The 72,089-nt window shown below is 32.3% G+C and overlaps 2 long non-coding RNA genes and 1 pseudogene across 3 annotated transcripts; 1 reads left to right on the forward strand and 2 right to left on the reverse strand.

Annotated features, from left to right (window-relative positions):
• Window positions 1-25,672: 25,672 nt before the first annotated feature.
• On the forward strand, window positions 25,673-32,847 carry LOC143071059 (uncharacterized; annotated as a pseudogene).
• Window positions 32,848-36,264: 3,417 nt separating this feature from the next.
• On the reverse strand, window positions 36,265-45,047 carry LOC143072592 (uncharacterized). Its single transcript, XR_012977247.1, has 2 exons — window positions 44,978-45,047; window positions 36,265-43,485 (listed from the first exon to the last, which is right to left on the reverse strand). It is a non-coding gene; the product is annotated as an uncharacterized LOC143072592 (long non-coding RNA).
• Window positions 45,048-45,582: 535 nt separating this feature from the next.
• On the reverse strand, window positions 45,583-60,038 carry LOC143072593 (uncharacterized). 2 transcript variants are annotated; one of them, XR_012977248.1, is made up of 3 exons: window positions 59,919-60,038; window positions 53,989-54,068; window positions 45,583-45,989 (listed from the first exon to the last, which is right to left on the reverse strand). It is a non-coding gene; the product is annotated as an uncharacterized LOC143072593 (long non-coding RNA). The 2 variants fall into 2 exon arrangements; XR_012977249.1 differs by lacking the exon at window positions 45,583-45,989 and adding an exon at window positions 46,445-49,495.
• Window positions 60,039-72,089: the final 12,051 nt, after the last annotated feature.

Raw genomic sequence — 72,089 nt, forward strand, 5'->3', positions numbered from 1 at the left:
TATCATTTGGAAATCGCATAATCCTATCCTCTTTTCTCGAATCAGCATGATCAGCGAATAAGACTCATCACCAGGTTTGTGCTTAAATTAGCAGCACGACGGGTGCCACATGTGGAGCTCGATCTGCTTACTCTTCTGGAGCACTTGTGATACGCCCAGGTTTTCGATATGTGTAGTTTTTTTTATCAGTCTTTAGTTTTCTATGGAGTTTTGTATATGTATTGTTTGTCTATTGGTCGTGTTTCGTTTTTTGGCATGCCGTTTTCAGTTTGTCGTTTACTTCCGGATGTGACAATAAATATAAAGTTTTCTACAGATACAGCTGTACAGCATCATTTTGTATCTTTGGTAGAACCTTTTCTTCACTCATGATAGAGACATCATTTTTTTTTTAAATCAAACAAGATATTATTTATTAAAATCGCTAAATATGGGATTGCATTCATTCCAGCTTATACATGGTCAAATATGAATAAAAGGAGATATACAACAACGTAGGAGAGACTGTTACACTTTTTACCTGTCTGCCAGACACTACGGAATACTAGTATATATGTTTTCATTTAGATAAATCTTTTGCACAATTTTAGTCAACTGACTTGTGAATTGAAGGTCAATTACAGTATAGAATAGGAAAACGGGTATCGAGATGCAAGAAGGTATTCACCAGACGGCAACAAAAAGACAAACGTAATCAGGATATCTAGATAGCAACATTATCATTGACATCGACGTGTGTCTATTCAACACGTCAAAATTAGTTACTCTCTTTGTAGTCCGAGATTAATCTGACGTCCAACGTCTGTTTTGCCACGGCCACAGCTTGTCTGGCAAAACAGCCGTTGGACGTCAGAGTAATTTCGGACTACTCTCTTTGAAAAATGATAATACCATTATTATTATTATCATGTCCAGGGCTTAAAATTAACCGTGATTTATGACGGTTGATATTTGTTCAATCGCCGTGTAAATTTCTATTTTGACGTTAGGAGTATTTTCTCGGTGAATTGGGAACTTAAAGTGGTACCGAAATCTACAGGGAGATAACTCTGTAAAAATCACATTTTATCGTTAGAAAAAACAGTTTCTCAATGATCAATAGGAGTGTTTGTTAAACTGATATATATCCAATAAAGGTGTGTGGTTCAAGTTTTTTATTTCTTATTTTTGACATGGGATCAAACAGATATTTGTCAAAATTTTATTAAAACGATGCTAGCCGAATTAAATTTAGTCGAGGTGTTTAGATCTGTTTAGTACCACCTTAACAACTAATGAACAGCTGTTGCATGAGCGCTTGATACATCCGTCATGTGCATGCGCGTAGCTACGTTTACGTCAAAACGCACTTGAATTTTGAAAATGAAAAAAAAATATTAAAAAAATCAGAAAATCTGGTTAAAAGCACATCAGCCGTGTGATTCTTTTTGCGATGGATTGTAATTGTGAATAAAAAGGGACTGAATTTACTTTAATCAACTAGATCCTATTATAGATTTCTTCCAATTTTCTGTAAAAGTCTGAATCTACTTTGAATTCTGCGTACTTTTCTTATATTTATACAATTCATTATCTGCTGAGATTCGATATGCGGTTTGCATTTTTTGTCGAGCCTGTGATTAATGTCTAAAAAGCGAGTCAAAGCGTCGTCGGCGGCGTCAATATTAATAAGATTTCGAATTGATAAAGTGTTTTGAATGGCTCTCCGTGAAATTTTACGAAAGTTGGAAGAAAAATGTTCATGATCAAAAGAGTATCCAGAGCAATATAATAATGCTTTAATTTTCCCGCATTTAACGGATAAAAGGTATTCTTTCTGCAATTAATAAGTGGTCACAGTTTGGGCTTAAAGTTTGTTTATTCTTAATTAAACATTTTACTACTTTGTCAAACCTTTATCGAATTTGATAAAAGTTTGAAAGAAGTTTTTAAAATTTTGAAAGCTTTTGTTTGCCTTTATTTTCTGATCTTTACTCATAGCCGGACTTAATTTACGCAATTAATTGTTTTTTAATGATCAATTTATAAAACATCATAGATTGTCATGAAATATTGGCACACTTAAAAATTCTAGATGAAGAAAAAATATAAAAAGAGAATTTTAGTTTTTTTTAAAAACAATTTAAGGGACTGATAAACTGATTCACTTTTTGTGGGAAGAAATCATAGGTGTTCCAGGGAATTTTTGTATTGCACCTGTTAGAATTAAATTTGCATGTCCATTAAAAGGTGCTTTTGTCGATTGTATGCTCACTCACGGCTCTCTTTAAACATATTTGAAAGTAATATTGGTTTGGACGTTTTCTCTAAAACCAATGACCACTAGCTTCCAGTTTAACACGATGAATAAGTTAAACATATTTCAAAATTAAACATAAAAATAAACCAATTAGATTCAAAAGTATGTTGCTATTAATGAATTTTTACTGACAGGAATGGTAGAGCTCATTTTCGATAACTCGATAGCTTTCGGGGACTTCGTCCCCTCGAAACCACTACCAGCAGGTGCTTTGACATTGAACGGTTGGCACCCCCTTAGACCCTCGCCAAAGCTGGGGAGTACACGTAAAAATGACCCAGCTACGCCACTGACGTTTCAAAGAATAAAGTTCAATAACTTCTTACGCGGAGCCATTCTCTGTAAGGACCAAAAGTAGTGTCATAGATTTTTCTAATTCTCTGTACACAAACTACATAACTAATATACTTTACAACTGAAACTTTAAAATTGGTTTTGGGCTTTGTCACTATGGAAATGGAGTCCATTTTGTTTTGGGCCTTTTTTCAATGAAAATTCTAAAACCCCTGCTTATTTCCCCAAAATGCTCACAGAAAATGATGCAGACAATCATCACATATAAAAGCTGTTCTCTTTACCTTTCTAAAAGTATATTACACAGTGGCCGCTGACAATATTGTAAATATGCATATAATTTATTGGAGAAGAAGTATTAACAAAATTTCCGAGATAATTTATAGAAAATATTGCCATAATCATTAAGATAAAACCCCAATTAAAAAATACAAAAGAATCCAGGTATATGTTTTTTTATTAAAAAAAATGTGGATTGAAATCTGTAAAAAAAAATCAACACTGTTTCTGTGAATTATCTCCCCTTATGGTTCTTCTTCATTGAAAACATAAAGGGACAACAAGAAGTATGCTGTATTATCAGAACTGGGACGTTTCCCCTTAAATTATGATATTGTAAAGTCAATTGTAAAATACTGGTATAGATTTGAAAATCTTACAACTGAATTCAGTCTATTGAAAGATGCTTATAAATGCAGCCAAGAGCTTCACAAATCCAGAGACATATAATACAATTGTATTATATGTCTCTGGACTTCAAAAAGTCCAACAATAACTCTTTTGACACTAATTATCTAAATTCAATTGAAAAAGAAGCTACCCATATTATTAACAAATGTAAAGATACATATATTCATCAGGAAATTTCTACTGAAGAGATAAAAAGAGCTGTCTCAAAACTCAATACAAACAAAGCTGAGGATTTTTATGGTTTAACAGCTGAACATTTTATCCATGGAAGCGAATCTTTATTACAACATTTACAACATCTGTTGAATATCTGCTTTAAATTCTGCTACATACCGGATTTACTGAAAATCGGAACTTTATTTCCTGTGTTCAAAAATAAAGGGGATGTAAAAAATGCCAAAAATTATAGAGGAATTACTATAACTCCAACATACTCAAAAATTATAGAAAAAATATTGAAAGAAAGAGAAAATCCAAAAATTATAATTTCACAAAACCCTCTTCAAAAAGGATTCACTGAGGGCACGTCTCCACTGATTTGTGAACTTTTTATAGAAGAATTTGAAAGGGAAAGCAAAGACCTTAAACTTCCAGTCTACATAGCCTTATTAGATGGCAAGTCAGCTTTCGATGTTGTGGTACATGCTAATTTGATCCGTCGTATGTTCCAGATAGACTTCACGGAACAATCCATACTATTACTAAATAATCTATATGTAAATGCATCTTCTCTTATCAAATGGAATAATATAATGTCAAAAGAGATGTTCACTATTGATCAAGGGGTCCGTCAAGGAGGTGCATTCAGCGCTGACTTATATAAAATCTACATTAATCCTCTGCTTAACATTTTAAGTACATCAGGTCTTGGTGGAAGAGTAGGGAACATAAATTGTTGTGCTCCTACATGTGCTGACGATGTAGCACTTGTCTCCAACAACCCTCTAGAATTACAAACCATGATTAACATTGCTTTGGATTTTAGCAAAAGAGAAGGGTATTTATTACAGCCTACAAAAAGCGTTATTATTCCAGTAAAAACATGCCGCAAATTTTATGAAATTGAAGATGGATTTTGGAAATTAAATGGAAAAAACATGCCAATTGTTTCGAACGCCTCACACATAGGAATTCAAAAATCTGACAAAAATTCTGCTGAATCGACAGTAAATGAAAATATAAAGAAAGCACGTAGAGCAATGTACAGTTTAATGGGTACAGGCCTCCATGGAGAGAATGGTCTAGATAGTAAAACTTCAATAGCATTGATAAGAACATATATTCTGCCAATATTAACTTATGGTTTGGAAATTTTATTACCTAAAGGAAAAATACTAAATAATATATCTATTCAATATAAAAAATGGATCAAACAAATTCTGTCTTTAAATTCTAACGTAGCAGATTCTGCAGTTTATACTTTATCTGGTTTACTCCCTATAGAAGCTGAAATCCACGTCAAAGCTATCAATCTTTTTGGAAACATATCTAGAGCGAATTGTGATTCAATTGAATGGCGGATAGCCGAAAGACAGTTACAGATAAAATCTCATAACAGTTGCAGCTGGTTTATTGAAGTCAAGGAATTATGTTTAAAATATGAAATTAATGACTTATATGCTTATTTAACCAATCCGTTATCAAAATTCCAATGGAAAAAGCTAGTTAAATCCAAAATTCATGACTATTGGACATCTAAAATTACTGATGAGTCAAAAGGTTACTCAACTCTTAAATTTATGGACCATAAATATAATATTGGATCTGTACATCCTTTAGCTATATCAGTTAATGCAAATCTAAAGGACATCAGAAAAATTCCTGTACGTCTTAAAATTTCAACTGGGAACTATATCCTACAAACCCACAAGGCATCATTTTCAAAGAATAACTTTATAAGTCCAACTTGTAAACTCTGTGGTAAAGCGGATGAAACGGTGGAACATTTTATTCTATTGTGTGAAAAGTTAGAAGAGACAAGAATACCACTTTTGTCAAAGATCTTAGATAATGGAAGCCTGATCCTAGCCAAAGTTGCAACTTCGTTTCCAATCGATCTTATCCAACTAATCATCAATCCGTTCTGTTATGTAGACATTAATGCAAACAGAGCTGTTTTTGAGGAAACCAGTAATATTTTGGAACCCCTGTGTAGACAGTTGCTTTATAATATGCATAACAAACGCTATGCTTTATTAGCTAATATAGATAAGCAAGGCAGTAGAAAATCTAACTTCTAATTGCTTAATAGTGTAGTTTAGTAAGATTGGCCTTGCAAGTACATATCGGGCACACATGGTCCCAGAATGAGTTGTTTTTGTATTCAAAGAACATTTTAGTTTTATTTCTATCAAAGTTTTTTCTAATGTTTTATTTTGTGTATGTAACATAAATTCTTGAGGTGGCGGAAAATTTTAATATATGAAGTGATGCGCGTTGTATTGTGTTATATTGCGTATTGACATTTTCCTCTGTGTGAATGGAGGTGTGCCTTGATTGGCAGAATTACGATTACAGATACAGATTATCCCAGAGGAACCAGTAATGACGCACCTAAGGTTGTGTTTGTCTCTGCATTTAATCAACCATTTAAAAGAAGTAGAAAAACGGAATGGAATAATAGATTGATTACTTGTTAATATATTTCAATCATTAAACAGTAGATATTTGAAATATTAAAAGCAATACAAATCATGTTTGCTAAGATTACAAACGGACTGTCAAAAAATGTTGGGTACCAGTAATGACGCACTGTAAACAAACCAGTAAAAAACACTTGTTCGTGCCTGATAATCGAAAATTGCTTCAATCTGGATTCTTTAAAGTTAACACTGTTCAACAAATTCTATTTTATTTACAACTTTTTAAATTTTCATACACTTTAATGATCATGGGGCAAATAGAACAAAATTTTATAATTATTTTTTTTCTTTCAATTTTATCATAAAATTGTATAAAATTTATGAAATTGATATATATATTCCATATATTTGAAGATAAAAAGTAATTGCATTCATAAAACAACAATGACAATAATACATATATCGATGTTTACCTCATACATTGAATGAAAAAAAAATGATAAACCATATGAAATTATATAAGCGACAACCATTTGTTCTACTGTGATTCCCGCTTAAATGTAAAACCATGTCACATGACAGTCATGTGATTTCAAAAACACAAAATGGGGAAGCATGTGGTTACATATTTTTATTGGCCAAAGTGGATGTAGGACTGATAATCATCCAGGGAAGGGTAGAATGTTTTTGGCCTTAATAAAATGGCGGAATTTGCATCATCTTTAATATTTTAAGTAATAATAACATTTCTGGGCAGAGTTTAAGGCATCTTTGTTGTAGTCAGATGACCTTCACCAACATGTTATATACGGTAAATGTTGATGACGTCACAGCTTTTGTTTAGAAATATAAAACCAAAAATAAATCGGTGCGTCATTTCTGGTCCGCGTCAAAACAGGTACCAAGACGATATATGTCTCTGACGAAATGAAAGAATTTGCAAAAAATGCTCCTCTGGCTGTGTTGAAGATGAAATCCATTTTTTAACTAACTGTGAAAATTTTAAATCGGATAGAGATGCTCTCTTTGACTTTGTTTGCCAAAGAATTCCGAATTTTTCTATACTTGATAATCAGCATAAATTTATTTATTTATTAAACTGTGAAGACAATCAGGTCCTTAATGCTGTTGGTAAATTTATTAAAGTGAATATGAGTTAGTAATTGTATTGTAACTGTATGTAAAAATTGTTTGTATCTATGTATCTATGCAAATCAATATTCTTTTGCCTTATTCATGTATGCTCTGTATGCCCCTTGTGGGCCCTTAATTGGAAATAAAATATGTTCTGTTCTGTTCTATGCCAAAATAGTGAAATAGTGCAGACGACATGTAGAAACTCATTAATCATAGGATATTTAAGGTAGATACTTCATACTATGGAGTGCAGTTTCTCTCCAATATTTGTGGAATCTGAATGTGATGAACTCATTCAACCTCTTGCAAAACACAGTCACAGTACAGACCAAATATTTGCTGTTTTGTCTGAGAATGGTCATCAATATTCCATTTGTACCAGCCATTTAAATTATTTTGTTAAAAACAATTCAAACTGCACGTCCCAGGTTGTGCCAAATTCCGCGTTTGATAAGTGCTCATCCAGATATTGACCACATTATGTACCCTTCAATGCTAAACATATGGAAATTTTATAGAAAATCCACAGCCTTTTATATGATATCCTTGATCATCCTTGTACTATCATATTTCATAATTTGGCAATATTTGATGACTGATCGATATAGGATTATTGCATGCAGTGCTAGCATTGATTTCCTTAAAACAAGTTTATTAATGTAGTTATTGGTTAAAACAAATAAATATATAGGGCCCACATCAAGTACACCATTTAGGGTGCGCTCGACTTTAGTGACTCTACACAGGTATTTTGGAATTTACAGGTTGGTCAGAGACGGATTAAGGGGTGGGGGGGATTTTTCCAGAAAAAAATTGGTTGGTTGTGGTAGCAATAAACAGTTAGGAAAAAATACTAAAATTTGCCCTTATGAGTTTTACCATCCCCTTGCAATATCAAGCTTACTGTTTGTGTCATATATGGGCATATATGTATGTAATCAGAATCTTCCATAGATTTTATATCCAGTATATAAAATGGTAAAATATAATTTCTTTTTGGTGTATCCATGGCAACAATCTGCATTTATTTGCTATAAAATATTGCAAAAAAGGGGGGGGGGAGGGGAAGATGTCACATATTTCCACAAAATTTGGCTAAAAGTAGAATTTCAATCGCTTGAAGTAATACCTTTTCTGAAACTGTGTACATATATCATTCAGCAAATCCAATTAAAATCATATGTCTTTCGTCTCATTTTTTTGTAAAATTGCGTCAAAAACTTTGTGTAGAAAAAGAGTGTTTGTAAACAGTACACTAATTTCTGGACCGATGGCCGGTCTAGCTATTAAAATACGGATTGTCAAACAGAAAACAGCCCATAAAACATGTAAAAAAAAATCTTGATGCTCTTATAAACCATCTTTAAAGGCTAAATTAGCACTCATCTGTCTAAAAATTAATTTTATTACACAATAACTTTCCTATTTGAAAAATCCACAGGGGCCAAAATGAGAAACTAAACTCCTAACTGTGTATTGCTACCTTAATAGTAAATATTTTTTTCAAATTCTCCATGTTCAGCTAGCTAATACGAGTAAAATGGCCTTTTATTTTTGAAAATTGGTTGAGTAATGAATATTTTATGAAGGTTAGCAGTTGACACTGAAACCTGACAAAAACTGATTTTAAAGAAAGGTGCCAAGTCAAAGTGTAAAATCTTGTCTCTACCTCAATTTTTAGCCAAATCTTAAAAACTTTAGGTTTAATTAGTTTTATGAAATATTTCATTATTTAAATTTATATTTTCATTATTTAAATTTTCATTATCATAAAAACATTCATCTTGAATCATTGATGATTTGGTAAACATTTTGAATTACTAAGACAATGCAAACAAGTCCTTGAATGAAAAAAAAGGATTACTTTCAATGTCTTTTAATTTTTATTCAAAACAGATATTTTATTCACCTCCTTTTTGAGGATAAGGATTGGGCCCTCTAATTTCTGTAATATTTAAATTTTAAACACATTTTTCTATATCTTTAAAACAAACACTTATTCTATAAAATTCTAAGGAAAATAATTTTACAATTGAAATTTTCTGTAATAATTTAATTTCATTTTAATGTTTTTCCTTCATTTCAGTAATTAATCTATATTGTATTAACTTATTATTTTATTATTTTCGACAGTTATTCTTCTTACTTTTGCACCCTGTAATTCTCTATTCTTTATATGTGCTTATTTTTTTCTTTTCAGTACTTTAATTGGTCATTACATAAATTATTCTTTGTTTGGTAAGCCCAATCAAGACACTCTTTTATGTCACCTGTTTATCAATCATTGTTACTCTTTTTAAAATTGAAAATTACATTCCTCAGGTTCCTGAGTTTGTATTGAACAACTAGTGCACAGTTTAATACAATTATTTGATATTTTTTTCAAAACATTACTTAATTAGCTGAAAAATTGTAAAAACTTTAAAACCTCTATTTACATAACACCTTGGTATTGAACAGTGTATAATTTATGTTTGTATTCAATATCCCCCTACCCGCCCCCACCCAGATATTTGATGCACATTGGACAATATCCCTTCTCCCCAACCATGAGATGTGATGGTTTTTTTAACATGCTAAATAGGGAGTATCTTTTAAAAAAAAAATTGGAGCTGTAAATAACCAGCTTCCCCCAAAAAATGAAATTGAAAAAAAATATTCTAGAAAATATTGTGTAATTGATAACAAATAGATGAGTACTCTATTGAATATGTATTTGACAATATGTAATAGTGTACAGTTTTGGTACCTTTCACTTTAAAAAATATACAATTTGTATGCCATATTAATAAATTTGGAACAGCAATACATGTGTAACCGGAGAGCATGAATTTCATTACAAAATTGCTTGTCTCCACCGGGACTCGAACCCGGGACCTTTGTGTTACAAGGCAGCGTGCTAACCGACTGAGCCAAAGAAGTACTTCCTTAGCTCAACCGCTTACGGCTGACTAAGTATCTACCAAATATTCTAAGGGAAGCAATCCAATCACACTTCCCCCACCTCAAGAGTCATCATACCATTATGACTCACACACAAACATACCCTAGCTAGAATACCTCTCTAACTACCGTGGGTTTTTTAGTTGGGCGCCAATGTAACCGGAGAGCACGAATTTCATTACAAAATTGCTTGTCTCCATCGGGACTCGAACCCGGGACCTTTGTGTTACAAGGCAGCACGCTAACCGACTGAGCCAAAGATGTACTTCCTTAGCTCAACCGCTTACGGCTGACTAAGTATCTACCAAATATTCTAAGGGAAGCAATCCCGTCAAACATGTATAGATTAACACAGAACTAGTTTCAATGTTTTACTGTAGTTTTATAAATTAAAGCTATCTTTTTTCCAGCATGTTGTACTTTATGTCTGAAGAAAATAAGAATAGATGTCAATGAGGCAGTACTTGAAGAAGGAAATGAGGTAATAATAATATCTTGTTTAAAAGTAATCCTTGTATCTTCACAAAAGGTTCAGTATGTGTTTAGTAACATATGTCCTACAAAGTCTTCACATGCCAGTATATAGGCTCATTTCACTACATTCCCTGAGTCGAGAAGCCATGAAAAATTTATATTATATTGGAAAGTCTATATAAAAAAGAAGATGTGGTATGATTGCTGATGAGAAAATTCTCAAGATATCAAATGACACAGAAATTAACAACAATAGGTCACTACGGCCTTCAACAATGAGCAAAGCCTATACTGCATAGTCAGCTATAAAAGGACCCAAAGTTTCAAATGTAATACAATTTAACAGAGAAAACTAACGGCCTAATTTATTAAAAAAAAAAATGAACCAAAAACAAATATGTAACACATCAATAAAGGACAACCACTAAATAACAGGCTCCTGACTTGGGAAAGCCACATAAATACAGAATGTGATGGGGTTAAACATGTTAGGGTAATCCAAAACCTCCCCCTAACCTGGGGCAGTGGTGTTACAGTACTGTGAGTGAACATAAGAATCTATTTCACAAATGATACTATAACTGAACTGGGTATGATTTTTCAATGCAAAAATGGTCTATGGATGATGCAAGAGACAAAGAAATGACACTTTATCTGAATCTATTGTATTATGGTTTCTATTCATACATATATATGTGTGAATTTTATAGTAAATGATCTATTATGGGCCTATTATCATCAGTATATATTGACAGAATTTGCTCATTGTCTATTTCAATTTATTTTTTTCAGGTGGATGCACCAACTAAATGTATGATCAATTCAGCAGTTCAGACCCAGTTTGAGTATATTGATTACTCAGAAGTTGTAAGTTTATATATAACTTAATGTGTATTATAATTAATGAAATATTTGAGAGTCTCATGTAAAACAAGAAATGCCAGTACCACATATACAAAATGTATAAAACTAATTATCTTTGATTGAGAGAAATCTTGGAAATTGATATTAGTACGCAGAATTGTTATTCTGTTTATAGTATTGATTTTATTTTTATGCCCCACCTACGATAGTAGAGGGGCATTATGTTTTCTGGTCTGTGCGTCCGTTCGTCTGTTCGTTCGTCCGTCTGTCCGTTCGTTCGTCCGTCCGTCTGTCCCGCTTCAGGTTAAAGTTTTTGATGAAGTTGAAGTCCAATCGACTTCAAACTTAGTATACATGTTCCCTATGATATGATCTTTTTAATTTTAATGCCAAATTAGAGGGTTTACCCCAATTTCACGGTCCACTGAACATTGAAAATGATAGTGCGATTGGGGCATTCGTGTACTGGGGACACATTCTTGTTATTCTCCATTTTAATTAGCTGAATCCATTTTGTGCAAATAATTATCATTCTTACATATAGTGATTTTTTTCCAATCAGAAATTATATAAATTTACTTCCACTACATAAAAAGTATTTTGTTATAATGCTATTGCCCTATCACGGCTGGTAATCTACACACGCAGAACATTTGGTTCTGCAATAAAAACCGTGAGAGGATTTTCCGGTTGTGCTTGAGTGGAGTAATTGTCACCGCTTCAAAAGGTATGTACATTTCTAAATCTAAATTTTCTTATTCAACTGATCAAAATATTGAAAATCGGAGAATGTCATGCTGTGGTGAATACTTTAACGAAGAGATACATGTATCATTTACTGTTGTACGTAGAGTTGAACTCCTACAAAATCAGTTGTCCCACAAGAAATTGCCTAAAAAAGTGACATTTCAATTTTGAAATGGTTCTATTTACAGACCTACAAGTTCAAATTTAGTTTTTTTTTCGGGCAATGGGTATGAATGTTGTTTTTGGCGGCGTGTGCGCTGTCCGCCGTTGATAGACATCTTAATAATTCCAAAAACTAAATTTTTTCATGAAGTCATGCGTGAGGAAATCGGTTCTTATTGAGGACATCGTGAATGCGTGAGGGGAGGTACAAATCTTATCTTTATATTCAAGCTATCAGTCGTTGAAACTTACCTAAATTTGGCTACATTGTTCATAAAAAAACACATATGTGAGTGTGCTTAAAAAGTTTACGAGATTGGATTTTGAAATAATTGTAGGAACCTAGGTTTAATAATATGTTTCACGAAGAATAAAGACAAAAAATGTTGTCAATGATTTTGTTTTCTTGCTACAAGTAAAAACTAGACCGATTATTTACCCACATCTGCAAATTTGGAGACAGATTTGCAATTCAATAGTTAGACTTTATTCACATAAAGAATATTTGGTGATTTATTGTAAAAATCAAAATCTTTAAACAAATATCAAATTTTGTGTTTTTAGAATCATCCTTTTTTTAAATAAACTATTTTAGGAGAGATAACTCCTTTCGTAAATGTGTATAACGTGAATCTTAATTAAGCTTTTTTCAACTGATTTTTATAGTTCGTTCTTATGTTGTACTGTAACGTTATGGGTCATCGTAAATTCGCATTTTACTATTTTTATGTATTATATATAACTTGTTCGTCCGGTCACTTTTTCGCGGGGATCGGTTTTCTCGTGCTTGAGACTCAATGTCCAGACTTATTTAAACAAATAATAAGTTTTCATCGGCGATATCATTTTCTTAGATATATGTGGTGATCTCTGTGACGTATATTTGACGACAGGACTACTCCCAGAGGGTTTAGTTCGCTTCGAGGGCGGGGATAACTTGTATCTCCATGGCTTTTTGTAGAGAGTCAATTTCAGTCCTCTTTTCCTTTTTCCTTTGAACAATGGCATTTTCTGAAATTGAACAAACAATTAATAGTTTGATTTCATTGAATCAGTGATCAGTTTACATCTATTAAAGTATAAGGATAAATCTGTGCTTTTAATCAGCATTGATCACATTTATTGAGTCAACAAAAGTCACAAAGCCAAAGATTAAAAAAAAATGTTTGTACTTCCCCTCACGCATTCACGATGTCCTCAATCAGAACCGATCCCCTCACGCATGACTTCACGGAAAAATGTTGTTTTTGAAATTATTAAGACGTCCATCAACACAGGACAGCACACACGCCGCCAAAAACAACATCCATACCCATTGCCCGAAAAAAAACTAAATTTGAACTTGTAGGTCTGTAAATAGAACCATTTCAAATTGAAATGTCACTTTTTAGGCAATTTCTCGTGGGGCAACTGATTTTGTAGGAGTTCAACTCTACGTACAACAGTAAATGATACATGTATCTCTTCGTTAAAGTATTCACCACAGCATGACATTCTCCGATTTTTCAATAATTTGATCAGTTGAATAAGAAAATTTAGATTTAGAAATGTACATACCCTTTGAAGCAGTGACAATTACTCCACTCAAGCACAACCGGAAAATCCTCTCACGGTTTTTATTGCAGAACCAAATGTTCTGCGTGTGTAGATTACCAGCCGTGCCTATATATTTAATTAAGATACAGTGATTGAATATAAAGGGAAATAATTGCTGTTTAAATTTATATTTTACTAATTTATTTATTTTTACAAGCAAATATTTCAGCTTATTATAGATCCAGATACATTGTAGTAATTCTTGAATAACCAATTCATTTCATAGGTTAAATCAACAAGAATAAAAGGGAATTTTCCAACATATCCAGAAAAGATGGAAACAACAGAAGATGTAAGTTATCAAACAACATTAAAACACACTTCAGTAAATTTTTTGTTCTAAAATAGTTTAATCTAGGGATGTCAACTCGGTGAAGATTTACTAATCGTTTACTCATTGGATTTACAGTACTCGCTCGGGAAAAACATTTACAAAATGGAAAATTTTGTAAACACAAAATAATAGGTTGTTGTATTATGAACGTAAAACCCTCATTATTATAACTTAGGACTAAATAATAGTACCATAATAAAAAGCTGATTTACTACATGTACTAATTATGTTATCTGGCAATGATCTAATCAAGAAATTAATTAACATCTATCGAAAAATGATTACTCAAACAACAGTATTTGGGAAACCGTAAGTAAACATTTAATGATTAACAAGAGGGTGCATGATGATTAGAACTAACTGATGGCTTTAATAATTTTATTAGGGTTTACACAGGGTGCAACATATTTGTTCTTGTTTTAAAATAAATTTCTTGTCAACTTTTTCTAGGACAAGGCAATTTTCAACTTTGTTAGGTAACTAACATTCTTTCTGATGCAAATAAATGCTGAGACAGTAGAGACAGTGGAAGGGCTAATATTAGCTAAAAGTGTAAAACTTGGAAAAGTGTTTTGTTCGTATATGCAACATTTGTTTGGAGGAATTTTAAATGACAGTAAAGGGGGTTCGCGGGTCTAAATCATTTATATAGGATTTCTCTATATTTTTCTATAAATGAACTTTATCTTATGGTTAATAGAAAAATAAAATAAAAAAATGGGGTCACCTTTCATTTGCACTCACAATCTGCCTTCGGAAGCATACATCTTTGCAAAAGTGTTTTTTTTCTGTTGAACTAATAGGAGAAATAAAGGTAATATCGAAATAAAAAAAGAAATTTATTACAGAAATCGCTCAAATTTTACAATAATTTAGTTTAAGAACAGCATATATCAAAATTATATTAAAAAAATATACAGTTGGACGGCAAACGCCTGAATCTGACAGATAAAGGTCAACTTGTCGACACAAAAAGGACCCGTATGTAAAATGTTTACGCCCACAAACAGCGCCCCCTATATTTTTTTCTATGGCATCTTTGAGAACGATGTCCCGTTCTGTAGTAAATTAAAACATTAAATTAACTAAAACATAGAAAAGTAAGTGTAAAAAACCAATTGAAAGATATATTTGCAGATGACAAGGCTGGCAATGTGCGCAATGTCCTTTAATCCAAGATTGAAAATTAATTTGTTTCCTACGTCAAAATGGCGGATTTCAATGTTTACATTTTTCCCTCTATTTATAATCTGACACAATTTCGTATCCAATCATTTATTAGCAATTTTATTATTGATCTTTGAAGATCATCCAATCACATTTACCGTTAGAAAGTGGCTACACGTTACCAGCCATCGTTACAAAGTAGCCATGTGTTCTGTGGGGATACCTTGGGAATGTTGTGTATTCAAGTTACGGTAAAAATCAATGGTTTCTTCATTAAATTTCCATGCAATTCACAAGTCATAACAGCAAATCCATTCTTAACAGACCTCATAAGGTAAACAGACATATTTATCTGTCTGCTTTAGCGAAAAAACGTGTAAATAAGCCTGATGGGTCGTTTTGAATTCAAGCACAGCAGACAAACACGTGGTAGATTGTTTATGTTTGATAGTGTGTTTACCTTAATTGCACGTTGATGTTACTATATACTTACAACCTTTATGTGTTATACTTTCAATTGTTATATAATACATCTTGCCTAAAAAACACGTCTAGCTAGGTGCAAGGACTTCCTTTACTAGGACTTTAAATAATGAGGGTGTAATGATGTTTACAAATTACCATATTTACATTACAGCATTTTTTTTTGCATTTGATATATTTCATATACATGTACATTTTATGTACACAAAGAACAATAGAGTAAATGAACATACATGGGTTTAATTTCCACCCTAGGTATAAATTTTGATACTCATTATAGGTTGGATTACAAATAGAACAGATTGCAATTGACAATAATGTAATGTCTAAAATGCTGATTGATGGGGCCAAGTCCTCAACATCATTTTTTCTAAGTATATAGCAGCTCCTATAAGGATTAGTAAGGGAATACTTTTCATATAGTCCAGTGGCTTAGGCCTGTCTTTTTTGTCTCTGATATTTCCTTATTTATATTATCATTTCTATTATTCATGTAGTAAGACAAAAGCTATTGTTACTCTTATATTCCTCATTTGCCTGAAAACAATGGAATTTATTCATTGTTGATGTATGTAAAGTGACTTGTAATTTAACTGTCACTGCTAACAGACACTTGGACTCTGGTGATAATTTTCTAGACTGTTATCTCATTGGCAATTATACCATATTTAAATGTCAGTTTCCCCTTTATAACTTTTTAAGAAAAGAATTTAATGATAATACAATGATAAGTTGTAAAAATTTTGAAAAGTTAAGCACAAGTGCCAAATTCAATTGGCTTTTTATTCAAGAAAACCTAGAGGTATTGAAAAGTGTTGCAATTCAAATAATTTTTTTGAGCTCAGAAAACTATCAATAAACATTGATAAAGTGCAGATATAGTTTTAATTAAGACTTTGAGAATATTTGCCTGTTAATACATGTAGAATATATAATTGTTATGCCTTTTTTTCTAATATAAGTTATTATACAGTGGCTCTGATCTGGCTGTGGTTTAATATCTAAGAATGGATTTGATTAAATTCATATTTATCTGATTTATATCAACATTATTGTGTCAATTATAAAAATCATTGCAATACATTACTTTGCTCTTCATGGGCCCTTTAATTGGAATAACATATCTTATCTTATACCACATCTCTTTATTTTAGTACTGACAGGTTAACTTTTAAAAGCATTTAAAGTAAGCGAGATGTTGACAAGCTTAGTCAATGATCATGATGATTGTAAATCCAGATGATATCATGAGATTTTTTTTTATAAAAGTAAATAATGTGATTAAATTGATTATCTCAATTCTAAGAACTGAAATTCTGATTTGATACTATGAGATTATTTCTGATATCAGAATAATAAATATCTCATTGTTGTCCTTTTTAAAAAAAAATTCTGAACATACTGTATTTAAGTCAGTTTTAATTTTGTCTGAGACTACTATAACATGGGAAGTGACCAATCTCTATGTTATACATTGTAGTAGTCTCAGGTTTTTGTTGTAGTTCAATTGACTATGCATTTTAGGGCAGGAAAATATGAATTTGGATTAAATTTGAAGTTGATTCAGTATATTTTATGACATAAAACCACTATTTTATTTTAACAAAGCATTTTCAAACTTTATTTACTGGTCAGCTTAGCTTATTATTCAATCAATAATTTAATTGAAAGGACTCAACAGTTGGTTAATTGCAGGACTTTTGAATTCAAATGTAAGAAGGAAAAAAAATAAAGCAAAACTTGAAATAATACAAATAATAGGAATTATGAGATCTGCATGATCTCAGATTGCAATACAGCTTTTTTCAGTTCTCTTTGTGTTGAATATTATGTTTTAAATCCCTTTCTGGTTCTTTGGTTTTCAGATTTTTTTTCTCTTGATTAATGCAAGCTATAGAACTTGTACATCTTATATAGTTTCTTATCTCAGGGTGAATCCAGACAATTTTAAACATGGGTGGTGGTATTCTCGACCAAGGATAAAAAGGAGGGTTCCAACTATATGATCCCATTCAAATGCATTAATATTCCATAAAAAAGAGGAGGTTCCAATCTCCAGACCCCCTGGGATCCACCACTGTATCTTAAAGCAGGTATGATAAAACAAAAATTGTAAATAAATAAATAAGCTTTATTTAGAGTCGGCATGGTATATAGAACATAGACAAACATAAGCTCTAATGAGCTTTTAACCGACATGTACATGTACTTCTGTCCACTGCAAATTGATTTTATTTTCATTCAATGATAATGTTCATAATTTTGAAGACCATATTTCCTTTTTTCCATATTTTTGTTTTAATGTAATGAAAAGTTCAATTCTATTGTAACACAGGTTCTGCTGACAAATGACTGATAAACCCTTTTTGTATCCTTCTATCTACCAAAAGGTGTTTGAGAATATACAATAAGTCCAAGTTTCAGAGAAAAGTCAGTTAAATGTATAATTTTCTTCTTTGGAAGTGTTCAATAACCTGTAAGTACTTGAACAAAATGTCATATTCAACCTTTCCATGACTATTTTAATGTTACAACAGTAGAGGAACATGGAATATTGAAATGTTATTCAAGAAGTCGTCGAAATATATCTGCAATCATTAATTTTACTCGAATTTACTGTTGTGAACTTGCAATATCCAACGATGCATGTACCGAGTTATCTCCCTTTGATCTCCGCTTCGCCACGAATAATCTGACACAATTGCGTATCCGGGGTTTTTGTGATCTGATAGAGTGTATAGAGAACCAAAAAATGGTTTTACTTCATATTTTATACCCCTCAACACGTTACCAAACCTATTTAAGGAATTATTAAGGATTTTCCGTGGACCTACGCAAATTTTCAGAAAAAAAGTTTCACTTCACTCGTGAATTTATAACATTTTAACAACACTTTTTAATAATAATTATATAAAATAAGGAAGCTAATTCAATCTAGAATTGACCACTTTGGTTTTTATTAATGTACGTGTACAAATAAGACAATACGAGTCCAAAAACCACGAGGCATGCACGTTTACCAAAAAATCGTAAACTCTGACCTTTTATCACGTGACCAATGTCTTGACCTTAGAAGCCATTAAAACGTTTGCCGTCCAACTGATAGGTCACCGTTGAGTTACAAGAGATATTTCAATTTTAAAACCAAAAAATAGCATTTTTCCGCCAAAGGGAGATAATTTGGAACTTTTTAAATGATAGATATAGGAAGATGTGGTGTGAGTGCCAATGAGACAACTCTCCATACAAATAACAATTTAAAAAGTAAACCATTATAGGTTAAAGTACGGCCTTCAACACGGAGCCTTGGCTCACACCGAACAACAAGCTATAAAGGGCCCCAAAATTACTAGTGTAAAACCATTCAAACGGGAAAACCAACGGTCTAATCTATATAAACAAAAGATGTTTACATTTTAAAAGTCATCTGGGGCCAACACGAATTAATTTTTTTGAATATTTTGTGTACCATATGATAAAGTAACTACAAAAGGTAATAAATAAAATTTGTAATGAAAAACAAATGTTTAATTTTTTTCTGAAATTTGTATACCTTCGAGCCTCCTTAAATGGTATTTTATTTTTTTTTTATCAATTTTGATTAATTTTTAATTTCCAGGGATCAGACACTCTAACTTATATTTTGTTTGTTTTAGCTTAATATGAAATCAGTAGGTCGAGTTTCATTTTGGTAATCGATACTCGGTACTACTGAGCGATATTCGATTACTCGAGTACTCGTTGACATCCCTAGTTTAAACCTGTATTTCCTAACAACAATCAATCAAGGAAAATGCTAATAAGACTATAAACTATAGTTAACTGTGCAAAAATTGTGTTATCTGCACTTGCTGAGCAATAATATCTAACATCAATACATCTTATATAAGGGATATTTTCCAATTAACAAAGTTCCATAACTCATTATTTTTATTCCCAAGTTTGTGTACTCATTTTATGAAATTTTTCATTCTCAATTTTATTCATTTTAATGTACTCATTTCAAGAAATTTTCCATTCTCAATTTTATTCATTTTAATGTACTCATTTTAAGAAATTTTCCATTCTCAATTTTATTCATTTTAATGTACTCATTTTAAGAAGTTTGCCATTCTTTTATTTTATCAAATCGAACTGTTAATGACGAAGTGTACATAAAGAAAATTTTATATCTTAAAGTGACCTGTACTTGATAGGTCTATAGAATTGAACCCCTAAAAACTATTACTTGAATAATAATTTAAATAAGATGTGGTATAACTGCCAACGAAACATCTCTCTACTAGAGACCGAAGTACACCATAGATCTATGTAAACAACTATAGGTCAGCCATGATCGCTCAGAGTCAATATTTTACCATATGTGCCAGTGACTTAGCTTTATTGTAGTAACAGTTGTTCCTGTTTTTAAACTTGTAAAAAACAGATTTTTCTGGCATATTCCAAAGATATAAAAGGGGAAATACCAGATCAACATATGAAGTCACCACTAACCTTTTATTTTTCAGAGTGATATAACAAAGGCAAGAGGATTGAATTTGAGTGAATGCAGTAGCTTAACTTCTGAGAGTAGCATGGAATTTTTATCACAGGTATTATTTTGTATTTTCTTTTCTTTTCATAGTAAAACTAATGCTTGCTGCTTTATATTTGTAAGAATTGCATCCAAATTGATAGGAAATGTAATTATTCTCATATTTCAGCTATCAGACAGATTGTGAACTGTTTTGTCTTTTAAATCAACAAAGTTTATTGAATTATATAAGTTAACATTTAATTTCTATAGACAAATGAACTTATTAAAAAGCAACAGATAAAAATTCTCTATCAATATTTTAAAATTTTGTTTAAACATTATACCCCATCTCCACAAACTAGGATTTGCTTTTTTTTTTGGGGGGGGGGGGGAGGGAGTGGTATATATTACTCATCCTGTCTTCTCCATCCATTGGTCACAAATTATCTTGTAAACTCAACTAAAATCAAAATGTGAAAGGTTTTCAATGCAACTTCATATAACGGTAAACGGTAACCAACCTTATGAGGATTGCAGGAAGAACTATATAATCATTAAGGGGAGATTATTGAAATTAACAATTACTGTGGGTAATTTTTAGTGAAATATTCAGGTCAACAATGTTGCGCCAAATGCTCATTTTATCTAATAAACAATCTTTTGTCCAGTTCCAGTCAAAATCATTTGGGGATCTATACTTAGTAACAATATAACTGTTAACAAATGAATAACATCAATCAGCCAAAATTAGAGCAAAATTCTTCTTTTGATATGAAATTTCTATGCAATATGAGAAACATGACTCCAAAGTTTCATATAATTTCTCAAAGTCTGGGTACTTATTACATTAACTATGCATAAAATAAAATGGTAAAAAAATATTAAATATAAAAAGTGCATTAAAAAAGGCACTCAAAGGTTAACCATGCAGTGAAACAAAACTATAAAAATTACAACTTTATTTTTTTTCAATTTTGTAAGCATCAATCATATTAAAAAGTTATATAAACTAAGTAAAAATTGCTTATACTCCATATTTAACTAACTTACTAATTTGTAAAATAAATATATTTTTTTAGGAATCATCCAGCAGTTTCCAGCTTATAAATGAATTTCACCATATAAATGAATTTTTACAAGCAGTTGAGATTAGGTGTTTTTCAGAAGAAGAAAGGAGTTCCTGAAATATGTATTCAAAAAGTTCCAAATCTGTTTATTGCAATATATTACTTGAGATAATCATAGAAGAGGATTATTACAACTGTTTTTCCCAAAAATATAGAAGATGTCCTTCATTCAGTGACAATGTTATTGAGTTCTAATGACTAGGAACAAAAACCTCCAGTATTACCAAAGGGTTCATTTGGCCCTTTAGTTGATTCGTTTAAAAAAGCTGAATCTAGGCGTCACAAAAGACTTTCATTCTTGACACAGACCATGTTGTATAATCAAGTTTCTCAAATGCTTCGAGACGTTATTGAAAATAAATACTATGCAGGAAAGAGTCATGCTAAGATTGTTGGGCCAGGTCTACCACTATCTACATCTTCAACTAGGCAAAAAATGGATCCTGTAAAGTTACACAATTTCCATGATTTTATCACTTCTTCACATGTTGTTCCTAGTTTGCCATATGGAGAGAGAAAGAAGAAAATGTCAGATTAAACTGATCATGAAATGCCAAATGTTGTACGTTGTATGGGATCCAGTGATGTGATTCAACAGTATAAAGTATATTGCTCTGAGAAAAACTTATGTCCCTTAGGTATATATTTTAGATAAACTTTATTGATAATATTTGGTCAACAAATAAGTCAATGGATCTCTATGAAATTGTATTACAATGCTCCTTATGAAAAAAGGAAGGACTACTTTTCTAATAATTTGTATAAATTGCTTATTTCTTGACCAATTTCAATGGATTTTTTCAAAGTTTTGAATTTTTGGGGTTCTATGATATGGCTTATGTAACTGTGTATTCTTATTTTGAATATTGGGTCCTCTTTTTCAAATTTGTCCACATTAAGGTAAAAAAGGGACCAAAATTAAACTAAGTTTGATTTTAACAAAAAATTAATACTTGGGATTCTATGATATTCTGAATCTAAACTTGTACTTAGATTTTAGATATTGGACCCTATTTTCTATTTGGTCCACATTAAGGCCCAAAAGGGTCCAAAATTAAACTTGGTTTGATTTGATAAAAAAATGAATTTTTGGGGTTCATTGATATGGTGAATCTAACAACATTTAGAACTTGGATTTTGTGACTCGTTATCAAATTGGTCCACAATTAGGTATAATTATATATAAATAGAGATAAACTGAATTCAGCAAAAAAGTTAAACGAAGTCAGATCTACAAGTTATTGCCTCCAAAATCAATTTTTCACAATATCTTACTGAAATCTTCAAATTTGGCCACAGTCATCACTACTATCTATTATTATTTTAACATTCCTGAGTTCTGTCTGTTTACAATGAATGATTACTTATTTTTGTAGTTGATATTAACATCAATTTAACCTTAAATTAATTTTGTCTCAAATAATCATGTGAATATAATGTAAAACCAGTAGATACATAATTTTCATTTTCAAATATTGTGATATTTACATGATAATCTCATGTCTCAACAAATTTGGCTTACTATTAATGCTAAACTTGTGTTATTAGCCCACCTGGCCCGAAGAGCCAAGTGAGCTTTTCTCATCACTTTGTGTCCGTCGTTGTTAGCTTTTACAAAAATCTTCTCCTCTGAAACTACTGGGCCAAATTAAACCAAACTTGGCCACAATCATCATTGGGGTATCTAGTTAAAAAAATGTGTGGCGTGACCTGGCCAACCAACCAAGATGGCTGCCATGGCTAAAAATAGAACATAGGGGTAAAATGTAGAATTTGGCTTATAACTCTGAAACCAAAGCATTTAAAGCAAATCTGACATGGGGGTAAATTTGTTTATTAGGTAAAGATCTATCTGCCCTGAAATTTTCAGATGAATCGGAAAACCGGTTGTTGGGTTGCTGCCCCTAAATTGGCAATTTTAAGGAAATTATACCATTTTTTGGCTATTATCTTGAATATTATTATAGACAGATATAAACTGTAAACAGCAATAATGTTCAGCAAAGTAAGATCTACAAATAAGTTAATGTAACTAAAATGGTCAGCTGACCCCTTAAGGAGTTATTGCCCTTTATCGTCATTTTTTACCAATTTTTCGTAATTTTTTCTAATCTTTTACAAAAATCTTCTCCTCTAAAACTACTGTTCCAAATTTAACCTTACTTGGCCTTAATCATTATTGAGGTATCTAGTTTAAAAAATGTGTGCAGTGACCCAGCTAACTAACCAAGATGGCCGCCATGGCTAAAAATAGAACATAGGGGTAAAATGTAGATTTTGGCTTATAACTCTGAAACCAAAGCATTAAGAGCAATTCAGACATGGGGATAAATTATTTTGCAAGTCAAGATCTATCTGCCTTGAAATATTCAGATGAATCCGACAACTGTTTGTTGGTTTGCTGCCCCTGAATTGGAAATTTTGAAGGAAATTTTGCTGTTTTTGGTTATTGTCTTGAACATTATTATAGATAGAGATAAACTGTTAATGTTCAGCAAAGCAAGATCCATAAATAAGTCAACATGACCAAAAAGGTCAGTTGACCCCTTAAGGAGTTATTGCCCTTAATAGTCAATTTTTAATAATTTTGTAAATTTTGTAAATATTTGTTAATTAAAAAAAAATATTTTCCTCTTTTACTAATGGGCCAAATTCATTATAAATTGATATAATTGTATGAAGCAAGAATGTTCAGTTAAGTAAGATCTACAAACACATCACCATCACCAAAACACAATTTTGTCATGAATCCATCTGTGTCTTTGTTTAATATGTACATAGACCAAGGTGAGCGACACAGTCTCTCAAGAGCCTCTAGTTTTTATGTTAGAATTACATTATTCTCACTCTCAGTATGTGAACAAAAACATTGAATTGATATTCTTATCTTCATTTGCTCTCTTCAAACTTTAGAATTAAATTATAAATTTTACATTTTTAGCTCACCTGGCCCGAAGGGCCAAGTGAGCTTTTCCCATCACTTTGCGTCCGGCGTCCGGCGTCCTGCGTCCGTCGTCGTCCTGCGTCCGTCGTCGTCCTGCGTCCGTCGTCGTTAACTTTTACAAAAATCTTCTCCTCTGAAACTACTGGGCCAAATTTAATCAAACTTGGCCACAATCATCATTGGGGTATCTAGTTTAAAAAATGTGTCCGGTGACCCAGCCAACCAACCAAGATGGCCGCCATGGCTAAAAATAGAACATAGGGGTAAAATGCAGTTTTTGGCTTATAACTCAAAAACCAAAGCATTTAGAGCAAATCTGACATGGGGTAAAATTGTTAATCAGGTCAAGATCTATCTGCCCAGAAAATTTCAGATGAATCGGACAACCCGTTGATGGGTTGCTGCCCCTGAATTGGTAATTTTATGGAAATTTTGCTGTTTTTGGTTATTATCTTGAATATTATTATAGATAGAGATAAACTGTAAAGAGCAATAATGTTCAGCAAAGTAAGATTTACAAATAAGTCAACATGACCGAAATGGTCAGTTGACCCCTTAAGGAGTTATTGCCCTTTATAGTCAATTTTTAACCATTTTTCGTAAATCTTAGTAATCTTTTACAAAAATCTTCTCCTCTGAAACTACTGGGCTAAATTAATCCAAACTTGGCCACAATCATCTTTGGGGTATGTAGTTTAAAAAATATGTCCGGTGACCCGGCCATCCAACCAAGATGGCCGCCACTGCTAAATATAGAACATAGGGGTAAAATGCAGTTTTTGGCTTATAACTCGAAAATCAAAGCATTTAGAGCAAATCTGACGGAGTGAAATTGTTTATCATGTAAAGATCTATCTGCCCTGAAATGTTCATATGGATCCAACAACCGGTTGTTGGGTTGCTGCCCCTAAATTGGTAATTTTAAGGAAATTTTGACGTTTTTTGTTATTATCTTGAATATTATTATAGATAGAGATAAACTGTAAACAGCTATAATGTACAGCAAAGTAAGACCTAAAAATAAGTCAACATGACCAAAATGGTCAGTTGACCCCCTAAGGAGTTATTGTCCTTTATAGTCAATTTTCATAAAATTTGTAAATTTTTACTAACATTTTCCACTGAAACTACTGGGCCAAGATCATTATAGATAGAGATAATTGTAAGCAGCAAGAATGTTCAGTAAAGTAAGATGTACAAACACATCACCATCACCAAAACACAATTTTGTCATGAATCCATCTGCTTCCTTTGTTTAATATTCACATATACCAAGGTGAGCGACACAGGCTCTTTAGAGCCTCTAGTTAAGTGATAGCACCATGTATAGAATATTGGCTTAATGTGGAGCACAAGTGAGAACAAGTCTTGAAGGCAAAGATTACTTTGTTGCTGAAGGAGGATGTTCAATTTGTACCATCATAGATATCCTGGACCAACTAGCTAAGATGAACATAATTGATTGAGGAAAACACAAAGAATTTTCTTTATTGCTTCTGCAGTGACATGTAAACAGTATCTACGAACAGATTTCAAGGTAGTCTGAGGAATTTATAAACATCACCGCTTTAAAAAAAAAAAAGTAAACACAATGAAATGTCTTGTATTGTTCATAATTGATTCATTCCATACAGCAAATTTATTTAACCTATTGCTTATTAGTCTCTTAGAAACAAAACTCACCAAGAAAACAGAATTTTTACCAATGAACCATCAAATGAGATTAAGGTAAGATAACACAGCCAAAAACACATGTAAATGCACCTTACCATTATACCATATATGGGATTCAAGATATAATTGACTTACATATATCACTTATAGAGTCTGAAAACTGAGCAAACTATGAACCATGAAAATTGGATCAAAAACAGATGACACCTGCTAGACAGATGTGCACATGTTCAAATTATGTCATACACTAAACATATATATATTTCTTATAGTACATAATGTATCTGAAAAACAGACCAAGCTAGAGATGAGGAGAGGTTAATGCTTGTAAGACAGAGACCAAAATAAAATTAATATTCCATGAAGTAGTCAAAAAATGTTTCATATTGTACATTAATGTTTCAGGTGCATATTGCTGCAAATAGTGAAGTAGGAGATCATTGTCTGATGTATGCACTTAGTGATTCTATTCATCCACAGTTTGCACATCCTTGCAAGCATCAACACAATTTAGTGTGTGTCTCGTGTAAGCAACTTAAAGATGCAACCTTATCAATACAGAAACTGGTGGAGTGCACAAATATTGTTGGAGAAAATGAAAAACTGAATGATATGAGTTTTAAAATCAAGCAATCCATCCAAAGTATCAATAGTTTAAAGAGGCATATTGTTCGTTGTAAGAATCAAGATAAGGCAAAGAGCAAATTGTTTGAAACTATGGGTCAGGATGAAGTATTTCTGGTCTCAGACTGGTCAATGAAGTATTTGCCCTGAAAGTATCGTGAGGACCAGAGTGACTGGTTTGCCAAACGTGGCTTACCTTGGCATATTACAATGGCCTTCAGGAAATCAGATGAAGTAATAGAAAGTTTAGGGTTTGTTCACATTTTCCAGAGTCAAATTGCTCAGGACAGCTTGACTACAGCTGCAATAATCATTGATATCATCAACTGCATCCAAACTATGAAAGGTTCTGATTAATCATTTCATTTATGGTCAGATAATGCAGGATACTACAAATCTTCTGAGATGATGCCCCTCCTTTACGCAAATGGAAGTATTGCTTCGTATGATTTCTGTGAGTCACAGAATGGCAAAGAACCTTGCGACAGAACAGGAGCAACTCTGAAATCAGCTATAAGAAGATTTATAAACTAGGAAAATGATGTTTAAAGAGCATTTGCAATGAAAAAGGTACATGTATAAAATATCTCTGTAATAGTTTATATATTTTTCTTTAAAAAATTGCAAATTTTCTGTCCTAACTCACTCAGTTTTAAGTTTACATAGAATAACAGTTATAATGAAAATGGTTGCACAATAAAACTGTCAGTTCAACCATTTTAAATAAAATTTTAAAAAATTTTAAAAAATCCAAACAGCATTTACTTTTCTACATTGGCTAGAGGTATAGGGGGAGGGTTGAGATCTCACAAACATGTTTAACCACGCCCCATTGTTGCGCCTGTCCCAAGTCAGGAGCCTCTGGCCTTTGTTAGTCTTGTATTATTTTAATTTTAGTTTCTTGTGTACAATTTGGAAATTAGTATGGCGTTCATTATCACTGAACTAGTATATATTTGTTTAGGGGCCATCTGAAGGACGCCTCCGGGTGCGGGAATTTCTCACTACATTGAAGACCTGTTGGTGACCTTCTGCTGTTGTTTTTTTCTATGGTCGGGTAGTAATGTCTCTTTGGCACATTCCTCATTTCCATTCTCAATTTTATTATAAGACATTGTTATTAACCTAAAAATAGGTAATAATAAATTTTGATACATAATGTGTTTCACGGTTTAGATCCTAAACTTCAGTTTTGACAATAAGCACTCATAAATAAATTTGACCTTTTTAGCTCACCTGGCCCGAAGGGCCAAGTGAGCTTTTCTCATCACTTGGCGTCCGTCGTCCGTCGTCGTCGTCCATCGTCGTCGTCCGTCGTCGTCGTCGGTCGTTAACTTTTACAAAAATCTTCTCCTCTGAAACTACTGGACCAAATTAAACCAAACTTGGCCACAATCATCATTGGGGTATCTAGTTTAAAAATTGTGTCCGGTGACCCGCCCAACCAACCAAGATGGCCGCCATGGCTAAAAATAGAACATTGGGGTAAAATGCAGTTTTTGGCTTATAACTCAAAAACCAAAGCATTTAGAGCAAATCTGACATGGGGTAAAATTGTTTATCAGGTCAAGATCTATCTGCCCTGAAATTTTGAGATGAATCGGACAACCCGTTGATAGGTTGCTGCCCCTGAATTGGTAATTTTGAGAAAATTTTGCTGTTTTTGGTTATTATCTTGAATATTATTATAGATAGAGATAAACTGTGAACAACAAAAATGTTCAACAAAGTAAGATCTACAAATAAGTCAACATGACCAAAATGGTCTGTTGACCCCTTTAGAAGTTATTGCCCTTTATAGTAAATTTTTAACCATTTTTCGTAAATCTTAATTATCTTTTACAAAAATCTTCTCCTCTGAAACTACTGGACCAAATTAAACCAAACTTGGCCACAATCATCATTGGGGTATCTAGTTTAAAAATTGTGTCCGGTGATCCGGCCAACCAAACAAGATGGCCGCCATGGCTAAAAATAGAACATAGGGGTAAAATGCAGTTTTTGGCTTATCACTCAAAAACCGAAGCATTTAGAGCAAATCTGACATGTAGTAAAATTGTTTATCAGGTCAAGATCTATCTGCCCTGAAATTTTGAGATGAATCGGACAACTCGTTGATAGGTTGCTGCCCCTGAATTGGTAATTTTAAGGAAATTTTGCTGTTTTTGATTATTATCTTGAATATTATTATAGATAGAGATAAACTGTAAACAGCAAAAATGTTCAGCTAAGTAAGATCTACAAATAAGTCAACATGACCAAAATGGTCTGTTGACCCCTTTAGGAGTTATTGCCCTTTATAGTCAATTTTTAACCATTTTTCGTAAATCTTAGTTATCTTTTACAAAAATCTTCTCCTCTGAAACTACTGGACCAAATTAAACCAAACTTGGCCACAATCATCATTGGGGTATCTAGTTTAAAAATTGTGTCCGGTGACCCGGCCAACCAATCAAGATGGCCGCCATGGCTAAAAATAGAACATAGGGGTAAAATGCAGTTTTTGGCTTATCACTCAAAAACCAAAGCATTTAGAGCAAATCTGACATGTGGTAGAATTGCTTATCAGGTCAAGATCTATCTGCAACAACAAAAGAAAGAGAGTTTTTAACGACCTCAGCTGGCTATACAACCCTTGCACAATCAACTGAATTTTGCAGAAATCATTAATAGGATAGATTGCCCTTATATGATAATTTTTTACTACCTTTTTGTTTTTTTTGGCAAAGTGGGGGGGGGGGGGGGGGGGTTGCGCAACAACATAACTACTTCACAACTTTCTCATTACTTTGCATTTCTTGTTAGATAAATTAATTCTCCCCTGAAACAACTGTTGAATTTAAACAAACTTGGTTTAAATCACCACTAGGATATCCAGGGACCACTGTGTATGATGACCCTGCCTGCCCACATGGCTGAAATTAAACATAGGTTTCAAATGCACTTTTTAGTATTATATCTCTGAAACTAAACGACAGTACAACAGTTGCATTTATCATGCAACAATTGTAAATAAAAATATCATGTGAAATACAGAGTGAGTGTAGTAGATTACAACCCTTCAAAGAAGACTTTAAGGGCATACCAGCCATTGGTTCCTACTCAAATTTCCAGATTGAAGAGCAGGGTATTTGTGTTTGGAAAGCCCATGGAGTTCATGGTCCAGGTAATTATTTGATGTCAGACTAAAAAATCAAACAATTTCTGTTTTGTAAAAAAAATACATAATTATACAACTCTATGGTCGGGTTGTTGTCGCTTTGACACATTCCCCATTTCCTTTCTCAATTTTATTTATTCAAGTATTATTATAAAGAACTTGGAAGGAATTTAATTAAACCTAACAAAAAATTAAGTATTGGAAATTACTAAAAATTAAAGAACCACTGATAAATTTAATAGTAAAGGACTAAACGCCTTTTTAAATGAATTCATTTGTGTATAAACTCGACAAATTCACTCATAATTTATGATATGTTTGTAAGTAACTCGGTTCAGTTTCTACATCAATAAATTCCTATAAAAATGCAATTAATTATTATTCTTTAAAATTGGAGAAATGGATTTTTTTTTCACACTCATAACCTTAAGTTTATTATTTTATTAAATGATTAAGCTGAAGTGAAAATAGATATTTTTAGCGTCAAGCCCGAGTGTGTTATTACCACCGCCATCATTTTTACATTGTTGACAAAAAGAAGTTAAGTCAAATACTCTATCAAAGAAAGAAACCCGTCAAGATCAACTACCAGAGGTTCTCTACACAAATTATATAAGACTATTAACTCAAAAGCAAACATAAAGAATTATAGCACAATAATGTACACAAGTATTCTTTCAATAGATATTGTGCTGGGAAATTCCACATTTTGCAAAATATTACTGTTAAAACAATGGTATATATATATTCACCTGATTTAAATAACACTTTTTACAAGCTATTGCTTATTACTAGCTAAAATATCTGATGTTTAGAAAACAAATTTTTTTATTAGTATTGCCCTACAAACTAGCAAGCCTAATTTCTAATTATTTTATCTTAAATATGAGAGTTTTGCTTTATTACATCTTAACTGTATGTCAGTTAAAACAAAAATTAACATTATCATTTATACAATATGCCAACAAAGTTGGAGACTTTTTATAAGGTACTTTAAATTTTTTTATCAGAAGTTTAAATTTTAAAGTATAAGTTAACATACTGTTCTTTTATTTGACAGGATCGTTGATTGCAAAGGAGAAAATACCCACAATTCCATTCGAACCTTTGACTGTTTTGAAAGAACCAGACCAAATAGGCTTCAATCCAATTATAGGAAACAATCATTCTGCAGACTTGAAAGAAAAATCAGATCAGCAGGAAAAAACAGAAAACCAGGCATTATTAAACAATGGATGTTTGCCATCTTTTGATAGTGATGAAGCCTTGACAAATCATATAATTGTAGGGAAATGTTGTCTCGAGCTTGACCACAAATCCAGTATTAATTCTGATGTAACTAAACATATTTATTTGCAAAAAATAGCTGAATGCAGTATTATACAAACAGCTGTTTGCTTAACAGAAGAAACCAAACAATAAGAGCCAAGTAACAACCAAGAAAACCAACATCCTTCTAAGTGGAACTAAAAGGCCAAGTGAGCTTTTCTCATCACTTGGCATCCGTCATCGTTAACTTTTACAAAAATCTTCTCCTCTGAAACTACTGGGCCAAATTTAACTAAACTTGGCCACAATCATCTTTGGGGTATCCAGTTTAAAAATGTGTCCGATGACCTGGCCAACAAACCAAGATGATCGCCATGGCTAAAAATAGAACATAGGGGTAAAATGTAGATTTTGGCTTAAAACTCTGAAACCAAAGCATTTAGAGTAAATCTGACTTGGGGTTGAATTGTTTTCAATTAAAGATCTATCTGCCCTGAAATTTTCAGACAAATCGGACAAACAGTTGTTGGGTTGCTGCCCCTGAATTGGCAATTTCAAGGAAATTTTGCCGTTTTTTGTAATTATCTTGAATATTATTACAGATATAAACTGTAATCAGCAATAATGTTCAGCAAAGTAAGATCTACAAATAAGTCTACTTTACCAAAATAGTCAGTTGACCCCTTAAGGAGTTATTGCCCTATATAGTCATTTTTTACCAATTTTTCGTAAATTTTTGTAATCTTTTACAATATCTTCTCCACTGAAACTACAGGGCCAAATTTAACCATACTTGTCCATAATCATCATTGAGGAATCTTAAGTTTAAAAAATGCGTGCAGTGACCCAGACAACCAACCAAGATGGTCACCATGGCTAAAAATAAAACATAGGGGTAAAATGTAGATTTTGGCTTATAACTCTGAAACCGAAGCATTTAGAGCAAATCTTTTGTGGGGTTCTATTGTTTACAAAGTGAAGATAGATCTTCCCTGGAATTTTCAGATGAATCGAGTTGTTCGGTTGCTGCCCCTGAATTGGTAATTTTTAAGGAAATTATGCTGTTTTTGGTTATTATCTTGAATATTATTATAGATAGAGATAAACTGTAAACAGCAATGATGTTCAGCAAAGTAAGTTCTTCAAATAAGTCAACATGACCAAAATGGTCAGTTGACCTTTTAAGGAGTTATTGCCCTTTACAGTCATAAATTTTCATAAATTTTTTAAATTTTTGTAAATTTTAACAAAATAATTTCCTCTGTAACTAATGGGCCAACTTCATTATAGATAGAGATAATTGTAAGTAGCAAGACTTTTCAGTAAAGTGAGTTTAACAAACACATCACCATCACCAAAACACAATTTTGTCATTAATCCATCTGTGTCTTTTGTTTAATATGCACATAGACCAAGATGAGCGACACAGGCTCTAAATGAGAGAAAGGAAAGTATTTAGACTATGTTTTTTTTGTTTTTTGTCAGAATTGCAATATACACAATGGTTTAAAAGTCAGTCTAGACTAAATTTTGTCATATGTATGGGTAAATGTTTATTATCTCAGATATCATAATGTACAGGAATCAGAATATTCTAAATATTGGAAAACAATTGTTTTTAAAATGTCCAATGGCAAGATATATACAAATTAAATTTTCATTTGTTTTTTCAATTAATTATATGAGTTTCAATGTTACAGTTGCAATATACCGGTATGTCAACCTTATTTGCAGTAATTGATTAAACAAGAACAAAATGACTCATTGTTTTTTTTATTGTTACATTAGAGTTCTGTAGTCAAAACTGTCAATATGACATCTAGCTGCGAAACTGATTTCAATTTTCCTGTTAATCTCTTATAAAAGCCACTGTCATAGTTGCATCTCAAGTTTCATGTTTTACATTTATATTCTTGAATTGTATCTTACTATCATACGAGTGAGTGGTTAAGCTAGCTATAAAACCAGGTTTAATCCTCATTTTCTGTACCAAGTCAGGAATATAACAGTTGTTAGTCATTCTTTTGATGTGTTTGAGCTTTTGATTTTGCCATTTGCCATTTGATAAAGGATTTCCAGTTGTGAATTTTACTTTACTTTTATTTTTGACCAGATCGCTATTTTCACTTTCAACAATATTTTTTTTCAATGTTTTACTTATTTCACTGATAGGACTCCTTAAATAGTAAAACAAACAGTAGACAGAACACTTAGGAAGAAATACCCCATATAATTATTGGAAACTATATTTCTAGATCACGAACAAAGGGAATTAATTGTGGTCTGTAGCAAACTGTGAAGTTCTTTGTAATGTGTTTCCATAGCAACTGTTATTGATATTATTTTAAATAATATTGGTTGTGTATCAATACAATTCCTAATCAGTATGGTTTTACAAAGTTGAAAAAGAAAAACTTTGAAATTGATGAATATAAAAGCATACTTTCTTTTAATCTGCACTCCGCAATTTCAAGCTTAGTTTTTCCAAATTTCTGAAAAATTTTGGATTTTTTTTTTAAACATCAAAAAACACATACTCAATTTTTTCTTGGTAAAAGAAAGATATATGAAGATCATTTTGGAGGCATTACAAAAAAAATGTCATCTTGGAAAAATAACATCATTTTGAAATTTGCTAAAAAATGTATTTTTCAACAGTTTGAAAAAAATGCAAAATAGGCATTTTTCAGATCCAAGTTTTAATGTTTTGAATGGTTTCAAGATAAGGGTGTTTACCATATTGTGTCATTCAAGACCTCTATTTGTTCAGTATACCTATGATTTCTAAAAATTTATATTTGCTAAAAACAATTCAAGTTGGAAAATCATGGATTTTGAGATTTTGCTACTCTGTATATATCAGAAATTTATAAAAAATAAAAGGGAGGTTATCTTAATTGATATAAATCAGTCACCAAAGTTTAATAAACACTGCTCTTAGCACTTTTAAATCCTGAAGTTGTAACTAGCAATTTGGTAAAAAAAAATTGTTGTAATCAATTATGGTTGTGACGGAGTAGTGAACAAAAAAAAAACAGTGTTCGTGGAGTTTGGTTAAACAGGGTTAGGTTTAAAAGCGTATAAACTGTTCGATATCATATACCAAAAATCTAAGTGACATCTTGTGAAACAATAATCTGCGCAAGACAAATATCAATAATCAAAACAAAAGCAAAAGGTCTTTCAACGATAAGGTAGAAGACCATATTATTGAAAATTTGACCAAGACTGGCATTACAACTCAAATAATTCATATTTAAGGGGTCAAGTTATTTTGTATTAATATTTTTATCCTAACTATTCGTATGTGAAATTTGTAGTATATTGGCCTGATTTAAACAAAACATAGAATTCTAAAGGCCAATTTTAACCCTTCATGAACTTACTTCTTTGTTCTCTTAGTTCCACAAGTTTTTTTAAAAAGTTTACTAGGGAATCCAAGTGACAACAAAAGCTAATTTTCAGCAGAAAATGTATGACACAACCTACACTTTCCATTTAGCCTTTGAAACAACATATACAAACTGACCTCTAAAACACATCATCGCTATTATTTATGTATAAAAAAGAAGATGTGGTATGATTGCCAATGAGACAACTGTCCACAAGATACCAAAATGACAGACATTAACAACTATAAGTCACCATACGGCCTTCAACAATGAGCAAACCCATACCGCATAGTCAGCTATAAAAGGCCCCGATATGACAATGTAATATTTTTCAAACGAGAAAACTAACAGCCTTATTTGTATAAAAAAAATGATCTTAAAACAAATATGTATGTAATAATAATACTAAATTGTATTACTGAACTTCAAAAGAAATATATACCTTAATATTATACAAAATACCATTGGGCATAACTAGTAAATGGTAAATGTGAAAAACATCAAAGCCACTCTGTTTTTGTTAGATTTATTTTTATCAATCTAATGAGTTATACAAACCTTTTTCAACTAATTTTTATAGCTTGTTCTTATGTTGTACTGTTACACCACTGTCCAAGGTTAGAGAGGGTTGTGATCCTGCTAACATGTTTATATACCCCGCCACATTCAGTATGTATGTACCTGTCCCAAGTCAGGAGCCTGGTATTCAGTGGTTGTTGTTTGTTGATGTGTTACATATTTGTTCTCCATTCATTTTCTTATACATAAATTAGGCTGCAAATTTTCTCTTTTGAATTGTTTTTTATTTGTCATTTCAGGGCTTTTTATAGCTGTCTGTGTGGTATGGGCTTTACTCATTATTGAAGGCTGTACAGCGACCTATAGTTGTTTCATTGGCAATCATACCACATCTTTTTTATACTCACTTCATTTCAATTGATTTGGTCAAGCAGTATTATCATGGAAACCCATATTTTAGCGGTAACTAGGGCATTTCTTGTTCAACTTTAATGTCAAAACTATAAAAATCTAACTTTTCCTCCATTTTATGGTCCATGACATTGCCTTGATATTTCCAAAGATTTGTTCAAGCTGTACTTGAAACCTAGGGTGGAAATTATAGTTCTAACAGAAGTTCATAGGGATGGATTGACATGTACATCACTAGAAGTATACCACTCTTTACAGCAGGGGTATTAACATAGGTTATGTAAAATCAATTTTATATATGAGTCTATTCACACGCAAAAAATATAAATAAGTCTAAATTGAAAACGTTCAAACATGATTGCATTGGATAAAAACCGCAATTTTTTATATGTGTGCATTCAAAACAAATTTCTTGGTAGAGGGGTCTACAGCACAAACAGCATTTTCCAAAAGACCAAAAAAGTGAAAAAGAATATTTTAACAAAACGCATCTTGTCACTGGTTCAGACATACTTATATATAAAATATATATAACATTACCTAAACTTTTTTCCCTGAAAAATATAGGCATAACAAAACAAATGTTTGAATTGTTTTAAATTTGTCATTTCATGACCTTTGTAGCTGACTATTCAGTATGGGTATTGCTCATTGTTGAAGGCCGTACCGTGACCTATGGTTGTTTATTTTAGTGTCATTTGGTCTCTCTTGAAGAGTTGAGCCTAAATGGCAATCATACCACATCTTATTTTTATCAATAACTCAGACAGCTTGAAGGACATAGGATCTTAAATTAGTCTTCTTTCCACAAAATACATTTAACCTTAAACTCCTTAAAGAAAAACACAACACCAACTTATGTTTCTTGACTAGCTCGAGTACAGTATATTGTGAGCTGCCATTTAATAAGACAAATTATCAATATAAACATACATTATACAATATGAATTCAATAACTTGTACCAGTACTAGAGAAATAATCTCATGTCAACCTTTTGCATTTGAATAACTATATGTATACCCTATACGCTCATATCTATTATAAGGCATAAATGGATACAATAATATAGTGTTGCCTATAGCCCAGCAAGCATAGTGGACAACAGAATTTATTAAATAATTACATACATGTGTCTTAATATGTATATATATATATAAAAACATATGAAAAAAGCAATTACACAGTTACTCCTAATAACAAAAACCTTGAAATATACTTGAAAAATACTATTAGGTACAACTTAGCTAGTAAAATAAATCTTGTACTAACAAGAGACAAAGAGATATAATATGGTTGACATGAATGTAAACTGAATAACTGAACAAATGAATAACTCGATCATGAACGACCTCGCCGGCCAGGAACAACCAAACAAACCCAATAATGGGAAACTGGAAACCTGGGTCCAACCCAAGGGTCAGGAAACAGTCATATATGCTGCGACCCAATGCGACAAGTCGTCTCACGAGACATACTCGGACGTGTATTGTTTTGAAAAATATATAAATGCATGTATCAAAGTATATTCATAATATGAATGGAACTTGAATGTTGCCCTGTCTGCAGTGGGCTAGAAAGTGATAATCTCAGGGAAAAAAATTTCCTGCCATAATGTTAGTCATGTGTCTTATATCTACTGACATGAACTCATAAAAATACTACGCTAGTACCATATATACAATAATTTCTCCCTTTACTACGAAACGTGAGAAATTATACATATTCCAATATGTTCTGTGTCCGACCAGGAAACCCTATTTTAGGAAACCTGTGTCCTTTTGTCAATGCCAGTGAAACCCTAGTGTTTGACCTCACTAGGTAAATGAGAAAAAGAAAACATAATTTTGTTTGTAAATATGAAAGTTAAAAAGAAATCTTGTCATAAGCACTACAGCTATAAAATATTTGGTACAAAAGTAGAAATACGATTAAGTTTGTATATATAATAGCCATTCCACTTACATAAAACTAATTCAATATCAAAATACAAAATTATGCAAATCTTTGTTCTTTAAACATCCCAAAAAATACAATGTTCAGATTTCAAACTAGAACTAAAATACATAAAGATGTCACTTTAAAACCCAAATAATTGGTACTAAAATTCCTACACCTACATGTACATGTATTACTCATACGCAAGAAGACAATCAATTCCTGCTATACTTTTATGCCTCGGGAATTATTATACATACAATATACATGAGTACAACTCATAAGCATAAAAATATACACATAAAGAAAATCATTATAATGATAATTAATGAAATAATTGTTAACTGTGTTTAAAATGAGATAAAATCAATGTAGTGGAAAAATGTTGGAAACCTTTTTTGAAACTATTTGCTTGGAAGAACGGTCTCAGGAGATATAATTTGGACAGTATAAAAAAGGAGAACTATTCAAAACAAAATACACAATCATGTGCAAATGTCCCCGCTAGCATATAACGTTATAAAGGGACATAACTAAAGAACTGTAAAAGTGAAGCTGCCAAAATTTGAACTTAATCTGCGTTTAGTGGTAATAAGCATTATATATATACATTTTTTTAAATTTAGTTGAGACAAACTTACATTAGGAGAACAGAAATGAAAACATTCAGGAATTTTTCCATTTCTAAAGGGGCATAACCCTAGAAGGGTAACCAAAGTGCTTAGAAGCACAGTGAATGGTAAAGATTGCTTTAATTTACCTATCTTTTTGGGGGGAGATTTTGCATTTACAAAAATTGTAGACAGACGAACAAAGTGAAAACTGTAGGGCTCCCACATTCTAACAAGGGAGTCCTTATGATGGCCGAGATATTGAAATTATGATGATTTGTTTCTATTGAAGTAAAAGAGTATTTTATATCCAAATAATAACTGAAATAGCAAAACTTTTTGAATTGTTTGTAAACATACCACTTTTAATTGGCGGAGAAAACTAGTGTTTCTTTTTGGTTGGGGTTCAATAGTGTAAAGAAAAGAAGTTCAAGCCTCAAAAGCCAACTTTCTGGAAATCTATTTTTTTTATACATGACCCGAAGACTGAAAATAAAAATCCTGTTTTTGTCAAGTAAACAAATACCAATTCCTAGTATGCAGCTATATACATTGGAAAACTTTGAATTCATTCTTAAATTATAAATCCTTTCACTGCTGGTACACTTTTTTTTTTTTCTTTTTCAAAATTTTCTAATCTAAAGCTTACAAGTATAGGGAATGTAAATAAAAATATTGAATTTATCATGTCAAATCAGCAAATTAAATTTAAACAAAAAAAAACTTTATTCTTCATTTATTAAAACATTTTTTTTAAAGTATATATGAGGTTTATAATTCAAAACTGTTAAAAGAAATATTAAGGGTTTTCATTTTCACTTAAAACTACTACATAACAAAATAATTTCTAGTCAAATCTATTTGGTGCCATGAGTAATTATTCTATTTCAAGGATATCATGATTTTTCAAGACCACAAATATTAATTAACAAACTGATATGATTGCAAAGTCTGTTCTTATAGATTCATAAACTTAAGAACTGATGATTCTACCCCATCCTCTGACAATTTAATCTAAAAAAAAATATTTTATTGTATTTTACATTTAAATAAAATTTGTTGAAAATAAAAAACATTCATTCATTCACCTAGTCAATTCAAATACGTAATAATACATGTACCTTCATTTGCTACTTTGGTAGATGAGTGGTCAAATTTCAGACATTTTATACTAGACATTTCGGTTTCTTAGATTTTTCCAACTAATGGAAAGACATACTTTCTTTTTTGTCATAAAAGACAAATATAAGGGGAGTTTTGAAATTAAATAATACTTGAAAATCATCTCTTCATATTAAGTGTGTTTTAAGTTAAATTTGTGTACCAATATTCTTTTGAAATAATTCATTTTAATATTTTTTCACTATTTCAGTAAAATAATCCCATCATTTTTGGATGCATATTTATCTAATTTAAATTATAGCACCCAGGTGATTTCTTCAAATTGGCACAAATTATCTTAATACGTGATTTTAGTAAAAAAAAAAAATCATTATTGGCTGTATATTTATCTTATTTAGAAAAATTCCATTGGTGATTTCTTCTAATTGGCACAAATAATCTTTAGACATATTAAAACCTAATGTAATTTTTGAAAAGAGGAGTCCATGAATTCATTTTCATGTTGAATCAGTAAAAAAAAATGGGTCTTTTCCTGATATGTAACTATTTGACATGGCTAAAAGTAACATTTGACATTAGCGACATCATTACCTCCCCTGTTACTGTATCATATTCCCTTGATAGCAAACTTATATCAGCCTCCCTATAGATCTTGAGGAACCTAAGCTGTCAAAAAGTTTTATTAAGTTAAGTTAAAGGTGTATAAACTAAAATTAATAATATATTTTAACCTTATAACAATACTTGAGCGTGTGTTGTAGTAATTTATTAGAATGATCTACTAAATGGTAAAGTGATAATTTGCATGTCACAAGGTCAACAAGGGGAGTAATTATAAATAGAAAATGAGAGTTGGTATGAAAGTAAACTTTAAAAAGAATGTTAAATAAAATTTGTTGAATATTTTTTAATCAAATTTTGTAGAGGTACATGCTTCCAATTGGCTTCCCTCAGAGTTACATGCCTCTAATTGGGACCGCTCTGCCAGGGGTACTGCTTCTAATTAGCTTTTGCAGACAGAGGTATATATGTACTGCTTCCAATCAGCTTCACAACAAGGCAGAGGGTGTGCTCCCAATTAGCTTCACTAAGAAGTACGTGCTTCCAATTGGCTTCGCTCAGACAACCATACTACTTCCAGTGTTGTAATGGTATGGATTTGCAAGTCTATACTACTTCTATTGTTAAAACAGTACATAATTGCAATTAATTGTCGTCCAAATTTGCAAAAACATATTTTATTTAACATTCTTAATCAAGTTTTCTGTCATACCTACTTCCACTCTCTAATTGTAATTTCTTCTTATGGTGACAAATTGTGAAGAACACATTATCTCTTAGGAGTTTTGTACTCTTCTGTAGTTTTAATCCTGATGAGGGTGCTGTAAGAACCAAAACTTGTCTATCTTATTAAATTAGACAACCTTTGCATTACTTGAATACTGTATACCCCTACCTCTTATATTCAATTTTTTGGATCAGAGAAACAATTCTTCATCATTTTATAAGGACTTTCTTTACAGTTATCCCATTTGCAGAGGATATGGGGCATTGACCAGCATATAAACTGTTCTAAGTTTAAAACAAGGTGTTTGATAAATCAAGTTTGATTTAGGCCTATTTAAAGACTTGAGGCTGATGATTAGATAACTCTAATTTATATATGTTTGTCACCAATGTATGAGAAAAACAAAATTATATGAAATATGAAAAGGCTGAAATTTAAAGATTTTATCATAGCTGTTATGTGGTGTTTTTTTTTTTTAAGGGAAAGCAGTTTGCTTCTCAGTTTCAAAATAATGTCAAAACACTAGTTCATATTGATTTATAAAGGAATCAAAAGAGCAAAAATAATTTAAAGGTCAATGTGCTCGTTTCCGAAATATAAACCATTGAAATTTTTGCGGTAAAACTATTCTCTTGACTTATCATAGCTTTGACATTGACAAGTTTAAGTTCTGAAAAACTATTAAAAAATTATTAAAATTTAATGAGACTTTTACAGATGGCTTATCATTATACATGTAAAAGATTTATAAATAGAAAAATGGGGGTCAATGGGCAATTTTTTTTAAGACATTCAAATGAATAATACCAGAGAATTCTGAAAATCTGACAAATATCCCAAAGCAAAGGAACTTCCTTAATTTCATACATGAAAAAAAATGTAATTTGAAAGATTGATGCCAGGAGATTGCGAGAATGCAAGATTTTGCTCTATTTACCCCCTGACGTTAAGGCAGCAAGTTATTATGTCTGCATGTCAAATAGCCGCCTACTTTCAGATTTCAGCTTACTACTTCGAATTGTATTGAAAGCCTTCCTTTACAAAGAAATATTTCCAGTAAAATTCCTACACTGGCACGTTCTTTTTAATAAGGGGAGATAATCACAAATTCCGATAACCAAGTTGACTTTATCCCATTTCACCGTATATTAAAAGGGGGCTTGTTATTTTATGCATTAAATAAATTTTAGGGGGGTGCTTCTAAAAAATTGTAAGTTGAGGTCAATTTCGGCCATAACACATATTTACATATAAAAGTGCATATAGAAGCTATTGGAAAGAGAAATTTGATTCTTTTTGATTATTTCTATGCTTAATTGACATGATAAAAAAGTCTAAGTGCAAAGATAATTATGTTAACATTCAAAGGAGGTTTTTAAGCTGTTATTGGTGTCTTAAAGAGGATAACCAAAGGCTAAATGTAAATCATAAATGCAAAACAAAACTAATTTCATCTATCAGAAAAATACTGAAAATTTTTAAATATTACTTTTGGTATTTTCTTTTATGTTAAGGCTTAATAGAATTCTATGAAGCTATGACTCTATTGATGTCTAAAATTTGTAAATTAAGACTGTCAGGAAAAACTATAGTCAATTTATAAGTGAGATACAAAAAAATTGAATTCCAAGTTTTGCTTTTGATACTATCTTTGAATAAAAATATGCTTCTGCTTTTAATTTTTCACAAAATTCCAAGAAGGTTTGAAATGGTTATTGATGTTTGAGAAACTTGAACCATGGACTTCAAAAATCCATTGTATTTAATGGAAGAGAGAAAAAGCAAGTTAAGTGAAAATTCAAAACACAATACATTAACCTTAATTAAAACTTTTAAAAGTTTGTATGAAAGTGAACTTTAAAAAGAATGTTGAATAAAATTGGTTGAATAATTTTTAATCAAATTTTGCAGAGGTACTGCTTCCAATTGGCTTCCCTCAGAGTTACATGTCTCTAATTGGGACCGCTCTGTCAGGGGTACTGCTTCTAATTAGGTTTTGCAGACAGAGGTATATATGTACTGCTTCCAATCAGCTTCGCAACAAGACAGAGGGTGTGCTCCCAATTAGCTTCACTAAGAGGTACGTGCTTCCAATTGGCTTCGCTCAGCCAACCATACTTACTTCCAGTGTTGTAATGGTACGGATTTGCAAGTCTATACTACTTCTATTGTTGAAATGGTACATAATTGCAATTAATTGTCGTCCAAATTTACAAAAATCTATTTTATTTAACATTCTTAATCCAGTTTACTGTCATACCTACTTTCACTCTCTATTTGTAATTTCTTCTTATGGTGACAAATTGTGAAGAACACATTATCACTTGGGAATTTTGTAGTCTTCTGTAGTTTTAATTGTGATGAGGGTGCGGTAGGAACCAAAACTTGTCTATCTTATTAAATAAGGCAACCTTTGCATTAGTTGATTACATACTGTATACCCTACCTCTTATATTCAATTACTCACATGTAATCTCTTGAATGTATCAATGTACCAATTTTGACAATAATATTTTTGTTTTCATATAAAACCATTGCTATACTAAAATTTAATTTATAATATTTTTGTAATTTTTAGATTCTCCATTCTTAACCAATGTAAATGTTAACTTAATAAGAAACATTTTATCTGTTGAGCCACAATAATAAAAATCAATAGCATTTAATGCTTGAGAGAAAAAGAAAGTTGAGTGAAAATTCAAAACACAATACACTAACCTTAACTAAAACTTCCACTCTTGTTGAAAATGGAGAATCTTTACAATAATCATTTTAGAATTTATCAACTACATTATTGCTCTTGTTTATGCAAGATTTATATGAACCGTTCATATTATATTGGAAACTGTTCGGTTGAGTTAGAAAGACCACAAAGGGAAATATGGTCACTCTTGGTCTTCTTCAGACTGGCAGTAAAATCCTTGCAAATGTAAGGCATCTGTTTGGTAGTGCAGGATATACAAATTAGCAGTCATGTCCCGTCAGAATGGGGATTTTAAATCTGATGTCTTGCAAAGAGAGCATGCCAAGCTGTCAACATATTAACAACCTTCACAACATCTCTAAGGAGTATGTAGAATTAATCACACAATTATATCCTTCAGCCACAGTAATTATTATCTGAAAAAGAAATACACTTTTCAATTTTCTGTAATATTTTAAGAAACTGAAATAGGCAACAAATAGCAAACTGGGAATAACAATTAAAGCAGAAAAACTTTCAAAGAGGGTGGTAAAGGGTTATTTTCGTGCAACGTTTTCGGCCTTTTTATTTCACGTGTTTTTGTGTTTTGACATTTTAATTCTCGTTTTCTCGTGTTTGGTTTGACGTGCGTGCCTCGTGTTCTCCTGTATTTATTTTCAATGTTTTGTGTCAGTACTCTTAATTTCTCGTGTCGGTCCCACATTTGATTAAAAAGTAAACCAGGACTAAATTTAAAGTCAGTTGGGAGATTGTTTGAAATTATGTGTCTCCAGAATATCTAAAATTGCTATCAAATTAATTATTATGAATAATATTTTTCTTTCAAATCAGTTGCGACTAGCGGACGCTAAAATGTGACTGCAAGGTCATCATGTCCATTATATAATGACTAGATGATCTCCAAGAACGACTGATTAATAAATTATTTTACTTTTTCCATTAATATTTACGATTGTATTTCTCGTGCCTCATTTTTTCCGATATTTGTTTTCCGTGCAATGTTTTTGCGATTTTTATTTCACGTGTTTCCGTGTTCAGGGCCCCCTTTACCACCCTCTTCAAAATAATAATTTTTCGCTTCCTAAAACTTGAAATGTCATTCCAGAGAACTTTAAATTGTAAAAAGATTATAAAAATTGTGGGAACTTTTTTTTTTAAATCTATAAAATAGTTCTTTACCTTTTAAAATACTCTAAAAGCCATTTCCAACATCAGTCTGTAAGTACAAGCTGGAATGCTAACCTGAAAAATAAAATGCTTAGTCATTGAAAATAGTAAAAAAGGAATCACTGTTGGTATACTTGACTGTCCCTTTGGTATCTTTCGTCCCTCTTTTAAGTACATTATATAGAAATATGTGATATATAACATACCAAGGTGAAAGAAGATGCAGAGAACACATCAATGTGACAATAATTTGCTTCCATCCACTTCATTTGAACTTTGGTGGATAGTTGTCACATTAGCAGTTATACCACATCTCCTTATTTTTATAACTTTACATGATGGGAAAAAAATCAAATGACGTACAGGAGCTTTCTGTAAAAGAGTCACAATTAGAGGAGTTGTGTTCAGAAGTTGATTTTTGGTCATAATATTTAAAATTGTGATAGACTTCGCATAACTTCTTTAAAAATTGTCAAATCAAAGTGGTGGTACATTATGGTCAACTACACATGATGGAAAACAATTTGACCAAGTATGATGGCTTTCCGTCTAATCCCAGACCCTTGACTTTCCTGTGTCATGCTAATAAAAAATCAGCCAATCCCATTTCACCCTTAGACTTCTATGAAACCCACATGCCTAGCTTTTGTCTTAAATGTCACAGACTTAAACAAAATTTAAGGGCATTTACATAATCTGTAATTAACAAGTTTATAAATCTATTCAATGGTTCTTTCTTACCTCAAAAGTATGCTCCAATGATCATTCTAAAACTCTATCCATACCGAAAAGCAGTAATTATTGCTAGCCTGAAAAGTAAAATGTTTAGTCAATAAAAAATTCTAACAAAATAAATAGAATCAGTGTTGGAATATGGTTTGCATATAATTGTAGATTTCTTTATTTTCTTGGGCACCAATTCATTGAGGAACAATTGTAATTTTGTTGGTACTTCATTTTGTGGTTTGGCCAAAATCTGCATACATGAGTCTTTACAATGACACCAGTGTGATCAATTCAAATTTTAGAACCTTTAGCCAACAACAAAAAAACATTTGACCTCTTACAACTTTAAGCCTACTCAGTGCACATTTTTTCCCTGTAAACTTATTTTATGATAAAATTTGTTTAAATAGAGGAATTATATACGTACTTGTATTTTTTTTGTATTTGACACAAATTATATATTTTACAAACTTGTTAAATTGACAGCCTAAATTTTTATTAATTTATTCTGTATTCTGATTGTGTAATAGAGAGTTATCTCCCACTGAAAGAAACATTCTTGCTGTTTATTGTTACACTGGTCTCTCTTGAAGTAAAAATTCTATCCTTTGCATTTCGTGTACCGGAAAAACATTTATCAAACTGATAAATATCTTTTTTTGTGTGTTGTAATTGTGCAAAATAACAAAAATGTGTGTTGCCTTATAGATAATCCTTATAGACTTTATCACATTTTTCCTCATAATGTACAGAATTAATTGGCTTTAATTTACTTGCATTATTTCTTTCATGACAAAGCCTCAGACTTGGTAGAAGATCAATGTAATAATTAATCTTCATTCCAGCTGCTATCCTTGCTGCTTGATTGCTTACATGGCAAAGCCTCAGACTTGGTTGAAGATCTTAGTAAACATCTTCCATGGAGTTGCTACTCATCTGCCATCTCGACTGAAACTTGGTCCTTCCTTTAAGCTTCTTTCCAGATCTGTGTCAATGGCGCAATTTTCTGTGTCTATGCTCTTTTTGCCTATAATTCATTAAAACTTTTAATCAGTATTATGAAGACTGTTTAATGAAACCATCATTATTTCTGAAATTAATGTATGCAGATAATTATCCAAAACAATCTGATGTATACATTTTGAACAATCTAAACAAAGTCATATTTTCCCAATGTAAATAATTATGTAAATTTTCATATTGTCAATATTAAGAGTCTATTTGTTTTAATAATTAACTCAGAAATTAATGTGATGCATGTTTAAAAAATTTAAAATCCTAAATTGGGGGATCATTCTATTTATAATTACAATAATTCTTTTAAAATTATATTTCATTAGAGAATAAATTTGAACAAGAAATTATGGACAATTTTGTAATAAAATTTCAAGCGGTGTTTTAAAGGAAAAACTAATTTCTATTACCTAAGTTTAAAAAAAAATAGTTTTAAGCACAATTGTAATGACCAAATACTTACATCATAATTATCTGGCAACTAAAATGAAACAATTTTCCTTCAGGTCTAAAACTGTACTTTCATCTGGGCTCCTCCATCTGTAATACAAACTTAAATCATCTTAACAAACATATACACAATCTTATCTTATCTTAACATACCTTCTGTTCCGATCCTTTGACGCCACCTAGAGGAAATTTGGACAAAAAGACATACAAACATATACACAATCCTATCTTAACATACCTTCTGTTCCGATCCTTGGGACACCACCTAGAGGAAATTTGGACAAAAAGACATACAAACATATACACAATCTTATCTTAACATACCTTCTGTTCCGATTCTTGGACGCCACCTAGAGGAAATTTGGACAAAAAGACATACAAACATATACACAATCTTATCTTAACATACCTTCTGTTCCGATCCTTTGACGCCACCTAGAGGAAATTTGGACAAAAAGACATACAAACATATACACAATCTTATCTTAACATACCTTCTGTTCCGATTCTTGGACGCCACCTAGAGGAAATTTGGACAAAAAGACATACAAACATATACACAATCTTATCTTAACATACCTTCTGTTCCGATCCATTGACGCCACCTAGAGGAAATTTGGACAAAAAGACATACAAACATATACACAATCTTATCTTAACATACCTTCTGTTCCGATCCTTGGACGCCACCTAGAGGAAATTTGGACAAAAAGACATACAAACATATACACAATCTTATCTTAACATACCTTCTGTTCCGATCCTTTGACGCCACCTAGAGGAAATTTGGACAAAAAGACATACAAACATATACACAATCTTATCTTAACATACCTTCTGTTCCGATCCTTTGACGCCACCTAGAGGAAATTTGGACAAAAAGACATACAAACATATACACAATCCTATCTTAACATACCTTCTGTTCCGATCCTTTGACGCCACCTAGAGGAAATTTGGACAAAAAGACATACAAACATATACACAATCTTATCTTAACATACCTTCTGTTCCGATCCTTGGACGCCACCTAGAGGAAACCTGGACAAAAATACATACAAACATATACACAATCTTATCTTAACATACCTGCTGTTCCGATCCTTTGACGCCACCTAGAGGAAATTTGGACAAAAAGACATACAAACATATACACAATCTTATCTTAACATACCTTCTGTTCCGATCCTTTGACGCCACCTAGAGGAAATTTGGACAAAAAGACATACAAACATATACACAATCTTATCTTAACATACCTTCTGTTCCGATCCATTGACGCCACCTAGAGGAAATTTGGACAAAAAGACATACAAACATATACACAATCTTATCTTAACATACCTTCTGTTCCGATCCTTGGACGCCACCTAGAGGAAATTTGGACAAAAAGACATACAAACATATACACAATCTTATCTTAACATACCTTCTGTTCCGATCCTTTGACGCCACCTAGAGGAAATTTGGACAAAAAGACATACAAACATATACACAATCTTATCTTAACATACCTTCTGTTCCGATCCTTTGACGCCACCTAGAGGAAATTTGGACAAAAAGACATACAAACATATACACAATCCTATCTTAACATACCTTCTGTTCCGATCCTTTGACGCCACCTAGAGGAAATTTGGACAAAAAGACATACAAACATATACACAATCTTATCTTAACATACCTTCTGTTCCGATCCTTGGACGCCACCTAGAGGAAACCTGGACAAAAATACATACAAACATATACACAATCTTATCTTAACATACCTGCTGTTCCGATCCTTTGACGCCACCTAGAGGAAATTTGGACAAAAAGACATACAAACATATACACAATCTTATCTTAACATACCTTCTGTTCCGATCCTTTGACGCCACCTAGAGGAAATTTGGACAAAAAGACATACAAACATATACACAATCTTATCTTAACATACCTTCTGTTCCGATCCTTTGACACCACCTAGAGGAAATTTAGACAAAAAGACATACAAACATATACACAATCTTATCTTAACATACCTTCTGTTCCGATCCTTTGATGCCACCTAGAGGAAATTTGGACAAAAAGACATACAAACATATACAGAATCTTATCTTAACATACCTTCTGTTCCGATCCTTTGACACCACCTAGAGGAAATTTAGACAAAAAGACATACAAACATATACACAATCTTATCTTAACATACCTTCTGTTCCGATCCTTTGATGCCACCTAGAGGAAATTTGGACAAAAAGACATACAAACATATACACAATCTTATCTTAACATACCTTCTGTTCCGATCCTTGGACGCCACCTAGAGGAAATTTGGACAAAAAGACATACAAACATATACACAATCTTATCTTAACATACCTTCTGTTCCGATCCTTTGATGCCACCTAGAGGAAATTTGGACAAAAAGACATACAAACATATACACAATCTTATCTTAACATACCTGCTGTTCCGATCCTTGGACGCCACCTAGAGGAAATTTGGACAAAAAGACATACAAACATATACACAATCTTATCTTAACATACCTTCTGTTCCGATCCTTGGGACACCACCTAGAGGAAATTTGGACAAAAAGACATACAAACATATACACAATCTTATCTTAACATACCTTCTGTTCCGATCCTTTGACGCCACCTAGAGGAAATTTAGAAAAAAAGACATACAAACATATACACAATCTTATCTTAACATACCTGCTGTTCCGATCCTTTGACGCCACCTAGAGGAAACCTGGACAAAAATACATACAAACATATACACAATCTTATCTTAACATACCTGCTGTTCCGATCCTTGGACGCCACCTAGAGGAAATTTGGACAAAAAGGCATACAAACATATACACAATCTTATCTTAACATACCTTCTGTTCCGATCCTTTGACGCCACCTAGAGGAAATTTGGACAAAAAGGCATACAAACATATACACAATCTTATCTTAACATACCTTCTGTTCCAATCCTTGGACGCCACCTAGAGGAAACCTGGACAAAAGGCATACAAACATGCACACAATCCTATCAAAACTTACCTCACTGTCCGATCCTGGACGTAACCTAAAACATAAAATGAAATAGATAACCATACTTCACTTTCAATTCTTTGAAGTAACCTATAGAAAATGGAAATAAATTTAAAAAAAAAAGAAATAGACCTATAGAAAAGAAAAAGAAAAAAAACACCATACACATGAAATCATATAAAATGAAACAGATAAACATAACTCGTTTTTTATTCTTTGAAGTTACCTTTACTATATATTTTCTATAGGCTGCAGAAAATATAAAGAAAATTAACAAGAGTGCACACGCTGAAATGTCTCGCCTATACTAATCATTGATATTATGTTGATGGTCCTAAGTATAAAGCTTAGTTTTATTACAACTGTCTCATAAACTTAACTTTAACCAAGATAACTAAACAAAGACCAATGAACCTTGAAAATGAGGTCAAGGTCAGATGAACCATGCCAGGCAGACATGTACAGCTAACAATGCTTCTATACAACATATATAGTTGACCCATTACTTATAGTTTAAGAAAAATAGACCAAAACACAAAAACTTAACACTGTGCAATGAACCGTGAAAATGAGGTCACCGTCAAATAAAACCTGCATGACTGACATAAAGATAAAATATTTCCATACACCAAATATAGTTGACCTATGGCATACAGTATTAGATAAAAAGACCAAAACTCAAAAACTTAACTTTGACCACTGAACCATGAAAATTCCATACAACAAATATAGTAGACCTATTGCATATAGTATGAGAAAAACACAAAAGTTTAACTATAACCACTGAACCATGAAAATGAGGTCAAGGTCAGATGACACCTGCCAGTTGGACATGTACACCTTACAGTCCTTCCATACACCGAATATATACCAGCCCTATTGCTTATAGTATCTGAGATATGGACTTGACCACCAAAACTTAACCTTGATCACTGATCCATGTTCCTTTATTCAAACAAAAGTGTTTTCAACTTTAGTATACCACAACACTTACAAAACCATGTTTTATTACATCTATTTCAACTTTGCCAAAAAAAATTCAGAATATTTTAGCAGTTTTTGTCTCTTTTCTCATAATATCTTTAAGAAATGACTTCAGATTTTTAGCGTATTTCAAGTTTGTGATTGCGCTGCTATATAAAAATTACATTTGCAACTAGTGTACAAGTTAGAACTATTAGTTTAATACTATTATTCAAAAACTCACTGCACAGTTATTGAAAAAAGTCATAAATCCTCTTAAAAGAGCAGTTTTCTTAGCACTTCTTTTTTAGAATATTCCTCAAAATTCGAAGAAAAATAAATCATGTCTTTACAGAAAAATTACACATCAGTAAGGGGCGACTTGTTTATTAACTAATAATGATAGATGTTTGATGCACATTAAATCGCATTGCTGGTTATCTGAGGATTAATTTGAGCCCTTAACCACATCTGTACCTCAGCAAATGGCGATTAAACAAGTCTAAATGTCCCAAAAAAATCTTGAAATTGGTTTCACCAGTAAGCTGTACCGATGTGAAAGGGAGAGGGTTAATAATATTATGTTCAGTCCTTAATATAAAGCTTTATTACAACTGTCACATAAACTTAACTTTAACCAAGAAAACTAGACATTGACCAATGAACCTATAAATGAGATCAAGGTCAGATGAACCATGACAGGCAGGCATGTACAGCTAACAATGCTTCCATACTATAAATATAATTGACCTATTACTTATAGTTAAAGAAAAACAGACTAAAACACAAAAACTTAACAATGAGCAATGAACTGTGAACATGGAGTCAAGGTCAAATAAAACCTGCACGACTGACATATTGCATGATCATAAAATATTTCCATACACCAAATATAGTTGACCTATTGCATATATTATTAAGAAAAAAGACCAAAACTCAAAAACTTAACTTTGACCACTGAACACAAATAAGATCAAGGTCAAAAGACCTTGGTCAAAGCCAGCTATACATTTACACCTTACAATTATTCCATACACCAAATACAGTAGACCAATTGCATACAGTATAAGAAAAACAGACTAAAACACAAAAACTTAACTGTAACCACTGAACCATGAAAATGAGATTAAGGTCAGATGACACCTGCCAGTTGGACATATTCACCTTATAGTCCTTCCGTACACTGAATATACTAGACCTATAATTGCTTATAGTATCTGAGATATGGACTTGACAGGCAAAACTAAACCTTGCTCACTGTTCCATGAAATGAGGTCAAGGTCAAGTGAAAACTGCCTGACGGGCATGAGGACCTTGCAAGGTATGCACATACCAAATATAGTTACTGGTATCTCATTACTTACAATAAGGGAGAATTTACAAAAAAGTAGTCACTGAACCATGAAAATGAAGTCAAGGACATAAAGTCATTGAACATGTGACTGACAAAAACTTCATAATATGAGGCATCCATATACAAAGTATGAAACATCCAGGTCTTCCCCTTCTAAAATATAAAGCTTTTAAGAAGTTATAGCTAATGCTGTCGCCACCAGATCACTATCCCTATGTCATGCTCGACAAAAACTTTAACCACAGAGTGAATGTATGTGGATGACGCCATCAACGACTGAATGTAGGATTGCTATGTCTCGCTTTTTCTACAAAAGTCTTAGGCTCGACAAAAAGAAGTGGCTTTAATGGCAGCTACATCATTGGTCAATTACCTTTTTGTTTTCTATCTATCTTTGACTATTTTCATTTTATAATAAATATATATTTCAATCAGATGATATAATCAGTATTTTAAAATTAATGTGCATGTCAAATTATCAGAAGTTGGTGGCTAACCAAAATAATCTGATGTATACATTTTGAACAAAAATGATTCAATATCAACTGAATTTCAAACAATCTTAATCAAGTCATATTTTTCAAATTACTTTAAAAAATATTGACAATCTGAAAATTTCTTGCATTCAGATAATTTTAGTAAGACTAAGAGAAAAGGTTTCCAAATTGTCATTGTTAAGAGACTATTTGCTGTTGAAATTAAGTTAGAAATTAATGTGAAAGCATGGTTTATGTCAAATACTAAATTCTACGACAAGTTGTTTATTTACAATTACAATACATTCTTATTATTCTTAATTAAACAAACTCGGATGCAGTAACTGTGCTACTGGAGCATCAATTATACATAGTACATTATAATTACAGATGACAGAACAAGTGAAACTGTGAGCTACTGGTCACTGATGATACCCCCGCCGTAAAAATGTAAGTGTTTGTTAAACAGGAAGTTGTTGAGTGATAAATCTGAAAACGTATCACACAATATAGCTGACTTGTATAAACCCTGAAACCAAATTTCAGAAAATTCTTGTATTGTAGTGATCCTAAGAAAAAAGTTACATTTTCAACTTGGCTATCAGGCGTAAAAGTGTAAAATGATACAATTGTTCAGTAAACAGGAAGTTGTTGGGTGATGAATCTGAAAACCCATCACATGATATAGATGATATATATAAACCCTGAACAAAAATTTCAGAAATCCTTGTATTGTAGTTCCTGGGAAAAATGTGACGAAAAATATTCATGGGACGAACTAAATGGATGGACAGACAGAGGTAAAACAGTATTACGTATTACCTACACATCAAAGCTGGGGTATAATGAATAGAAATTATCTTAATATTCATTGAACTAATAAGATTTTAAGTTATTACTCCACATATTATAGACATTATGTAACTATAAAGAATTGTATTTGTATAAAAATTATTTTATATAAATTATAAAATATATTTCATTCAAGTATAAAGGAGTAGGTCCGGTAAGGACTGATTTTGGCCTCAAATTTCAGGTTCATCTTATGAAAGATTTTGACCACTTTTTAAACACCTAAGTGTCTATTTCATTTGAATCATATACTGTATGTGAAAGATTTTAACTGATTTTGTCATTAAAAACGACCGGATTCAAGCTCAAATATGAGAAATCTACCAAATATGCAGAAAAATGTCACTTTTCAGATGTTTTTTTGTCAAAAATGAAAGTGGCCGCATCCGTGGTCATCCTCAACCTTTATATATGTTATGTATTATCATAAAATACAACTTACATTTCAATATTAAGGATGAACACAAATGGGGCCACTTTCGTTTCACAAGAAAACCGTCTAGAATTTAACTAAAATGCTAGAATTGTGAAGATTTTAGTAATATAGCATGACTTAATGGTGCTAGTACCCGATATATGTGCATTGTATTGTCAAAAACAGCCCTTATTTATGTATACTTAAAGGCATTCTACTGTCCAATAAATAACTAAAAGTTTACATTTGAACAATTTGGAAAACTGCTATATTTTGGGGCCAAAAAGGGGTCTTACTGGACCTACTCCTTTAAAAAAGAGACTTTGGACTAATTAGTAATGATTTTTCAAGCTGTTTCCCCATCTAATTTGAAAACAAATTTTCAAGCTGTTTCTCCAACCAATTTGAAATTATCTAACAAATTTTAACAAAGTTTCAAATACAATTGTAATGAGCAAATTACTTACATCATCATTATCTGGCAACTAAAATGAAACCGTCTTCCTTCAGGTGTATGACTGAACTTTCGTCGGGCTCCTCCAGGGGTCTGTAATACAAAATAAAAGAATTCTTATATTTAAGAGATAACAGTTTGTAAATTGAAATAAAAATATACTTAAATCAAAGTAATATGAAGATATCCAAATTTACAATCAAAAACTTTTCTTTCGTTCAGTTAGTCTAAATTAGAGAAAAGGTCAATGATTAGATAATCAAAAGCTGACTGCCACAAGCGCATGATACGCTGGACAGTTTTTAAAGAATAAAGTTCCATAAGTCCTCAATGTTATAAATTTATAAATAAAAAAGAATTAAAGGAGGTAGAAACCAGTCACCAAAGTTTCATGAAAACTGCTCAAAGCACTTGTTACTGTGATATTGTTTGGAAAACGGGAAAATCCCCAATTTTTTATAAATAAAATCTCATGACTTATAACACAAAATTTAAAATTTATAAAAATTGAAAGGGAGCTTACGTCAATAGATTTTAAAAATATTTCATCAAAGTTTTAATGCAAATTGGTTAAAGCATTTTGGAGTTATTGTTGGACAAGGTATACCATAATACGTACCCTTAAATGGGCATATAAAAATAAAAAGATGGGGTATGATGAGACAACTCTCCACAAGAGACCAAATGATACAGAAATTAACAACTATAAGACAGCCTGCGTAATAACAATATGTCTGGAGGATGTGGTATTTCAATCAACCTTCTGATCATCACAACCCAATGAAAAGTGTTCAAACCCTGCATGCAGCTAAAAGACATTAATAAGAAGAAGTAATTGTAACAGGATGCTGTTACGAAGTCTCCCAAACAAAGCTCCCATAACTCGCCATTTATATGGTCCCATGTTCATTTGATTTGATTTTTTGTCCAATACAATATATATGGCTTACGGGTGGGGATCTCCACCATTTACAAGTATTCAAACAGGAGGGGGAGGTGGTAACCCCCAGAGACTTTACCTACATTTCATTTGATATGTTTTATTGTCCCATACAAGAATATATGTGGTTTAGGGGTGGGGATGTTGACTGTTTACAAGTTTTCAAACAAGAGGGGGTGGGGTGACCCCCTCAGGACTTCCCTTTTATTTCATTTCATTTGTTTTATTGTCCCCTACAAGAATAAATATGGTTTAGGGGTGGGGATCTGGACCATTTACAAGATAATAGCACATTCTCAAATTGAACGGGGTGGGGGCAACCCCCAGGAACTTCCCTTTAATTTCATTTGATTAGCTTTATTGTCCCATACAAGTATATATATGGTTTAGGGGTGGGGATGTTGACCGTTTACAAGTTTTCAAACAAGAGGGGGTGGGTGACTCTCTCGGGACTTCCCTTTTATTTCATTTCATTTGTTTTATTGTCCTCTACAAGAATATATATGGTTTAGGGGTGGGGATCTGGACTGTTTACAAGATAATAGTACAATCTCAAATTAAACGGGGTGGGGGTGACCCCCAGGAACTTCCATTTAATTTCATTTGATTAGTTTTATTGTCCCATACAAGAATAGATATGGTTTAGGGGTGGGGATGTTGACCGTTTACAAGTTTTCAAACAAAAGGGGGTGGGGTGAGCCCCTAGGGACATCACTTTTATTTTATTTCATTTGTTTTATTGTCCCCTACAAGAGTATATATGGTTTAGGGGTGGGGATCTGGATAATTTACAAGATAAAAGCACATTCTCAAATTGAACGGGGTGGGGATGACCCCCGGGGACTTCCATTTAATTTCATTTGATTTGTTTTATCGTCCCATTCAATAATATATATGGTTTAGGGGTGTGGATCTGGACTGCTTACAAGATAAAAGCATATTCTCAAATTGAAGGGGGTGGGGATGACCCCCCAGGGACTCCCCCTATATTTCATGTGATTTGTTTTATTGTCCGATAATCATTTCTGAAGACTGCATGTATCTAACACTTACAGTTTTCAAGTTATATTCATTTGAAAATGTTAGAAAATAAAATCCCAATAAGGGTTCTATAGTAAACCCCTCCCTCCTTTCTACCCCCAAAAATACCCCTTAATAGACCCCAATGCACAAGTTTTTCCAGTGTTATATCCTGCCTTTTTTTAACTCAAAACTCCTGTCCTGCCTATTTTTTTCAAATTACATCCTAGCCCCCCCATAAAAATCAAATGGTAGCTCCCTAATCTCTCAAAGAGATAACGTTTAAGCAACAGTTTTTAATCAAGAGAGTTCTAAACTATTTACACAATGCATCATATAAATTTAACATTCATATTTTAACGCATGCAGTGATATTAATGCCCCACTCTGGCGTGGGTTTTACTTCCAGTTTGAGAAAGCCCTAGTACCCAGTCACCAAAAAGGGGGGCGGGGGGGGGGGGGGGGGTAGGGGGGTAGAGAAATTTAATAGAAATCAGATCTTTATGTATATGGGGGATATATTTATCTGTGTTGAAGGCCATACTGTGTGTGAACTGTATTGGTTACAAACCTCAACAAATTTGGTCTCTGGTGAAAGTTTGTCTCATTGACAATCATACAAATTATTTTTAAAAGATTAAGTACATTGCTCAGTTGGATTGAAGTGCTATTTCAATTACCACAAACACTTGCTTATCAAATTCCATGCTTTATAACTTTGTAATGATACTAAAAATTATAAAGTTTGGAAGGATAAAAAACTTTCAAAAGATTAACAAGAGTGCACATGCTGAAATGTCTCCTTTACTATAGCCATTGATATAAATTTATGTTGATAGTCCTAAATATAAAGCTTTATTACAACTGTTACATAAACTTAACATTAACCAAGAAAACTAAACATTGATCAAAGAACCATGAAAATATGAGGTCAAGGTCAGATGAACCATGCCAGATAGACATGTACAGCTAACAATTCTTCCATTACAACAAACATAGTTGACCCATTGCTTAAAGTTAAAGAAAATCAGACCAAAACACAAAAACTTAACAATGAGCAATGGACCATGAAAATGAGGTCAAGGTAATGCTAGGCAGGCATGTACAGCTAACGATTCTCCATACAAGAAATATAATTGACCTATTGCTTATAGTTCAAGACAAACAGGCCAAAACATAAAAACTTAATGAGCAATGAACTGTGAAAATGAGGTCAAGGTCAAATAAAACATGTGCCACTGACATATCGATCATAAAATATTTCCATACACCAAATATAGTTGACCTATCGCATATAGTATTAGAAAAAAAAGACCAAAACTGAAAAACTTTGATCACTAGACAATGAAAATGAGGTCAAGGTCATATGACAACTGTTATCTAGACATGTACACCTTACAATTGTTCCATACACCAAATATAGACCTATTGCATACAGTATAAGAAAAACAGACCAAAACACAAAAACTTAACTATAACCACTGAACCATGAAAATGAGGTCAAGGTCAGATGTTACCTGCCAGTTGGACATCAACATGTACAAACTTAACTATAACCACTGAACCATGAAAATGAGGTCAAGGTCAGATGTTACTTGCCAGTTGGACATGTACACCTTACAGTCCTTTCATACACTGAATATGCTAGACCTATTGCTTATAGTATCTGAGATATGGACTTGACCATCAAAACTTCATTGTTAACTGAACCATGAAATGAGATCAAGGTCAAGTGAAAACTGTCTGACGGACATGAGAACCTTGCAAGGTACTCACATACCAAATATAGTTATCCTATTACTTATAACAAGGACGTATAACTATACGTCCTTGAGTTATACGTCCTTGCTTATAATAAGAGAGAATTTAACATTACAAAAAAATCTTTAGTTTTTTTTTCAAGTAGTCACTGAACCATAAACATTAGGTCAAAGACATTGGACATGTGACTGACAGAAACTTTGTAACATTAGGCATCCATATACAAAGTATGAAGCATCCAGGTCTTCCACCTTCTAAAACAAAGCTTTAAAGAAGTTAGCTAACACTGCCGCAAGATCACTATCCCTATATGTCAAGCTTTCTGCAACAAAAGTCCCAGGCTCGACAAAAACAAGAATGTGTCCAAAGTACACGGATGCCCCACTTGTACTATCATTTTCCATGTTCAGTGGACGGTGAACTAGGGATCAAAACTTTAATTTGGCATTAAATATAATATCAAGGGGGACATGTGTACTAAGTTTCAAGTTGATTGGACTTCAACTCCATCAAAAACTACCTTGACCAAAAACTTTAACCTGAAGCGGGACAGACGGACGGATGAACAATTTGACAGACGAATGAACGAACTAAAACGGACGCACAGACCAGAAAACATAATGCCCCTCTTCTATTGTAGGTGGTGCATAAAATAGTTAACAAATATAATAGTATCATTGCGGTACCACTCCAATGCATTGCACTGCCATCATTGGGATTCACTCTTCATCCATGTTGAATTGTCATCAAGACATTGAAAAATCTTCTCAATTATTAGGAGGTGTCAGTGCTTATTGTGCCAAATTGTGGTCTTCCACAAAGCACTTTAAAGATATTGCATTATCAGTCTGATTAAAATTTTGGTTTTATAAATTTGAAGAGGCAGGTTTCTTTTAAAAAAAAAAAAGTACTTTTTTTTGCACAGAAACTCCAGTTGTGTTAATTAGTTTACTCTATTATTGAAATTCAAGTGGTTTATATTATCAGACAAAAAGAATTTCTTTCGGGAAAGTGTTTACTTTTGTGAAATATAAAATAATTTGAGTTTTATAATATTAAAGGCAAGAATTTTTAACTTATTGGTTTATTGACAGACTTAATTCTTTGAAATTTTCATGCCGAAATTTCATTCTTTTTTTTTATTTTCCAGTGTGGAATAGGTGAAGTAAAAGATGAAATACACTTGGTCTTTCATTGCACCAAATTAAACAAGGAAAATGTTTAAAACTTTCTCTCATGAAGTCATGTAAAATAAACTTATCTAGTTCTCCTGAAAAGTTATTTTTGTTGATGACCTGTGCCTTGACATTTTAGAATTAATGTTCTTTTTCATTAGTTAAATTTATAATTTTATAACTATAGCTTGCTTGACATTTTTACAGAGAGAGCATATAAGGAGAAAAAAAACATGCCAAGTTTATTAATTCAAAATAATTCTTAGCTTACCTCACATCTTGTGCATGTAGCACATTTCCATAGTGACCATAAAATATGATTTTGTTGTATCATTCATGTTTTTGGCAGGACCTACACAAATGTATATACAGGTTGCCACCCCCAGGTGGAGATATCCCTTAAATTAGGGACTGTCCATCAGTCAATGGGGTGACAATCATTTTACTGTTGTAGAAAAACTGATTTTTTAACTTAAAAGGGGAAAAAATTTTGGACATGTTTTGACCATATAATACCAGATAGATGTAGAGTTCTCAGTGGCAGATCGAGACCTTTTCATAAAAAGGGGGCGCTGACTGTCCTAAGGGGGGTCTTGCTTCAGTGATTCCCTATATAATCAACCTATTTTTTTCCAAAGAAATGCCCCTGAAATGATGTCAGTACAACAAAAATGGTAGACTCAACTATACAATCCTGTAAAGCATTAAATATGGTTTATACTACATAATACTTTATAGACCTTTTTTTCATTTCTATTTATTAATATGGTATGTTATTTTAAATTGATTTACACAAAAAAAAAAGCATGCATGCGGCGTGTGGTCGAGTAGACCCGCCGGGGAAAATATAGTAGTGTAACAAATTCAAAGCAGATTACTGAATTATGAAATTTGAATGTTAAATCTTCTTTCTGGATTGTCTTTTTATAAATTCGTTTTCGACAGCAACCAAGATAAACTTGACATTCATTTTGTGCAACACTTCTATTACTATTCCGCCGTTTTAATTTGTTAACATGTTATACTTAAAGAAAGAATAAAAGCTACCTTCTGCAAGAGACTTTCCAACCAAAGTGATATTTAACCTAAGTGAACAGCCAGTTCAGTGAAACTAGTAATTCGAAATGAATTCCCTCATCATAAAAGTGTTCACAAATTAGAACAAAAGAAATCATAGTGCCCAATAAATAGCCGTGAGGTATTTTGTCTAATGAACCATGAAGCCTAAATACAGTATTGTAAAATCTGTTCAAGTTCAAAACACAAGTTTAACCTTTCTAAAGCCATATAAAAAAAATACGCCAACTTCTGTTTTATTGTGAATTTTTAGGTGCAGAGACACTAGAAAAATTAAATGAGGATTATTTTTTTTCATCAGTATCAATTTGTTTTTTAGTTTGCAGAACAATAGCATTTTGCATGGGCGGGTCCAGGAAAGGGCGTAAGTGACGTACGCCCCCTCCCCTTTTTAAAAAAATAAAATAAAAAATAATATTGGCATCTGCAATTGAGTTTGACAATACATCATCTATACTATTAAACGAGAAGACCTCATTTTCAACAGCCAATTTTAAAGTAAAAAAAGTAAAAAGTAAAGTAAAGTAAAGTAAAGTAAAGTAAAGTAAAGTAAAGTAAAGTAAAAAAAGTAAAAAGTAAAGTAAAGTAAAGTAAAGTAAAGTAAAGTAAAGTAAAGTAAAGTAAAGTAAAGTAAAAAAAAAAGTAAAGTAAAAAGTAAAGTAAAGTAAAGTAAAGTAAAAAGTAAAGTAAAGTAAAGTAAAGTAAAGTAAAGTAAAGTAAAGTAAAGTAAAGTAAAGTAAAGTAAAGTAAAGTAAAAGTAAAGTAAAGTAAAAGCTCTTAAGAGCTCTTTAAACCGACTGATATTAATAAACAAAACATACATGTAATAACATCAGATACAAACAAAACAACAAACAACAAACAAATATTTTATTTGCCAATAACGGCGCCCAAAATGAGCAGAATAATTACAATATAATTTTCAAACATATGGTCGGCCGAGACCACAATTATTTCGTAGTGAATTTCTTTTAGAACATAAATGAAAATAAAAAAAATCCCACCTGCGATTTCTCAAAGAAACTTTTACAGTGTGTTGTACTACTTTTGGGACAAATTATATCAAAATTATAGAAAACTTCATCGCCTCAAACTCAAAATATGGACAATTTTATCTTTAGGGCGTCTTGAAATCTTTTGACAGCTTCCGAAGTGCTATTTTTCAACCTTTTTTACCTGGACCAAATCACTACTTTCCTTTAAAATTCGGGACCCAAACTTTTTTACAGTGTAATTTCACCCCCTACTTGCAATTTGAGGCATAAAACATGGAGAAATAAACTTGGAAGGGATATAAACCAGGGCCGTAACTACATTGAGGCTAATGAGGCAAATGCCTCATGATGGAAATTTCAAAAAACAAACAAACAAAAAAACTGAAACAAAAGATTGTCTTCATATCAAATTGTTTTCACGGAGAGTCTCTTGCAAGAAGCAAGTTCTCTTCAATAGCTGATGTCGCCCCTGCATGTTTTTTGTGATCCATGTTTCTATTTTACTTTTGGTTTTCAGAGTTGATGGTCTATTGTTTGTACTTTTGTGTCCCGGGTTCGTCTTTTGTTCATTTAATGTCCTACGTTATGACTATAGTCTGAATGTTGATTTTCATTTGTAAACGTGTGCAATGTTGCATGTCCACCGATGTCCAGACATAATGTGCGAGAAAATATTTTAAGAATATGCGATGCTACTGGACACAGAAAAAAATGGTCGTTTCACTGATGTTTCTTAGTATTGATTGTAAAATTGGTTATTTTCTCTGAATCGTTTAAATCACTTGAAACTAGGCGAGACATGCACAGAAGCGATAGATATATGTATAAACATAGAAATTGAATATTTTAATCAACAACAAAAATAAAATAATATCTGTATCATATACCCAAGCGCCTGTGGATAAAACTAGATAGCTGACATGGTTTAGATTAAAGTAAGACCATTAATTTTCCAGTTTCAAATCATTTGAAAAAAAAAACAACAATGTATTGCCATATGACCTTTTACATTGAAGGGTTAAACTTGCATAAAGTCGTGTTCAGACCCTTTAACGGAAAGTAAAGGAATATGGAGTAAAACATGCACCGGACCTAATCACACACAAAGTCAATGCATAGAAAAAATACAAATAATCAATGGCCAAAGTTTTCATTCCTGTTCTTCATCTTGATAGTTGCTGGAGGGTCTTAAATAATAAAAGAATCATTAATACCGTTAAACATGATCAAGATGGTTCCTAGTGTTTACTTAAAAGCAGTACTAGTGCTTAAAGTATTATACTGTACTGTCACTCTATTTTAATCTAGTCATAAAAAAAAATCACCAAAGTCAGCACAGTACCAAGACGAACAGACAGACAGATCTGGTATTAATGATTATGAGAATTACGATTTTTGCTTTATCCTACATATCGGTCTTTAAATGTTGTCCCTTTAACCTAAATGTTTTAAATTGCAATAAATCTATGGATTTGCTTTGAGACCAGAATATTGTCGAAAAAATAGCTAAAGATTATTTGCTTTTCAATGTAAGGAGAAGTCCTGGAAAGGCTCAGAATTCAGGATTTTGCATTATTTTTCTCAGAGCTTCTGGGGGCCTTGAGCTCCCTCGTCAAAATAAATTCGCATCGCTACGCTCGCCGAATATACTTTGCCTCACTATTAAAAGTGGCTAGTTACGGCCCTGTAAACATTAATGGCAAGTAACCCACTGTCAACACTAGGGACTATATTTGGAACAACGAAAATCAAGGGACGACAATGGTGGTCTCGGACCATATATATACAACACAAACATACAGACAGACAAGACAGCATATGTGTGTAGGACTCTAAAGTGCGATGGTACTCTAAAGTGCGATGCTTACGCTAAAGTGCGATGGTCTATGCTAAGTTACAGTTATTGACCAAGCAAGTCGGTATATCTATACTATTAAACGAGAAGACCTCATTTTTGGTGTCGCTTCTCTTCTTTCCACAATAAATTAATTAACACGCCTCTGTGTCCTATAGGTACAGTGCATAGTCGCATTTGTCATCCATTCATATGATTATTCAGATTGAGTTATTTTAGGAGAAAAACGAGAAAAAAGGCATCCGGATATTGTCCCGTCATTGTACGAAATTTTAAGTCAGATTAGACTTCCGGTTTGCGTTTTTCTGTATAGGTTACAATTGCGCAATTATTTGTTTACATTTCACCGGGAAGTTTTTGAACCCAAGATGGTAGTAAGGAAAAAAATCTATGAGGCTTCTGATTGGATGGTATGCCTTCAATTTATTGATTTTATGAAAGATAAACCATTTTTGTGCAAAAATAGTAACAATTTGGAATGATTGATTTAGTATTCTCTGTGGAAATATTTTTTTTGTGGTAATAGGTTGACTGAAAATTTTGCTATGTCATTTAGTGCGGATTTTGGAAGCGTCCATAACAACAGCTATTTAAGGCAATTTCCGCCGCATAAGCATGTTGTTTTTTTTTACTGAAATAAATTCTTAGTATGTCTCCTTTCAGATTCTGGCTTTGGTTTCTCTGCAATTTATGTACTTTTTTTTTTATTAGGATTCAAAGAGACAGGGTACCCTATGGAAAATGCATTGTAAATAATTGCGCAATTGTAACCTATACTTTGAACATACATATACTACAATAAAGTGTATTTTCAGAAATTTATCTGCTATCATTTTCAAGTTTACTATCCACGGCGGTCACAGAGTTGATAAAATAGAGAGGGTATGTATACTATATCAATGATCACCATGGATCGATTAGTAAACTTAGAATTGAAAGTAAATACGCTTTATTTATATAGTAATGAATGTTCATAATATACAGATAAGCGCTAAAATTATTCATGTGAACTTTTGATACAGTCATTAAATCTTTTACAAAATTCATTGATTACAAAAAAAAAAGAAGATGTGGTATGATTGCCATGTTGAGACAACTCTCCACAAGAGACCAAAATGACACAGAAATTAACAACTATAGGTCACCGCACGGCCTTCAACAAAGAGCAAAGCCCATACCGCATACTCAGCTTCAAAAGGCTCCGAAATGACAATGTAAAACAGTGCAAACGAGAAAACTAGCGGCCTTATTTATGTACAAAAAACGAACGAAAAACAAATATGTAACACATAAACAAACGACAACCACTGAATTACAGGCTCCTTACTTAAATAAATGTTCATAACATACTAAATGTATGTTCATATTGAAATTGATAGAAAACCAAAAATTGGGAAATTTGGAAATAAAGGTGGAGGGTAAAAAAAACCAAAAATTGGGAACTTTGGAAATAAAGGTGGAGGGTAAAAAATAAAATTTTCCTGTCCCCAATAACGTATGAATTATGATACTTTTGCTGAAATTCTCCAGTCATTCTGTATTTTACAAAATTCTTCCAACAACACTTTACATACTACTACGCTCTGAATGCCCGCGATTTCGCGGGTGTGTTCTAGTAGAATTTAATCTGCACAGCTCAGGTGACCCTTATTAACCCGAACGTTCGGGTTCGGGTTAAAGGGTCATCCTGAGCGCGTGCAGATTAAATTCTATATACCGATTTGATTGGCCAATAACTGTTTTAACACATGACGTCATTAATTTACGTGAACGTTTTAGGTGTGGATGATATTCCGCAATCCACGGATCCTAGGAAAGTTTATTGTAGGGTAAAGAAAGGGGGAAATACGACTTTCATTGGTAAGTTTTAAATTGATAACTTTTTTTTAGGTTTAGACTTATTGTAAAATTGCAATTAATGGTAGATTTTTTTTTAAATGTTTCTATTAAATCTATTCCCATTTTTTTTTTAATAAATGGCGATTAAGACTTTGACAAATTGAGTACTTTCAAATCGTTGTATGGAAAAAAAATCATAACTGAAAGGGTTATTGAGTTTAGATTAATTGCTTTTGAATTTCTTTCCACCAATGATATGCTTTAATAGAGAACAGATAAACCGAGGAAGAATTAGGTGTTATATTTTAAATTTTAAATGTTGAATAAACAGAAAATACGTTTCTCTTTCCAATCTTTTACTCCCCCTCCCCCAAATGTCTTTGTATCTACTGACACGTCCATCTAAATGAAGTCTGATTGATCTCTAATCTCCCTGTACTAAAACAAACTTAAATATGACCCCCTTTAAATTCGATCCAAAAATATGGGGAATAGATATTTAAGAAGTCGTTATAAAATCCATTGAATCTAAAACTAGTCCAAATCAGATTTCTTTTATTCGGATATTCTTAGATACATTTCTTTTTTGGCGGAAGTTACCAAAAATTGTTTTAACTTTCTTTCTGACTAAAACACTGATTTAAGATTTATGTTGTACGCAAAATATAATACTGAAACATTTTATGTTCAAGCTAAGATGAAAAAAAGGAATGAAAAACCTTTTTTTTTTTCTATTTTGAAACTACGATGTTTGTACAAAGTTCAGTTTTGTCGTAATTTCAAGGCAGATGGCGGATTCGGGGGTGGGGACGAACATGTCGTTCACCCTAGGATTGGACAAATTATCGTGTTTTGCCTTAAAATCGTCAATATTGTTTTTAGTCTCGAGACGCTCGGTGATATTTTTTTTTAATTTGATAGAATAACGCCCCTTTTAAAATCTAGGAACCTCCCCTAAAGGTAAAAATAGATTTGAACTGTGCAGTATATCTGAGGTAGTTAATGCACACCTTTGCTGTGCATTATCCAGATTATAGCACAGTAAGAACAAAAAGATTTTACCCATACCATGTGTTAAAGTACGATGGTGTCTCACGCTAAAGTGCGACTGTTTTTGTTCGCTAAAGTACGATGGTGTATCACGCTAAAGTGCGATGGTCCAAAGGGTAAGATTCGAAGTATTAAAAAATCGAGGTTTAAAAAGTCTTTTTGCAAAAGCTATTATATGCTAAGGTATAACATATAGGCTTTACAATTTATCGGTAGGCTGAATTGATTGTTTCTAAATTAACAAGTCCGACCAATTATTAATTGCTATAAAGGTAATTTATGTTTTGCAAATATTATATTTCAGGTCAAATGAATTTTAACAATTCGAAGCATATTGAATATTTGGATGTAGCTAATCTGCTTGCCGCGTTCATACTAATGTTACAACCTCCCATACAATCGTCATTGAAAATTACAAATACAAAATTCTTTTATTGTCGGAATATGCGCCATTTATTTGTGACAGCTTTAATTTAAATGCCAGATAATGGCAGTGTTTGCCGAGCTTTCTAGAGCGAGTACAAATACACGTTTTATATTCCTACAATGTACAGTACAAACTAATGTTTTAGCAGACATTTTATAATTCACTCATGAATACATGTATTTATATTTTACCGACGTGACTTTTCATTAAAACAACAGCATTTTAACGGGGATCGCAAAGTAAACTGCCACATAAACAATGATTCAAACGTATCCGTACGCTTCACATAGAAGCAGGATTAGTATGCGTAACTACATACTCTTTTGTATTTATAGTGTCACAGGGTAATATGGCCACTTGATCTTCGTAAATAGGGCGTTGAATATGTGACGAAATATAATGTTGCAAACCATGTATTTCACACTGAAAGTACATAATTATAATAAACATTTATTTCAAATGTTAACTTGAAATTTCCTTATAAATTGAACTATGAATTGGATAGAAGTACATGCATGATAAGGCCTAAAAGAAAATGTGCTTACCTGAAAGTAGGGGAAAAGTTAGGTGTCCCTTATGTAGCGTGTGTGCTAAAGTGTGTGAAACTCGCATTAGTACGAGTTCACCGTATATATAGTGCTAGAAAAAGTGGCGGGGTTGCATGCATAATAACTTCGTGCAGAGTAGTATATAGAGTAAAGTCTTGTTCTAATTGTCCGTCAATGAATGAATGAATGAATTATGAATGAATGTATGAATAAACGTAGTAAATATATAGTACATACAACATATAGTGTAGTACTAGTATATAACTGTACTCTTATAAATAGCTACGGTGACAATAGCCATACAGTAAAATGGTCGACTGTATTATACAAGTCTTTCTAATCTACCAGCACTAGAAAAAAAACCACTGTGCTTCAGCCGACAAGGAACGGTTATAAGTTTAAATCCATTCCAGGTAAGTCATGGGCATTAATTTGATGCCAAAGTTGTTAATCAAATGTTCCTTATTTATCTTTCGGCATGTTCATTTTTGGTTTGTATAAATGACTGTTAAGGAAGTTCGCTGCTCAGTTTCAAAATAAATAACTTTTCATAAAACTAATATATATTGATAGGGGATGAATTGAGGAATAAAAAAAACAAAAAAATAAAGGGGTCAATGTGCTTGTTTTCGAGATATTAGCCATTGAAATTTTGGCGGGAATATGTTCTCTCTTGACTTTTCATTGCTTTATCATTGACCAGTTAAAGTTCTCAAATACTATTAAAAAATAAATAAGATTTTATAAGACTTTTACAAATGGCTTATAATTATACATGTAAAAGATTTATAAAAAGAAAAATTGGGGTCCATGGGCAAAATTATTCAAGGCATTCAAGTGGATAAAACCAGAGGATTCCGATAATCTGACAAAAAATCCAAAACATGAGTTTACAAGCAAACATCCTTAACGTCATTATCAAACCACGTTTCTAACGTATATATATTTTCGCGGACCATCGGACTTTAGCGTAGAGAAGCATCGCACTTTAGCGTGACCATCGTACTTTAGCGTCCCCATCGCACTTTAGAGTCCTACATATATATATATTAATACATAGATAGCACATGCAGGATAAAAGCTAAGCAAGATATATAGTTTGAAGAAAGTTTTACTCGGGGATGTTATTATATTTATATCTTCATCATTCCGATGATCCTTGATGATATGTGCATCGAAAATAGCGGGAAGATTAACACAAACGTTTAGTTTTTGGATTCTAAAGTGACTATACAAACCCGTAATTTGAGGGGGTATCCCATTTGAGGGCCGCTAAAATACAAAAATGTGACCAAAGAAACCTTTTACGACCAGACGGTAATTGAAATATAGATATTATTCTATCATTTAAAACAATTTGCAGCCGTGTGTTATTCCGGAACATTAAACTCGTTAACTAAGCGTCTTTTTTTCGAGGTCAGTTGCAGTACTATCAGTTTCTTTTTAATTTGGAAATCTATATAGGTGTGGTTACAAATCATGTCAGTATACCAAAGTGTTGACTACTGAGCTGGTCATATCCTCGAGAACTGGTAGACCACCAGCAGAGGTGTCGACCCAGCGTTGTAAAAATGAAAACATGTTGAAATTTAGAGATTAAAGGAAGGATAACTCTTTTTTTTTTTTTTTTTTTTTATAATATTAGCGCTTTAAAACCAGGTTTAATCCACCATTTTTTACATTTGAAAACGCCTGTACCAAGTCAGGAATATGACAGTTCTTTTCCATTCGTTTTTGATGTGTTTTGTCATTTGATTTTGCCATGTGATTATGGACTTTCCGATTAGATTTTCCTCTGAGTTCAGTATTTTTGTGATTTTACTTTTTTCTTATTCGTTTCACTAGCGGTTAGTGACAATGTCTTATCTTCATGTATCTTTTTTTATAATTATTAATACTGCGTTTAAGACAATGCTGTGAAAGAGGGGAATAAGCAAAGCAAAGAAACAAAAGATAGTTCCTAATGAAATTTAGAAAAAAAAAAAGATGTGGTATGATTGCCAGTGAGACAACTATCCACAAAAGACCAAAATGACACAGACATTAACAACTATAGGTCACCGTACGGCCTTCGATAATGAGCAAAGCCCATACCGCATAGTCAGCTATTAAAGGCCCCGATAAGAGTTCATAATATTTAGAACTATTATCAAGTTGTTCACCTTTGTGTCGTCTATGTTATACTTACAAAGTCGGTGGTGGTTTTTTTTATTATCATTTTTTCCATAACTTTTACAAATTTTAGATCTCTAGAGCTACTTCATGTTTTGTTGGGTTTTTTTTTTTCACCTTATTTATGGTCTAAAGCTGATGTAAATAGATATGTGGAACAACAAGCACTCGAAGATATATGTATTATTAATTTTCTGTTTAACATTTTATATAAACATTTCATCGCGCTTAAAGCTATGCCCACATTGGAAAAGGAATATCCTAACATTTATGTCATTGAAACAACTTACATTTCTTACGATTTTCCGGAACTTGCAGCTCAAAGTCGTGCAAAGATTTTTTAAGTCGTCTGCAAAATTTTTCAAACAAGTGCGCACCATATTAAATCTCCGGCAAATGAAAATATTTGTATTTTTACAGGAGAGGCTATATGTAATTATATATGGGTTGCTCAATATCATGGAACATATGGACGGTCATACAAATATGGGAATATAATAATTTAAAGGTTGCTATAGAAAACCAGATTAAGCCCACCATTTTCTAAGGAAAGTGCATGTGCCAATGAAGAAAAAAGATATGACAGTTGTTTGGATTCCTGTGCTTTTTTAGATAATGTATTTTTTATTGTATAGATATGACTGTTATTTATAACCTATAAAAAAAATAAGCGGCAACAGATCTTTCACGACCCTTTTCACATCAAACTGAGGTACGCGATCTTTCACGATCCGTTATCAATGTTATACACATTTTACCAATTTAAATCAAATCATCTTTTAAAAACTTTTCAAACAGTAATGTCGAACGATATTTTTATAAGAAACCTAGTTTTAATGCATTAAAAATAATTGAAAAAAACCCAATCATTTTTAACTTTTGTTTCTTTGACATTTGACAATGATGGAAGTTGTTAACTACCTTGACTGGCTATACAGCCTTCGCACGATCGGGACCTTTGAAATTTCGAGGAGCAGTCTGTCTTTTGTAGTTTTGTAAAAATGGTATAGTTTTTAACCTGGATGTTTCTCGGACACTGGTCGTAATGTTGAACCATTTTGACAAACAGTGTATTTTTTCCGCAATATTTGTCATTATAATCAACTTATAGATAAGTTTATGTACTGACGTTGCATGCGTCTTTTCGGTAAGATTCTCTTGGCGATCCTGTGCCAGTTCTTTCAAGATCCTTTCGCAATACTTGACCATCGATACTTAATTATTCTTTCACGATCATTTTTCTCGAAGTACCGAATGACAACCGTGATTATTATTCTTCCAATTATTGCTAAGCAAAATCATGCAACGACATTTCCGACTATTTGAGCAGAATCTGCGTACCCTTCCAGAGCACCTGATCTGGGATATCCCCCGTTTATTTATGGTTCATGTTGTTTGGTTTAAAGTTTTGAGAACTTGTTTGCCTTCTCGTCGTCTTTCTTTTTTTGCCATGGCGTTATAAGATTTTTTTAATATGCGTTTGGATTGTTCCTTGATATCTTCCAACTATTTTTTCATGGACTCTCGTATAATACACAAGAAGAACAATTGACGCTTCCTCTACTCAGGCTTTTTTTCTCAATCAATCAATCAATCAATCTTAAAAGTAAAAAATGAGAAAAACATAGGTAAGTCTATGCGTTATATGGAATTTCGAGTTGGATTTTGCTGTAAGTTCTGCTGTTATAAATACCCATGCATCCAATCTAATTAAAAACCGATCTCTCATCGCTCCTGTTTCTGATATGTCGCGTGGGAGATCTAACGAAACCCGCTTTGAGGTCACATGTGAGTGACCTCGTAGGTGTGTCTTTTTCGACCAATGAAATTGAGTCTTCCACGATCTTGGAAGTTTAACGTAAGGCAAAGGGATGTAACTCATTTTATTTACGACGAAATCGTCAGTCATAATAATTCATAAACTTTTTTGATTGGCTTATTAATAGGTCGTCAACTCATTTGCATATCTTTATAAATTCATGACTTTTAGTTCACTCACATGTGACCTCAAAGCCGGTTTCGTTAGATCTCCCACGCGACATATCAGAAACAGGAGCGATGAGAGATCGGTTTTTAATTAGATTGCCATGCATCAAACACATTATTTTGTTTCTAGATACGGTATGACAGTCAGTCTGTGTATGGGTTATTAAACTCGAGCCTTTCTCTCTTGCTTTCTTGTGTAAAACAAAATAAAAAACTTCATACAATATAAGGGCATTTTCAAATAGTTTTACATTTAAAGCTCATTGCATCTGAAAACAGTTGAAAATAACACTGAAAAATAATCGTTTTTCACCTATCATTATTTGCACGTATATGTATTTTAAAGGAACAACAGTAAAGCCGCCTTATAATACTTCAATCGAGCCGATTTACTTTTTGAAATTAAATCCTAATAAGATAGATATTTGGCTAAATATCTGCTTTTTATCCAGATTTCAAGCCGGAATATTTGTCACAGATTTACCGACATTGTTGTGGTTTCTAGTTTTTAGTCCAGCATTCAGCGATTTAACGAAGGTCATTTTAGTCATTTTCAAGCATATTTCTTGTTTATTTTATAATTTCCGAAGCCTTGTGATTAATTTATGTTGTTTGGTGTTGTTGTTTATTTGTTTTTGTTGAATTTAACTGGCAAAGTGAATATCAATGTAGGGTTTGTTTGGTTTTCAGGTGTGTTTGATTTGTTTTTTATTCAATCAAATGGACAATTTGACAGTCTCGTTAAAAATGGTCCTGCCAGATGCCAAAAGAAAAAGAAGAGTGGTTGTGGGTGTTGACAAATGTATTATCTGCGATTCTGTTGTTGAAGAAATTATAATAACACCAACAGAATCTAGAAGAAAAAGTGTGATATCATAAATGCTGCAGAAAAGAGACGTGATCATTTGTCCAGTTATTTGAATGAATTATGCAATGAAACAGCAAGTGAATTACCCGTATTTGGGTATCATAGGTCATGTTATAAAAGATACACAAGTAAGCAGACTGATTTAAAATCAGTATCATGTTCTTCAGCTGAAAAGGAAACACCAGATATAAATTCCGATGTAACTTATTCTTTGGTGCCTGAAAATATTCATCACAATACATCAAAGTGTATTATTTGTCAAAAAATGTCTCATAAAAGTGTGAAAACTTTGCATACGATTTCATCCGCTGAAGGTTAGTCAATCTTAAAGATGCTGCTGGCTGTTACAGCATGCGACGCTGAAATGATTCATCGAATAGAGCAAGATAATTTGCTCAATA

This window comes from Mytilus galloprovincialis, chromosome 4, assembly GCF_965363235.1.
Source record: "Mytilus galloprovincialis chromosome 4, xbMytGall1.hap1.1, whole genome shotgun sequence".
Lineage (NCBI taxonomy): Eukaryota > Metazoa > Mollusca > Bivalvia > Mytilida > Mytilidae > Mytilus > Mytilus galloprovincialis.